Below are 72,089 nucleotides of genomic sequence, written 5' to 3' on the forward strand. Positions count from 1 at the left end.
TTTACACTCATAGTAATTGGCCTCAAAATTGTTTTTCGTGTGATCTTTTTGTTAAAGCTAAATTTAAACTTATTTAGACAAGTGTAAGCACATAAAGGGCACAAGCTTAGGCAGAGAGACTAGATCAATGACAGGAAGAAGGTTACAGAAGAGAGGGATGATGAAGTAAGTTGTACAAATCAGACACAGAGGCACCAAGGTGATAGCATCTTTCAGAAGTAACAATCTAAAATGGTACTTTAAGAATTTCCTTCAGGTATTTTCATGAATATAACCTAGAAAAATTATTACGAGTGTTGAATTTATATTATGTGTTTCAGATAAAATTGAAATGTTCTTCATGGATACATGTAGGCAAATGCATGGATACATGCATGGGGAAGAAAAAGCATCAATCCATTGAAATCTTGTAGTTTATTATTATATCTCCTAAGTGAAACAGAAATGTTTGAAATAAATTTATCTGTATCTCCTGTAAGTAGAATACTATGTTTATGATTTCAGCTCTATGTTAATAAAAAATATTTAGAGATGATAATAAAGCATTGATTTAATTAATAACTAAAGTTATTATAAGATGGTATATTTATAATATATATTTAAATATGTAATTTTCATGTATAGTTTTACCAAGTAAGTTTATTATAATGTCTCAGTATATATTTATGATATTAAAAGTAAACATTTACTTATTTTAAATATTGGATATTTTGGATATTTTATGCAGACAAATGTGTAAAGTGAGTTAAATTTGAACATGAATACGGGCAAGATTATGTTATCTAGAGTTAATAAACATGGGAAAATAGCACTCATTCCGTGTAGTTTTTCTTTTTCTTTTTTTTTTTTTTTTTTTTGTGGCTTTTTTGTTTTTATCAGTATCAGGGATCGAACTCATGACCACACACTTTCAAAGAAGGCACTTATGCCACTGAGCTAAATCCCCAGCCCGCTGTGTAGTTTTTCTATTACTTCCCAATATCAGTAATTAGAAATTGGAGTGACATTCAGCCAAAACATTGTTAGAATAATATGTAAGCAAACACTGATGGTGATAGAAAGTGTTTCTCTGTTGTATCACTGTGGTATCCTTAGAATGTGGTGCTATTAGAGGGGTAAAGCAATAGAGCAACTGAGAAGCAAATTTTAAGCACCAGGTTATTTATAATTATAAAAGAGCACTGTGGAAATTCCCAATAAGAGTGTGGGAGGAAGAAACAAAAGAAAATCTACTTAAAAAGAAAACTGAGAGTAAAAGGATTGTGAAATAATAAATGTACAGAAATATAGGTGGGCATATAAGTATGAAGTGAAGTCTTCAACCTCATTTCTTATGAAATTAAATAAAGAGAACTATTGGATTTACCTCATAGGAAAACAGAAGGTTTGGACTCACTGACCTCAAATTATTTATCTAACTTGAATTTCTTTGCTTGTAACTTCAATTCCTGTAAGATTATTTCCATAATAAAAGTCAATGGTAAATGATGACTAATATCAACCACCACCTCAGCATTGCTTCTGCAAAGTTTTTGCAAAGTGCATATTCTTCCCTTCTAATGACAACAGGAACACTGACCTCAAATAATCTTTAAGAAATTATGTAACTCTGACCTATGAGGAGAGAAAGACGGAGGGAGAGAGAGAGAGAGAGAGAGAGAGAGAGAGAGAGAGAGAGCGCTACTATAAGTGAAGTGTCAAAGTAATACTAATGAGTCAAAGGCCTAGCAGGAAACAATGACATTATTACTATTATATTATGTACTTACAGCAAGCTACATAATTTAAAATTAAAGCACATTGTAAGATGTGTTTGAAATCACCAATTAATCTGAAAATATCCTGCAATAATTGAATTTTATGTAATTAAATCAAAGTAACTTCTTTACTCAAGCAGGACATTTTGAAAGAATTGAACTTAAATATAATTCAATTATTTGAGAAAACGAACACCATTGCATCTTTATTAAAAAATTTGCAAAATAAACATTAACTGAATAAATGAATATGCTATGAATACCAAATTCATACTTTTATTGATATTATTAAGAATGTATGAATTATAGTAAATATGGTAAAATTTGTTGGAAATTATTTTCAGTACTTCTATTAATACATATAGGTGTATATGCATTTAATGTATATGGTACATTATGTAATATATAAATTACTGCTGGCATTTAAAATAAAAATCTGTGACTCAGTATCCTAAAGTCAGTTTGTTATATCACTTTTTGTTTGGGATATTTCCAAATACAGAGTTTGCAATAAATAAATTTAGAAATCTGTTTGATAATCTTCTCATTAAAATATTTCTTTTCTTCCACATTCCCTTATTTTCTCTTCTCTGTCCTACCATTCTCTTCTTACTCTACTCCTTCCTCATTTTACATTTCTACTAAACTTTGAGCTAAGATAAACTTATCCTCCTTTAAATTGTAATTGTCAAATGTTTTGTCACAGTGATGACAAAGTGACTAAATTAATGTTTTACTGTAATCTGTATGTACCATTCTACACAATAGAACTGAAAAGTGTTGCTCCGAGCTGAAACTTAACACTGAATGATTTCTTTGCTATTGTGAATAAAATTGAAGTAAACATGGAAGTTCAGTGTCTCCTAGACATATTAATATTTCATTGGGAATGTGCCTCATCTTATAAAAAGTTAAAAATTTTAAACTAATATTTGATTATTTGTAAGAATAAAAATAACCATAAAGATTTTTTAATTATTTCTAGTCTCTAACTCTGACAAAATGATTGGCAAATTCACATTAAAATTCTGCCTAAAATAAAATTGAATCTAATCAGAGAAAACTTTGCCAGCTAATGCATAGTGTTCCCAAGTGACATAGCAACATAATGGGAAAGAATTAGCGGGGATAAGAATGAAATTTGGGTAACATCAACGCATTGACTGTGTTAAAAAAAAAAACTCCACTAAAGACGAAAAAACATACATAGCTGAGAAAGCACACAAAGTAGAGAAAGTCAAACCCGTAAAACTCGTTGAGACAAAAATGTTATGATCTCTTGAAATATACATAAGAGAACTACCGTAAAGGTTGAAGAAGTAACTGTCTTTGAACTGAATTTATTGTGTGGAGCAAGACAAGAATGTAGAAAATGTGTAATTCATAACTTCGAAAAAGATTAAAGAGTTTCTTCTCCTGAGAAAGTAGAGTTAGCTTTCACAACGAAGGACATTCCTGCAATAAAATATTAAATGTGCTTAGAAGCAAATCTGTCAGTGTTGAAATTGCACTCATTATACGTTTATATCTAATAAATCAAATCAAGTGGAAACATAAAGCTGGTAAGCAGCATGAGTCAACCAGAAACACATATACACTGTCACATATAAAATATTGACAAACTCAGAATCATATACAATCACAAATTTATCACACATATAATACACATTAATATGCAAATAAATTAGACATACATTGCATAATACAATGTATCTTCACAAAACAATCTCTTACATAATGTGTGTGCATCTACATGCATCTATAATGTATACAAATGCAGAAATAATATAGGCATGTATATATGTACACAATATTTGCACATCAAATAGAAGCCTATTCAGCTGATACACAAAGAGAGAAGTGTGACTACAAAACATAGAAACAAAGAGTTATGTTTTAAAATAAAAGTAGATGTAAAGATATAGATGATTGGTTTAAATAAATATGAGACAAAGTCAAATTACTGGGGGATGAATAATTTGTGATAACTCCCTTTATTAAAATATATTTAAATGAAGACAGAAAACTTAAATGAAAAATTAGACTTTTTCTTTTCAAAATGACTATTTCTGAATAACACAGCATTCTAACTAACAATTGGATGAAAGTGCAAGCCAAATACACATTAAAAACTGCAGAGACATTATTTCTTTAGTTAACAAATTAACATGTTGGTTACAATGTATCACATCAATTTCTTCAAATATATTTCATACAATAATTTATTTTATTCTATCATTTTTAGATCTTTAACACTGCCCTAAAGTGTTTCTAGAATTTATACTTAGATATCATGTTCCTGTGCCATACAACAAATAACAAGCTAAATAGTCTTTTGTAATCACATTTTTTTCTTATTTTTCTCTTTGCCAAATACAAGTTGTAATGATAAAACATAAATCCCTTTCTGATACTTGTGATAATGCTTAAATTCATAAAAAACTTAGTTTATATTATCATTAGTATTCATTAAGCATTTTGAATTCTAGAGATGTGGACCATTTATTTTCCTAAATATAGTGGTCAGTCATTAGTTTGTACATGAGAAAATTATTTTCCTAAAATATCTGAGGTATTCTAAAGCTAAATTTCCAGTATATTAGCATAATCATCAAGATTTTTGTGTTACTCCTTTCTTGGCATCAAAGTTAGGAGGGAGTGTGAGAGGAAGAGGGACGAGGGCTCAGTGAGGAATTCAAAAGCAAATAACTTTACTGTAAGTCTGTCTTAGTCACTTTCTTTGTCACTGAGAAGAGAGGTTTATTTTGGTTTGTAGGTACAGTCCATAGTCAGCTGCCTCTGAAGCAGAAAACAGCATGACGGAACGATCTACTTGGGGTAAGCTGCTCACATAATGGTAGACAGGAAGCAGAAAGAAAGAAGGAACCAGAAAGAAGATAGACCCACCATGCCCACAACCCTAGTCACCTGCCTCTTCTGTGAGTGCGAAGCCAGCAACTCTGAACCCACAGATGAGTACTGTGCTTCCCTGTGCCATCACCTTCTAAGAGCATGAACTTTGAGGGATATTTCAGATCCAAACCACGGAAAGCCACTCTTCTACTCTGAGATGTGTTTCCAGTTACATACATATTCCTCCAGGTATTCTCGTAGCACACAAATGAATCTTTCAGCTGATGTATGTGTGCACATATATGTATGTGTGTACCTGCAGTGTATGCACACATGTGGAGGTTTATGTGTTACACATTGTGTTTGATAATCCCATAATTTTTTTCCAACTCTTTTTAATGGTTCCTTATTTTTCTCTGCATTTTGAAATGAATTACTGGGTGATCGTGAACATATACTATGCCAATATAAGAAAAAAGAAGCCCTTTAGAGAGGAACTTTTGATCAGGATTTAGGGATCTCTCTAAGTAATAAATGAGAAAGACATTAAAATAACTCTTTGCATCTTGAATAAATATGTGAGGCTTGTGTTTACATGGATAGAAAATTCACACTTGCTCTCTGGTTGAAAGTATTGTTTTGTTTTATTTTGCGTTTCCCTAATTTTACCTACTTGTTGTTTGAAACAGTTAATTTCTAATGGAATCTCTACTTTATTTTATTTTTTTATTTTTTTGTCTTTTTCCTTTTTATCGGTACCAGGGATCGAACTCACGACTGCCTGCTTGCAAGACAGGCACTTATGCCGCTGAGCTAAATCCCCAGCCCCTGGTATCTCTACTTTATAACTGTAACTTACATTCTGGACTTTGCAGCTTTTAGTTTGTTCGTTCTGTAATCACCAAATACGAAGGAAGGGCTTTAGCTAAAGCAACACACACACACACACACACACACACACACACACACACACACACAAGATTTTCAGTTCTCAAAGAGACAAAGACAGTGGCAGTTTTTGAGAAACTTACCTTTCCAGATTTTAATTTTTGGGATGGATTTGTTATCTGTACTGCCTTTACTTTTTTTTTTTTTTTTTTAGCTCCATGAACTAAGGAGGCATTTTTCTGTATTTAATATTTTTAAGGGATGTTCAGGCACTGTATTCTTTATTTTTATTTTTCTATCTTTAGGATATATTTTCACTTATTTAAAATGTTTGCAAGATAACTCAAAATAAAACACATATGAGTGTCTTTTATCAATCTTTTCTTTAGAAGATGTTTTCCACATGCATATGTTTGCATTTTTCCTCCACAATGGCTTTTTCAATCTTTCCTATTCTTAGTGCCATTTCACCTTATTTGAAGGATCAAATGCGTCATATATCTTATTGTCCAATCACTTATAAGGTTTATAATTTAACTAAGATCTCATCTGTCAGATAAATTTCCACAATTTAATTCTATAAATTGTGATTTTAAACATTATTTATGTTACTATGATTTTACATCAATTATTATATAATTGGGTAAATGTAACTGTATGAGAAAATATTGGTATTTTTCAAATTCAGAACACTCAATGCATATCTCAGACATATAAGATTGAGATCAATGGTTAAAATGAATATTCAGCTTTGAATAAAGCTGTGAATACAGGGATTTTAATTTTTCCCACCCTAATCCATGTCTATGTTTTTATATGATTTTCAGCCAAAAGGAACTTCCTTTATTTTAATCTCCAATACTCTAAAGGAGATTTAAATACTATTTTATAATTCAGTATATAAGAACCAATGAAGGTATATACACCAGATTTTACTATATACTGTGTTTTAACATTTTTTACTCTGCACATAGTTAAGGCTATATTTTAATATTTTGTGATTAAGAAGTACTAGTTTAAAAGCAAGACAGAAATTATTACATGCCTATTTGAACTTTTTCTAATCCATTTTAATGCAAAATCAATTTAGAATAATTAATTTTATCATACATAGATGCTAATGTTAAAAATTCATAAAAGTTTTGCATTTAGGTATATAAAGAAATGACATGTTTGTCTTCAAAACAATGAGGTAATATTTGAAAGTATGGAAGAATACATAAAGAAAACTAACATAGCAGGGCATTATATTCAGAATGCTATTAAAACAAATTATATTCAGCTCAATATTAAATTATATTGAGTTATTTCTGTCAATTACATGATGGAAATATGTTTATGCTGTACAAAATAGCAAATGGTATAAATTAAATATTTTCTATATCCCTGGTTAAAAATTAAAATATCAACAGAATATGTTCTGGTGTATAACATCCTACTTCTTTTGTTTGGCATTTTTAATGCAAAATAAATAGATTCCTACTTTTATGATGCTTGAATTATATCACAGGTTCTCTTCCTTTTAAGATCATAAATCACTCTTTATTTTCTCTATTATATATAATGTATGCATATACCCATATTTTTATAGTGATAGAATGCAATCATATTTATTTTTCTATCATTATCCTGTGCAAACATGATTTTGACATTCTTTGTCTTAGTCATATTTCTGTCGCTGAAATACATACATAGTATATGACATCTGTAACAAAAGAAAACAAGTTTAGTTTGACTTTACAGTTTCAAAAGTTCAAGATAGAAGTGACAAGGAGAGAAAAGCTGCTGACAACATGGGAGCCAAGATACAGGGAGAGAAGGGAGGAGCTAGGAGAGATACACCTTTCCAGCTGTTGCTTTTAGTTACTCGCCTCTTCTCACTAGACCACATCTACTAACAACACGTCAGTGGCAGGGGTCCATAATCTAGTCACACTGCAAAAGCCTCCTTTTTGAATGTAGAGGGTGCATTCTAGATCGAAATCACATTATTTCTGATGACTACACATTTGTACATAATTATCACTGCGCCTGGTATTACAATGTGCATACATCTCATTCAAGTCTTCAGGAATATTTGAATTGTTATTTGTTATTTGCTAAAAATATTCTATTAATTATTTTCTGGTCAAAATGTACAAGAAATTGTGAATTATATATGCTAAGGATTGAAATTGGTAAATTATGATTCTGACTTAGGTAGCATCAAATAATTTTACAAACATTTATAATAGTAACTATTTTGATTGGCAGTAAATGATTTTAACTGTTTTTCCACTTTTTCATCAACAATTGTAAACACCAAAGTTATTCAAAATTACCTATATCAGTACTACAGGTGTGAACAGATAATATATTTTTTGTACTTTATGGCTGGCAATTTTTTTCAAGGACTTTATGCAACTTCCATACATATTTCCTTTCATTCATATATTTTATCTATTTTATTTGGCTTTTAATACACTTGAACATCTTTAAATTACCAAAAAATTTCTTTACAGTTAGAAAAATATCTAGTTACAGAATTTTGAAACAGTCTTTTATGGAATTAAAAACCTAGCTATTAACATGAAAATTAGAGCTGAGGGCTTAGTTTAGTAGTGTAAGCGCCCGCCTGGCAAGCCCAAGGTCATGAATTCGATCCCTGGTACCAATAATAAATAAATAAATAAATAAATAAATCAGAAAATTAGATATTAACATAAAAGGTTTTTAAATAAAATAATAATAATAGTAATAATATAATAGTAAACATTTTATAATCTCCAATTTTGAGATCTCACCTAAGTTGTCCTATAATTTTACTTGAGGTTATTAACTTTTTTATTTTTGTGAAAGCATATCATTAATATAATTGTAATTTACTTTATATACTATTATTAGTGATATAAAATAGTTTTCTTTATGTGTAGTGTAGGAATATTTTATTACAAATTTTAATGGCTAGTTCTGGCATTACAAAGTTTGATTATGAATCCATTTTATTCTGGTATTTTCTTCTGTACCATTGATATCTCTTTCAGGTCATATTGTCTCAATTATTATATATTTATTAAAAACTGGGTCACTCTGATATAGTATTTAATACATTGCCCCCTCTGGGAAATTGACATCCCTCTGATATAAAATCTTTCTACCAGATTGCATATTACGATTCACTTACATATTTCTTAATGCCTTTGGGTGAATTATTAATGTTACATTGAAAGTTGTTGCAAACCATCACTACATCTTACAGTAAAAAAGGGATCACCAACTTTGATATACACATTTTGTCATACAATATATTTTTCAAATTAAAGAAATAGAAAAAAAAATCCTGAAAGCAGACCAAAAGAATGAGTATCTTATCATAGGAAATCTCTGTTTCAAATGACAGCTTGTAATTTATTTGGAACCATGAATTCCAGCAGAAATTGGCACAGTACTTTTCCAGTGATGGGAAAAAACAGTTTTCATTAAAACTCTATATGCAGCAAAACTATGCTTCAGGGCAGCAGGGAGAATAGGATATTCTCAAAAAAAAAAAAAAAAAAAAAAAAAAAGAAGGAAAAGAAAAACTATGATTTTTTTATCAACTTACACATCTCACAAAATAGGTTAGAAATGACAGGACCAGAAAGTTTTTCTTTTTTAAGTTAAAGGATGAATCAAGAGAAGAAAGAGAAAAAAAATGGATATTTATAACAGTGTATTTTTTATGTGTGTTTTAAATATTGTAGGTGATTATAATAAAATTATATTGGCATCTGATTTTCAAGGCTATGGCATTTCAGTGCAAAGGATATACAACTGGAGTGAAATTGTCATAATTCACACATTTTCAAAATGGAAAAATGTTGACAACATATAACCATGAGAATATTATAAAAAAGAAATGCACTCAAATCTACCATATATATGGAATCCAAAATATAAATTGAAATAATAAACATTAAAGCAATAAAAGAGAGACAGAGGGAATGAGAACCAGAGATAACACAAGAAATAATTAAACAGCCTTAAATTTTTAATATGCCAATAATCACACTGTATGTAAATGCTATAAACATGAACAACAGGTAATTCTGTCAGAGTAGATGAAAATGTCGTTCAACTATATTCCCTTAGCAAATTATGTAATTATTTATAGCAAAAAATCTTTATTTTAGCAGATATTTTGGGTAGTGTTAGTGTTTTAGCTGAGGAAAAAAACTCCTGAAACATTAGTAAATCAAAGGGCTTAATATTTCCTGATGAAGAAGATTACGGTGCTTTTGAAAATTCCTTACAATTATTCTTATTTTTCTTTCTTAGTGTTTCATGGGATATATTTAGTTATTTTTCCCTTTTGAGCAAAACAGAAGAGAATTACTAGAAATTGTTAGAATTACAAGAAGGCATATTTATTTATTTTTCAAAGTCTATTGAGGGCCAAGGATTTAGCTCAGTGCCACAACACCTGCCTGGAAAGTGCAAGGTCCTAAGTTTGATTCCCAGCACACACACAAAAATCTGTTGCTTGGTCTGAAACTTTATGAAAAAGAGAGCTTATATGGCAATATAATTTTAAGGCCTGCAGTTCATTGCTGATTTTAATATATGGTTCTGTCATCTACATAGAGTCATGCAAATAGGAATAGAGATATTTATGTTTCAATCCTGAAGATTTTAAAATATTCAAAAATAAACCACTGATTTTAAACCCAACATACCCATTGATTGCCTTCACTTTTCCCTGTTTATGAAATTTTTACCCTCGTTTAACCTCTTACACAGATTACATTAATCTTCAAAATCATTTTTCTTCTCCGTCTGACTTATTTCTTACTACACAGAGTCATATTTACAGAGTATAAATCACATTTTTTGTAGCACTTTACTTAACTTGTTACAGGCTGCATATTTTTCCTAAAATATTTGGGACAAGTTCTCCTATAACTGATGGTTTGAGGCTTTTTTTTTTTTTTTTTTTTTTTGCCTTTTTATCGGTACCAGGGATCGAACTCACAACTTCCTGCTTGCAAGGCAAGTGCTTATGCCGCTGAGCTAAATCCCCAGCCCCCAGTTTGAGGCTTTTTAATTCCTTGCTTCAACAAGTCCTTCTGATGTGAACAAAGTTCATTTGCATACTTGAATATAGAGTATGTTCTGCATGTTTTCTGCCGCATCACTTGCAAACTATCATGTAAGTTAAGCTTCAATGGCTAATATATCTGAGTATCTATTAAATAGATGTTCTTCTATGTACCAGTTAAACACTCATGGTCCTTATAATATTTGAAATATTTACAACAAATATTATACTGATTATTCTATTAATTAAAAAAATTCTAACTCTTTGATCGTTTGGCTTCTGTTTTCCTCCTACATCTCTATACATAAGCCCTCTATACTCTCATGGTATTTCATTATTTTTATAATAATGAAATATTAAACATTCTTAACATTCCATTCTCACATTCATTGCTGCTGGTTTTTGTTGGTACCTTTAGTATTATTTTAAACTTATCCATAACTTGATGTCAGTAGTTCCTGACCACAGGCACATGTGTAAAAGCCATTCCAGTTCCATTAGCATGCATCTCCTGGATGCCAATTGAATAGTTACATGATTGATCTAGAGTGTGGTTCAAGTACTTTATGGTTACACTGCTGCATGTAACACTAAGAATGCGTGGAATAAAGTATATAATCCACTCACCATGTAAGTGTTAATTTTCTTTGGTCTTCTAAATCCTAAAACAAATATGCATCCCATGTTACTGAATTCTAACAATTTGAAATCTCGGCTTCAGCTAATAAAACATGACAAAAACCCTGAAAGACACTGGAATAATTCTCCTGCACACACAAACGCACACACACACACACACACACACACACACACACACACACGACTTAATTTCCCTGTGATTCCTACCTCATGATGGCTGAAATGAGGATTCATTAGTTAATCAGTTTTTTTCATGAAAAAAAATATGAGAATAAATGTTAAAGTTCCAGAGCCATTATCTGGAACAGTTTAAACTGACTTTCTAAGTGTACAAACATTTTGATTTTTCTTCTCTAAGCAAGATAATTTGTGAAGGTATTAAAAAGTAATTTTTTCACTAATTTTTCTTCTTTCAAAATCCTTGATTGTAATTTCATTTGCCTGTTTTCTTTAACATGTTAAAAAAGTACAAATCAACTCCAAAATGTAAAATTCACTTACAGTACAAGATAAGGGTAAATTTGAAACTTCACCTGATATTGAACCAATTGATTAATCAACATAACTCTCTCACCTGTTGACCTCAATCAAAGGCAAGCATCAGTATTTCTTTATGAATTATCTAAAAGCCTAGAGGGAGAAAAGGAGGGAGAAAGAAAAAGAGAGGGAGAATAATAATAAATCAAATTTCAGCAAAACAAGTGAAAAAGTCCTGATCTGTATTTATTTTCCATACAGGAGACACTTATCTTGATACTTGCTACAATTGGGATCTAACAGACTCATTGGTTGGAAAACTTGAGTACTACTTAATAGGATTTTTTAATGTGTTTGCATCATGAATGTTATAACTTCACCAAAGGCATCCATCTACTGATAGCGTCTTAATTTGATAGCATTATTGGGAGGTGATGGTAATCTGGATATGGAACTTAGTTTAAGGGAGAAAGGAGGGCAAGAGTTTTGGGGGCATGTCTTTTCCTTGGTTCCTGCCTCTGGGATTCCTTTCCTTGTTCTTTCTTTGCTTTCTGGCTACCATGAGGTTAGCAAGTTTGATCTTTCATGCCTCACCATAGGCAGGAAAAAAAAGAGAGCTTAATGACTACAGGCTGACATCTCTAAAACTACGAACCAAAATAAGTCTTTCCAACTTTGTTTGTTTTTTTTTTTATAGATATTTTTTGTCACAGCGATAGAAAGCAGACCAACACAATACTTATGATTGTAACTGTTTTAAAGGACACTGCCCAAATAATTGGTTATTATTAAATTAAAATAATCCTTCTAATGAAAATAGTTTTTGCTGATAAAGGATACAAGAAATAATAAATGTGTACAAAACCCAATTGTGACATTGTGGTGATTCTTTAGAAGCACAACATCCTTCTATCTTTCCTATATTAGAGGACATGAAAGAGAGATAAGAAATAAAAAATATCATAACTCCAAAACAGTTATGGAACACTATAGGGAATTTAATGCGTCTCTAATTACTAAACCATAACATTTTAATTAAGGTTCTAATTTGAAAGTATGGTTCAGTATTCTTAGGGGTCTTTAATGTTTTATTAATACATTTCCCATGCATTAATCTAATCTATAAAATTTCTTTGGCAAATGGGCCCAATAATTTGAAAAATATTCTATCAATGGGATCATAGATTAACATAACAAATTTATCAAAATTACTAATGTAGAAATTCATTACAATTGAAATATATCTTATTACCCTACTCTTTACATTAATATATTGAATATAAAAGTTTTATGTTTAATCAAGGTGAAAGAAATAGCTTGATTTCACTTTTTCATTCCTATGTACATCTCTCTTGATCTTTCTCACTTATATTACAAAGACTTCTTTCTGTTTTTAAATGTCTCTTTAAATTAATTGTACAGCTCAGATATAGGAAAAACATGGAATTATCTCCTTTGCATGTTCATCGAATACAAATTATCTTCAAATTCATTTTAATTTGTTTGTGCCTCTAAATAGCCTATGCAAATAAGATAATTATATTTACTATAATGAATATAATACAGTTAATGCTATAATCGATGTAATCAATATAAACAAATAATATAGAATCAATATACTATTCAAAATATAATAAAGCTAAAAGTTTACCATTTATGACATGTTAACTGTATTTAGAGGCTTTTCCTGTTCAAGAATTAAGGGCATAAGGGGAGAAAGGAGGTTGAAACGTGAGCATCCTATAGGGGAATATGATGATTCTAACCACACGGTCCCTGATAACAAAGAACCCTGCTTACCTACAGTTATAATAATGACCAACCAAGTAAAACGTAAAATTTACATAATTTCTTTCTCTTTGGCAACAAATTTAGGCATTTAGAGACTTAAATTCTTAACTACACAGATAAAGCATAGTTTGCTTTTTCATAGTAATTTTCATTTGCATACCTGCTTCAAAGAAAGATGAGTACAAAAAAACCAATCACATGCTTAGCATATTAAAGTGATGTTACTGTAAATCAAATGTGCTCACATTTGATTTTTATAAAACCTTTTTGTTATAGTCTTTGAATTTAATGCTTGTTAGTTGTTTATTACTTGTATAACTTTGTTTTTGACTCAGAATTATGTCTGGATCTACTAAAAAATAAACCTCACTCAGGTTCGGTTTTACAATATTTCATTTCCATTTTTAAAAATTGTTTAACATTTGGAGAGAAGCAGATTAAAACTGACAGTCTAGTGCATATTAAAGTAGATTACTAACTGAAATCTCCAGAACATATAATAGATTTTGACTTCTCTACAGAGTTTCCTCTTGAGCAAGTAGTTTAGAAAGTTAAAAGGGAGTGATTGCGAAAAAATGATAAAAATGAACAACTACAATGATAGCTATATATATATTCACAAAATATTAGTATGTGTATATATGCAAGCATACATTAGAATATAAGATTATATATATATATCCATATAATTTTCTATTTTTTTTTAATTTTATTTAAAAGGAAAAAGAGAAAAACACAAAACAAAACAAAGCTGTGTAAGGGTACAAGTAATACAGAACTACAAAAAAAAAGTAAGAAATCACCAGTTAATAGATTACATATTATCATCTTAGAGATAGTTGTTCAAATCACAGTATCAAAGCATACAAAAGTGGACATTCAAACAGTGAGACTGCAAACAGTTGTGTTCAATGATCCAACCAAAAACATTAATATGGTCAGCTATTTAACACCCCTAAACACACTTGCTGTTGTATCCTTTAGAGCTCTTTTTTACAACAAAATTTACACATTTTGGGTTTTATTACTCCTTAGTTCTTATTACTTTATTGGGGGGGGAGAATAAAGTCAAATATGGCAAAACAAAGCTGTCAGTCAAAACCAAGGATAGACATAGCACACGATGTAAAACAGAGTACAAGGTTATCAACAATGGTTATCAACAATGTCTCTTGTTTCCTTAAAAAGAAATGTCTATCTCATTAGATAATTTTCTATTTTATTTTAAGTGAAAAAGGCATGACAGAAAGATGGAAACTATTTGTTATAAACTAAAATATAATAAAGCATTTTTAATATATTCATATGGCCTTCTCAGCTGTTAAGAAAAGGGGTAGACTAATGTATCTGTATTTTGAAAAAATATGAAGCATTTAAATTACAAAATATTTAGAGGAAGGATTCAAAGCAAAGATTACACTGATAAATTTCAGATACAAATATAACATGAAAATTAAAACTTCTAGGGGAAATAGCGCAAACATTTTTTTTTTCTGTCACATTCTGGAACTGAATTTATTGGAAATGCAATATACTGAGTGTACTTTCTGAGAAAATTATCCTTCTCTGAAACACAGTACACTCTAGGTGTCAAACATAATTCCTGCCAATTGGAATTTCATAGCGTTCAGCCAGCCTATATACAACCTACTGTGCACTCCTCAATAACTAGTGCTACACAGGCAAGTCTGAGGTGCTTTGTGAATCCACATCAGATTTAATTAAGGGAAAAAAAATAATTGTAGCTTAATGACTGTGATTTTTGTGTTAGTATAATAGGTGTATTATACAACAGGCCACTTGCAGACTACAAGATAGGCAGGTTAGAATGAGTCAGAATAGGAAACTGAAGGACTGAAATAAAATTTCCAAGCATATTGCACTTTAACAAAAGGCATTTGTGACAGTCTCGCATGTAGTACATATTTAAATAGTTGCAATATTCCTGACACATCTGATGCTGAATAATCCACACATAAATAATTCAATAGTTAAAAGTGAATCACAGACATATCAGGAATTTAAAAAATCAGAAAAGTAAATTGAAGTTATTATTGAAGAACCAATGAACCATTAATAACTTCCCTTGAAACATTTTATCATTCTCAGATCTTGGAACTTTTTTCCTGTACATTCCTTCTATTCTTAGAATGTAAAATTTTAAGGCCCTTTATGACATATATCTTCATCAAATTTTCAGTTAAAATCTATTGAGAAATAATGGTGCATCACATTCTAAGTTCTAAAGTAAAAGCAATGAAAAAATAGAAATTTAGTAACTTCCTTAATGGAGTTTATTTCTAGTTGGTACTGTTACACAAAGGAGATTAATTTGGAGATATAGTGGAATAAGTCTTTGACATGACTCCACTTTTCAGGGACAAAATAGGTTATCCATTTACTAAACAAGGTATTTTTTTCATGTCCTCTATATGACAGGCATGCTAGAGATTTTGCAAGCTTATCTAATTTAATTGCTTCTTTAAATCTGTTGATTTATAAAACTCTAAAAGTTTGGTTTCCATAGTAAGGAAATTTTGTCTGGTTTAACTATGAGGTAAGAATTGAGGTCAAAATTCAAGTAAGTGCTATATATTTAGGAAAAAATAAGACACTGTCCTCACTTCTGATTACCAATTGCAGAAATCCTTCCAGCAGTCTGGCTACTGCTTCTAAATAACAAAAATAAATACAGAAACAAGCAAAATATCAAAAACAAGCTTCTTGTTCCTTGCAGGTTTGGTACAGATCACTGGATGTCAGCAGCATAAGATGCCCTTAATAAACACCTAGAACCATCAAAAGGGCACTGTGTTCTTGGCAGACACGGCTTAGTGCACAGTAAAAGCAGTTGTATCACACTGATAAGGACTGAGACTCTCCATGGTTCTGTGTGTACTCTAATTAAGGGGTCAGTGATCCTTACTGTCCATCTGCTGTTTGAGTTCAATACTTTTTATGCTTTGCTTATGTTCTCATTTCTTTACTACAGTTTACAATACCCATATTTGTTCTTTTATATTCTATTCTACAATAATCAGAAGAATAAGTCACTTTCCCAGTGCTTAAAAATATCAAGAAAATATTATACAATGAATTGACTTTGCACAGCAAAATTTTGTTTTACATTTATTGATATGTTACTTCATGGTATGTGTGTGTTTGTGTGTGTGTGTGAGAGAGACAGAGACAGAGACAGAGACAGACAGAGAGAGAGAGACAGAGAGAGACACAGAGAGAGAGAGAGAGAGACAGAGACAAAGAGACAGAGAGAGAGAGAGAGAGAGAGAGAGAGAGAGAGAGAGAGAGAGAGAGAATGCTTGTGTTAGGCAAACTTACCTGGACAGAGTTTAAGAGTTTATTTGGGATAGTGATTGATGGTACTTAGGATGATACAGTATGATGCAAGAAATAATGCTGAACATAGTCGATGCTGGCATTTCTGTTGTTATTGCTGTTGTCTAGGGACAGGAATGACATTTCATAGTTAATTAAACATTGCTATTTCATATGGTCAATGAGAATCAATTTGTGATTTACATTATCTTTTTATTCTTTCTCATTCATACATAATTTTTTTAAAAAATCAGTATTTTGTACGATATTCCAGAAGCATTTTACTTTAAATGATTCAGCAGGTTATACCCATGAGCCTGACAACTTTCTATATCTACACCACATTGCTGCTTTTTTTCTTCTGATACTTTCTACTTTTTACTTTCCTCATTTCCTTTCTTTACTTTATAGAAAATTTTTCTCTGTACTATTTTCTTCATTCCTCTACAATGTTTTGACATAATCTCATTTTAATCAGGCATTTTCTCGTATCAAAAATGTTGTTGTCAAGATTATGAGCAATAGTTTTGATAAAGCCAGTCACCCATTTCCAGAAATCCTACTCTCAGCAGACTTTAATACAGTCAAGTTTGGCCTGTTTCTGGCTCACTGCTGCTAGGATGGCACAGTCTGTGTTCTTCTTACATCACTGTCAGTCCCTCCTTGGTTTTCTTTATTTTCTACTCTTCTCACTGACTTCTTGGCACTCAAGTGCATCAAAGATCAATCCCTGAGTACTTTTTGTTCACAAGATCTGCTGAAGATCTCAACCAGTTCCAGCACCTGTGTGCCAGTTCATATTTTTCTCATAAATTCTAGAAGATGCTATTAAGATTGATATATCTCAAAATGTTTACAGGCAAAACCCAACAGGTGACCCAAAGCATGTGGCCCTCCTCATTCTTGTGCTTGAATGCACATCCTGCAACTCTGAGAAGCCACCTCCCTTCACTGTGTTCCTTGGTCTCTGTCCCTCACACACTGCGTCCTCCGGTGTGTCTGACTCTCCTCCCCGACACTGCCCTTCAGCATACCCTGATCTCTTTCATATAATGTGTTGCTTCTCATACCAGGGTCACTATACAATGATGTTTTGGTTCATAAACTTAATTCTTTTTCCATGGTATTAAGGAAGATGCCCACTTTCAGAACCAGTTTCGCTAAAAGAAGCATTCCTGAAGATATTACTATACACTCTTTATTCTGTAGCTATGCAAAAATCTGGTTGTCTGACCTTTACAGTACATACATATTCACTGATTTGCATTGATGTCAGCAGTAAACATGGAACTATGTAGCAGTGGGCTGCTTTTCACTTTGTTCAAGGATTTAATGCTTAATGCTTAATATAATATATAACACAGAGTACACATTTAATAAGAATTTGTGGAATAAAATGAAACCAGACTGAATTTATCATTTTTGTGTACACCTTATTACAATAGCTAGTTACAATAGCTAGTTGTATAACTATGTGTATGCTTTTTAGTTTAATTTGATAAGATAATTGAAAATTTAGAAATTTTCCTATAGATGTCTATACCTTTTTGTATTCAAAGTATATGAAATAATATAGTTGAAAGCATAAAAACATGTACCTTCTGCAATAGGGAAAGAAGTATCTATTCATAATGCTTTTTCTCATTGTACATATAAATACAGGGAACTTTAAACAAAATATACTTATTAGCATTCTGCATGATTAAATAAATGTATGATAACTGTGAATGACATTTATGTTTTCAATATACATTAAATTTTATGAGGTTGTGGATTATGCATACAAAATTAAAATAATCATGCAATTAAAAATTCACACATTTCCTTTGCAGTGTAACATGGAGCTTGACACATTAATATTCATCATAGCTATAGACTGTGAAAACTATTTGAAAAATGACTAGTTGTGACACAGAGTAATTGTGATATTGTACTTCAAGGATATGAACAGTCTACAACACAAATGCAGGTGCTCTGATTTTTATTCTATACCAATTTACCAAACCATTTATTTTGATTTTTATTACAACTAAGTTAAGAATTATCAAATAATTTTCTGAGTCAGATGATTCTGTGGTTTGTATATTATGCGTCCACCAAAGCTCCATATAGTAAAAATTGGCTCCCCAAGGAGCTGCTATGGGTAAGTGGTGCGGTCTTTAGTGGCACAGTCTAAAGTGAGGTTTTCAAATCACTGTAGATGTGCTCTCGAAAGAACAGTTGGACTTCAGGTTCTTCTTTCCAGTTAATAGTAATGTAGTGAGGGGTTTTGCTACAACCATAAGTACTCAGCATGATGCACTCCATTGCCACAGGTCTGAAGGAATAGTGCTAATCGATTATGGATCTCAACTTACAAAACTATAAATAATAAGAAACATTCTTTTGTTGAGCTGAAATTATCTCATGTTTGTTATTGCAGAGGAAAGCTGAACATGATAGATAGTTTCATCTGGAACTAATTCAGTGACATATCATAGAAGTTATCTAATCTGTAATCAACACCTTCAACTGGTTTATTGTCATTATTCTTCCCACCTTACCTCAAAACACATTCAAGGAAGGCAGAGCAAATGAATGGTAAAAACAAACAAAGTGCAATCATTCTCATCACATAAGGAAATGGCATAAAGATGGGTAGGAATTGAAAGGAGAGAGTTAAATTTGAAAAGAATACAAAGGAAATATTTTGTAAATAAAACATGGCTTACTGGGGAAGAATAAAAACAATAAATGCAACCTGGAATCATTAACATTATTTAGGAAAATTTTGTAGGAAATGGATTCTATTAAATGAATATGGTAGGGAAAATGATATCCCCCACCACCAATGATGTCCCCAAACAAGTAGGCAAGTCTTTGTGAGGTGAATATGAGGAAATGTTGAAGATGAAATTGGGGTTGCTACTCAGTTGACTTTGGGGCAGGGTGACCTGGCTTATGCTGAGAAGCCCAACGAGCTAACAAACTCATAAGCAAAAGAGATTGATAAAAGAATCAGATATAAGAGGCAATGATGGGGACAGTAATGAGATCCAGTTTAGAAGAAGCCAAAAAATGTAGGCAGCTGTTAGATGCTAAAGATAAAGATAACATGAAAACATCAATGAAGAAATATCAGCAATAAACCACAGCATTGAAATAAATGCACTTAACTGTGTTTCATTCAACAACAGAGCACATATTCTAAGCATCATGCAAAACTTTTTCTAAAATAGACCATATCATAGGATTTACAATATGCTTAAATAAATATAAGTGAATTAAAACAATAGTCTAGATATTACTGAATTGTAGGAAAAGAAAACTGAAAATCAACAACAAAAGAAACTATAGAGATTATACAAACTCCTGGACATGAAGCAGTACGTGATCCAGCCAGGTAGTTGCGTGGAAGTGTTACCTGGAAAAAAGTCTCTCTTTTTCTGACTGTCCTTTAGCTGTCTGCTTTCTGGCTTTCAAGGTATGAGCAGATTTTCTCTTCCACCATGCTGTTGTGCCTTGGAGCTAACTGAATCTAAACTGTTTTTCTGAGCCAAAATAAACCTTTCATCCTTTAATTTCCAGGTGTCACATATAGTGTCCCAGCAATAAAAATGTGACTTGGACACTTTTCAAAAGAAAAAAAAATCAAATGGCCAAAAGGTATGTGAAAATATATTCCATATTTTTGGCCATTAGAGAAATGCAAATCAAAGGAATTGTGAGATCTCTTCTTCAGAAAGAATGGCTACCACCAAGAAACCAAACAAGGAAAGAAAAGTAAAGTTATGGCAGCATAATGGGGCAAAAGAAAGGCTTTTCTACAATATCTCTGATTATGGAAATCAATATGGAGATTTATCAAAAAAAATACAGAGTGAAATTCAATGAGGGCAAAGGTGGGGTCATGAGTACAATCCTCAGCACCAAAACAAAAAAGAAATTCCATGTTGACCAGCTACACAGCTTTCTGGTATCTTTCCAAAAGAGCTGAGGGCATCATATTAACCATGACTGTACTCAGTCAGATTGCAGAACATAGGTCTTGGACAAGGCTGATTTGTTCATCCAGAGATGATTGGTTAAAGAAAATGTGGTATTTATACTCTGTTGGGTATGACTCACCCCTAAAAACTGGTAAGTCTGAGTTGCCTTTATAAAAATAATGTACCTTGAGATCATAATGCTAAGTGAAATAGATAAAGCACATAATGTTAAGCACCACATGGCTTCTTTTATAAGAGAAGCACAAAGTATAAACGTTAAGAAGAAATAATCATAAATGATAGGAAACAGGAAATACACTTTGCAGAGATGGTAAGGGGGGCTAAAAACGGGAAAGAGAAGAGTAGAATAGCAATGGAAAATTAAAAAAATATCAAATTTGATACTTACATGTACCGATTCACTGCAATGAATTGCTTCATTATATAAGTATGAGCTAATAAAATATTTTTAAAAGCCTTCATAAAAGAATTCAGGCCTTCCATGTCTTAATTTTATCATTATAAGACATTTTAAATTCCAGTGGTGTTAATATTAAGAAAATTTTTATTTGTTTTAGGTCTCTAAATATGTAGTAATGGCTTATGTAGCTATAGACAACAAATAGAATGACTTTTTTTACATTTGTATCAATTTTCTACTGGAATTATAAAATTTATTTAAAAATTCAAATGAAAACATCCTTTCATTCTTCAAGGAAACTCTTCATAATTGGTCCGATTGTATCAGTTTTTATAAATCTAGATAATATTGTGTGTTAGTTAACATTTCTGTGACCACATACTTTATATAATTAACATGAAGAAATAAGAGAATTATTTTCACTCATGATTTTAGAGGTTTTGGGCCTCTGATCACTTCTTTATAATTTTGTTTTTTCCTTTTGTGGCTTCCTTTTGTGGTGGGCACAGGTAAAGGAAATTGCTCACCTCATGGTGGTTAACCTGAGAGAGTCCAGAATGGACTGGAGTTTCAGTGTCTCTTCAAGAGAATCTGCCTGCCACAATCCACATTCTGAAGGTCTCTGTACCTCCCAATTACACCAAATGAAGGATTAACCTTTAACACACAGATTGTCGAGAACACTTATCCAAAGGACAGCACATTGCTGATGAAATATTTTTCTACTTTTCAAAGCAAGACAATCTTTGTATATGTATTTTGAACTTTTCTTCTTAAATGAAAAATTCTAATGTTGTCAATATTTATTATTTTATTACTTTATTTCATTATGTACTTATCCCCCCAAATCATTCCCCTCCCCCAAGTTTTTTTTTACTTTTTTACTTTTCATGCAATGATATACATAAATATTTTCCTGAAATTGCTAATACATCACAATTCTCAAGATCATTATGAGTTTTAAGACAGCAGTATTTCAGCATTCACAGCAAACTGATTTGAGCTAGATCAAAAAGCAAAAATCTATTTTTATGGTAAAACTAGGATGCCCATATCAGCCACCATTTACTCCATTCCTTAATACCTGTCTTTAAGAAAACCTGAGTTTGTTAGTTCCTCTTCCGATTTTTAAATAACATTCTATAACCCACTGGGAACTTTGCCTTTTCAATCAGTGTTGGCGCAACAATTATCAGTTTTTATCAGATTAGTAAGCAGTGGGTGAGGAATTACAGATGTTAGTTTTGTTTGATTTGAACCCACTGCCAAAAGGATGCAGTCATATAGCTGCTTTTCTATCACAGGTCATTCACTATGGGTAATCAGAGTCAGTATTATTATTTGATACTCAATATGCTCTTTCAAGACAGTGCACATTTATAAAAGGTAAAGAAGCTATTTCAGGGAGCCAAGACATTGTTTTATGCTTGAAAATAAAAGTCAGCACAGTGAAAAATTAAAACATCTTGCATATGTGAAGTCTGGACAGATAAAAAGCATATTTCCAAAACTAGGTTTTTCTGGGAACAACAATGCAGTACAAATAATCATAACTGTACTGTTTTTGACTTGATGTAGCAAACGGTAACTTTTGAGAAATGATGTTTGAAACGTGCTGGTTTCTATTGATACATTCATGGTGCACATTTATTTGAAAGACTAAAATGGAAAAGAGAGATACAGGAATGTATATTTTTAATTTATTTATATTTTCCTGTTTTTTCACTGCTCCTTTCAAAAGAGTTCTTACAAAAAAGAGCTCTTTTTCTGGGTTTAATCTTCAGAAATTTTGTCTTCTGAAATCAAATAAAAAATAAAGTGAAATACATTTAGCAATGAGAAAGTATCCCCAACCCATGATTAGGTAGTCCATTTCTAATGATGTCCTTAAATCCTAAATATTCCTGATTAGGGAGGACATTCTGAGGTGTGTGATGAGTGCAGTAGCTCTTGTTTGAAGATAAGGTACCAGATACTCAAGTCTTCCTCTGGTCAGTTGCAATGCTAAAATGATCCAGCCCTGACACTAACTTCAATTCACAGAGAAGAGCAGAGGAAACACGGCCAATTTTGATGCTACATTTTAAGAAACCTAGAAACGTTCTAGTTTTGTGCTCTCACGAGTCTAGAGATGATAAATTAAAAAAAAAAATCTTCATTCCTGTAGATATGTGAATGTAATGTAAGGAAAATCCAAGTGAAGGAGTAAGGCCTTGAAAATCCAGGCAAAGAAATTCAACCATCTCAATATTCAAAATTATGAAATTATCTTTACTTACACTCCTTCCTATCTCAGAACCAGATAAATAAATAAAGTCATCTTGGACATCCCAGTCTCAGTGGCCATCTGATTATAAGTACCAGAAACACATGAAGCCATCATCAATGCTCACTGGGAAGTCAATCTCTGTCTTTGTGTCTCTTTCTCTCTCTCTCTCCCATCCCACATTTTTTATGACTTTGTCTTCAACCCTGTTACATTTTTTTGCGCCAAACACCATTTCTTAATATTCCTAGCATAATACAGTCGTATCCTGGAGTTCTTTGCTGTTGCTTTTTTCTCTGCCAATAATAAAATTTCTTTAAATTACTGACTGCTTAGTAAATATTATGTTTGAAGTTTGCATTTTTATTTTATTAATACACAAAGCATCGCTGAATGCATAGAGTGTTATTAAGAGGCACCAAGGCTGAGAAAAATGAGGTAATTTTCTGTGATAGTAGAGATAACAGGTAAAGAAATAAGAAAAATTTGATCACAAGTGGCCCAGAATTTCTAACCAACCACCTTAATATAGCAATTTATAATGTTCTTCTACTAAATATTTGTGTACTTACTACTGAGTTTTCTGCATATATGTGTTCCAATATCAGATCTTCAGAAGGATCATTTTCTTAACCCTGTATAAAATTGGAATGTTTGTTTTGCCTTTATGCATAGCTTTGTGTGTGTGTGTGTGTGTGTGTGTGTGTGTGTGTGTGTATGTGTACATGTGTGTGGTCACTGCACATTTCTTTGATTTCTTTTCCAGGGAAAATATAAAGGTTAGAAAGTTTTTCTTGGCTAGTCATTTATTATCCTAATAGATAAATCATTATTTGATGAACAGTAAGTACTAAATTACTAGCTGTCGAATGAAGCCATAATAGAACACTTAAAATTTGTATCTACTTTGCAGTTTGGCTGTATTTTGACCATAACTTGCTTCTCTATTTCTCGCCTACTACTGCTGCAATCAGTTACTTAAATATTAATTTATATTTCCTGAATGAGCATACACATTTACCTTTTGAGGTTCAAGTTACAGGACTTCTGAGTATAGGACATACTTTTCCCCAAAAAACTCATATGTCATATAGGATGAAAAAACAAATCATTTCGAAAATGTGTATGAGTCTCTTTAATGAATAATTAATTCTAATTTGGACAATGAATTATAGATATGCATTACAAACTATTTATATTCTGGTAACATCTGCTAACTCAATCTTTCACTGCTTTATTTTACAAAGGTTTATTATGGTTCACATGTGCTTTCATATGAGGACAGACAGGTTATATTACCTTATAATGACAAGATGTGTTTTGTAATGCAAAATAAAAAGCAGGTATTAGAAAGCTGTATGTAATAGTCCCAATAAGATTTGCAGCACTATGTCATAATGAAGCATATTTATATTTCTACATTTTTTAAGAGAGAGAAATATTTTTTAATTTTATTTAAGGAGAAAAAAAAACAGAAAAGGGTACAAGTAATACAGAATTTCAAAAAAATAAACAATAGGAAATCACTAGTTAATAGATCACATGTTGTCATCTTAGAAATAGTTGTTCAAGTTACAAAATTAAAACATACAAGGTAGACATTCAAACAGTGAGACTGCAAACAGTTCTGTTCAATTATCCAACAAAAGCTCAGTAATATGTTTATCTATCTTATACATTTAAATATACATGCAGTTATATCCTTTACAGTACTTTCTTTTCCTCTTTTTATAGAATGACAATTACACATTTTGGGTTTTATTACTCCCACAGTTCTTATTATTTTTTTTTTTTTGGAAGAGAATAAAACCAAATGTGACATGACAAAACAGAGTCAGTCAAATCAAAAGGATGTACATAGTACATGATGTAAAAACAGAATATGAGGTGATCAACAATAGTTACCATAATGCCTCTTGCTATCTTAAAAAGAATTGCCTATATCATCAGTTGTAATAAAACTGAACAACGGTACAGAACAAAACCAATAAAACTGAAACATTGGAGACATTACAGGATTTCAAAAGAAGATAATAGTCAAACCAGAATGGGCATCATAGTGAATCTTATTGTCTTCAAAGTAGTTGCCTATACGCTCAAACTTGATAATATCAAGCAAAACATAATAGAGTAAAATCAGTCAAAACAAGATGGTGAGAGAAATACAGAGTTTCAAATCAAGTTAATAGGAAATCAAAGTGGGTTACTATAATATATCCTGCTATTTTTTTAAAATTTATTTTCCTTTAATTAAAAAGATAAAGATAAAAAAATAAAAAAGGAGATTGAGATAAAAGATGACATAAAAACACAACAGAACAGGTCAGAACATAACAATTTAAGCAATATAGTGTTTCACCACAGGATATCCTGAAATAAGAGTAGTTACCACAGTGTCTCTTTCCTTGAAATCTTTGAGTATAACTTCATATACTGTAGCATCAAACATATCAAGACAATGTTAAACCATTCAAGAGAATGACAGTATCACAGAGTATTTAGAACCAACTAACAGAAAACCAACAATGGTTTCTGTATTATCTCCTTGTCTATAAAAGTTTTTGTTTATAGTATCACATATAATAAAATCCAATAAGATACAACATGTTAAGGCTGATGGAGACAGAAGAACAAAACCTTGATGGGACTTCCAAATAAGATGATATTAAATCAGCACTAGCTATTATGATGTCTTGTTTTCTCCAAAATACCTGTTTATACCATCACAGACAATAAAATCAAACAGCCCAGAATAAAACCATTACAATTAATCAATGAAAACCTAAACTTTCATAGCAATATAATGGGGAATCATGATTACCACACACTTTTACATATTGTTATCATTTCTTACACTAGGGAAACTATTAGATACTTATACATGTGGGTTTAATTTATTTCAATTATGGGTATGGTCACAAGCTAAGCCATTTATTTCTAAATATCTCAATGTGGTCATTCTTTATAGCTGAGTAGTACTCCATTATATAGAAACACCACAACTTTTTTATCCACCCCTCAGTTGATGGACACATTGGTTGTTTCCAAGATCTGGCTATTACAAATTGTGCTTCTATAAACATGGGTGTACATATATCACTGTGGTATGATGCTTTCAGTTCTTCTGGGAATATGCCTAGAAGTGGAATAGCTGGAACAAATGGGGCTTCAAATCCTAGCTTTTGGAGAAATCTCCAGACTGACTTCCATAATGGTTGCACCAGTCTACAGTATCACCAACAGTGCAAGAGAGTTCCTTCCCCCCACCCAGCCTCTCCAGCATTTATTGTTGGTAGTTTTCTTGATCCTGGCCATTTTTCAGGAGTGAGATGGATCACAGTGTGGTTTTAATTTGCATTTCTCTATTGAATAATGCTGATGAACATTTTTTCATGTATCTAATTGCCATTTGTATTTCTTCTTCTGAGATTTGTGTATTCACCTCAGATGCCCATTTTTGGATTTGATCTTTGAATTTCGGGGGTCTGACTGTTTTTAATTCTTTATATGTTTTAGACAGAAGTCCTTTATCTGAGGGACAGTTCAATAAGATTTTTTTCCAGCTTGTGGGTTTTGTTTTCACTATGCTGGAGATTTCTTTTGACATGCAGAAACTTTTTAATAAGTGACTCCAGTTATTTATTCTGGTAAGTATTTCCTATGTGATTTGATTCCTGTTCATGAATTCTCTACCTAACCCTGTGTCTTCAACAGTTTTACCTAATTTGTCTCCCCACAGACTTAGTGTTTTTGTTTTAATACTCAGATCTTTGATCCATTTAGATTTGAATTTAATACACGGTAGTAGGCATGGGGCTAGTTTTAGTTTGCGGCATATGGAGAGCCAGTTTTTCCAACACCATTTATTAAAGAGACTGTTCTGCTTCCAGTGAACCTGTTTTGGTTGAGTGTATTTGTAGTTGTGGTTGTATGTTCTAATCTATTCCATTGATCTTCAGCTCTGTTTCAGTTCCAGTACCATATTGATTTTACTCCAGTTGCTTTGAAATATAACTTCAAGTCAAGGATTGTGATGCCTCCTGCCTTGCCTTCACTGCTTAGAACTGTCTTTGCTATTCTAGGTCTCTTCTTGCTCCAGATAAATTTGAGTAGTGATTTCCCTAGATATATGCTGTACGTTGATGGTGTTTTTATTGAGATTGCATTGGATCTGTATAATAGTTTTGGGAGAATGGCCATTTTCACAGTATTTATTCTTTATATCCATGAACAAGGGATGTCTTTCCATTTTCTGAGATCCTCTTCAATTTCTTTTTTCAGTGTATTATAATTTTCCCTGAATAGTTCTTTCACTTCTTTCGGGGGAGTAATTCCTATATATTTCATTTTTTTATGGTTGCTAGTGATAAGGGTGTGGCTTCTCTTATTTCTCTCACTATGATCTTGTTGTTAGTGTATAGGAATGCTATTGATTTTTGAGTACTGATTTTGTATCCAAACACCTTGCTGAATTTATTTATTATATCTAACAGTCTTTCAATGGTGTTTTGGGGGTCTTCTATGTGGAGTATCATGTCATCTGCAAATAATGATAATTTAACTTCTTCTATTTCTGTTTTTACCACTTTTATTTCTCTCTCTTGTCTAATTGCTCTGGCTAGAATTTCCAGTCCTATATTAAATCTGAGTGGTGATAAGAAACATCCTTGTCTTGTGCCTGATTTTAAAGTAAAGGCCTTCAGTTTTTGGTCATTTAGTATGATAATGGCTGTTGGTTTGTCATAGATGGCCTTTATTATATTGAGACAAAGAGCATCTATTCCAATTTTCTGTAAAGTTCTTATCGTAAATGAATGTTGGACCTTATCAAAAGCTTTTTCTGCATCTATAGAAATGATCATGTGATTCTTACTTTTGGTTTTATTGATATGGTGGATTACATTTATTGATTTACGTGTGTTGAACCATCCCTGCATGCCTGGGATGAATCCCACTTGGTCGTGGTGTATAATCTTTTTTTTTTTTTTTTTTTTTGGTCTTTTTCCTTTTTTATCAGTACCGGGGATCGAACTCACGACTGCCTGCTTGCAAGGCAGGCACTTATGCCGCTGAGCTAAATCTCCAGCCCCCATGGTGTATAATCTTCTTGATGATTTGCTGCATTCTATTTGCCAATATTTTATTGAGGATTTTTGAATTTGTGTTCATTAGGGAGATTGGTTTGTGGTTCTTTTTTAGTTGAGTCTTTCTCCGGTTTTGGTACTAGAGTAATATTTGCTTTCAGGAATGACTTAGGAAGGATTGCTTCCCTTTCATTTTCATTGAAGAGTTTGAGAAGTGTCAGCATTAAGTCTTCTTTGTACTTGTAGAATTCTGCAGTGAATCCCTGTGATCCTAGGCTCTTCTTTGTAGGTAAGGACTTGATTACGTTTTCAATTTCATTAATAGAAATTGGGTTATTCAGCAGTTTTGTATCTTCTTGACTAGCTTTGGTACTTCATATGTTTCTAGGAATCTCTTTATTTCTTCTGTGCTATCAAACCTATGAGAGTAGAGATTTTCAAAATAGGTGTTGATGATTTTCTGTATTTCCACAGAGTCTGTAGTGCTTTAGCCTTTTTCATTCCTTAATGCATGAATTAGAGCTTCCCCCCTTTTTTTACTAAGGTTGTCTAGGGCCTTATCAATTATATTTATTCTTTCAAAAAATCAACTCTGATTCATTGATTCTTTGGATTGTTTTCTCAGTCTCTATTGCATTAATTTCTGCTCTGATTTTTATAATTTCCTCTCTTCTTTTGGCTTTGAGCTTGACTTGTTCTTCTTTTTCCAGATGTTTGAGGTGTAACATTAGGTTGTTTATTTGTGGTCATTCTGTTTTCCTGATATGGGAACTCAGTGCAACAAATTTTCCGCCGAGGATAGCTTTCATTGCATCCCACAGATTCTAGTAAGTATTTGTATTTTCATTTGCTTGTAGATATTGTTTAATTTCTCCTTTAATTCCCCTGTGAGCCACTGATAACTCAAAGTGTGTTATTTACTTTCCATGTGTTTGTGGGATCTTTTATTATTAAGTTCTAATTTCACGGTGCTATGATCTGATAACATGAAACGGATAATTTCAACTCTTTTGCATTTATTTAAATATGCTCTGTGAGCTAGTATATGGTCTATTTTAGAGAATGACCCATGTACTGCTGAAAACAATGTGTATTCTGATGTTGTCGGATGGAACACTCTGTATATGCCTATCAAGTACATTTGTTCACAATGTGATTCAGTTCTGTTCTTTATTTGCTGAGTTTCTGTTTGGTTGATCTGTCCCTTGGTGTCAATGGTGTGTTAAAATCTCTTGTCATAATTTTGTTACTGCTAATTTGGTTTTTCATTTCTGTTAATACTTGTTTTATATAACTCGGTGCTCTGGAATTTGGTGCATATATAAGACAGGTATCTCTTCCTCTTGAAGTTTCCCCCTAACCAGTATTTAATGAGCTTCTTTATCTCTTCTGATCATTATTGGCTTGAAGTTCACATTGTTTGCAAACAGAATAGCTACCTCTGCTTTTTTGGCGGGGTTTCCTGTAGCATGAAGTATTGTTTTCCATACTTTGACTTTCAGTCTGTTAGTATCCTTTTGGGTAAAATGGGTTTCTTATAGATAACATATGGTTGGATGTTATTTCTTGATCCATTCTGCCAGTCTGTTTCTTTTAATTGGTGCATTGAGACCATTTACATTAATGATTGTAACTGTTATATATTGGTTTATTGTTGACATGTTATCTTTCTGCTGTTGCATCTTTATTTTTCTGTTCTGTTGAATTGTCTGCTTTGCTTAGTGGTTTTTTTTTTTTTTTCCTATGTGTATCTAAACTATCTTTCAGTACTCTTTCCAGGGCTGGCTTGGTTATCATGAAGTTTTTCAGCTGTTCTTTGTCATGGAAGTATCTTATTTTTCCATCCATTTTGAAGGACAGTTTTTTAGGGTACATCAGTCTAGGTTGGAAATCATTTTCCTTTAGAATCTGAAATAAGTCACTCCATGCTTTTCTTGACTTCATTGTTTGTGTTTAGAAGTTTGCTGTGATTCTGATAGGTTTTCCTTTTTAAGTGATCTGTCTTTTCTCTCTGACAGCTTTTAGTATTCTATTCTTATGTTGGATTTCTGGGATGGTGATTATTATATGTTTGGATGTAATTTTATTTTGGATATCGCTATTAGGATTTCTATATGCTTTACTAATCCTAATGTCATTTTCATTCTCATGTTTGGGAATTTTTCAACTATGACTTCTGTGAACAGCCTTTTGATATCATTTGTGCTGTTCCCTTTTTAATTTATCCCTATTAATCTTATGTTGTTTTTCTTTGCATCATCTTGCAGCTGTTGAATTATTTCCTGATTCCTTGTTTTTGTTTTTGTTTTGTTTTGTTTTAATTTCTTTCCTTTCCTGTTCACTGGCTGCAATCTTGTCTTCGCGGTCTGAAATTCTATCTTCACTTTCATTGAGTCAGTTTTGACATCTTTCGATGGAATTTTTGATTTCCTGTAAATTTCTTTGAATCTGCTTCATGCATTCTGTTTGTTTCTTAAATTGTTCATCAGGGATTCTTTTTATTCCTCTAACTTTTTATCTGTGTCTTCTTTAGATGTGCTCAGCATCTCTTTCATTACTTTCATCATTTCTTTTTTACCTGGGAGATTATTTCTAGTTTGAATTCCTTTGAAACTTCCTGGGATAGCTTCTTTATTTCAGTTGCCAATATTACAAGTATTTCAGATGTATGACATATGTTTTCTTCTATATACGTAGCTCCTAGGGTTTCTTGGGATGGGCTGGAGGTTTGAGATTGCATTTTGGTTTTTTGTTTTGGCATTTTCCTATATTTCTGGGTTTCAAGTATTTTTCTAAGGGTTTCCCTGGATGTGTTTGAAATCGTCTCCTATGCCCTAGGCTCCTGGGACTGAATGGAGGTTGCTGAGTGTAAATAACACACTTTGTCCAGTCAGGCCCTCAGGCTCTCCTGTGCTACCTTCAGTGTTCCAGGTAGCTGGGCAGGCACCTATCCACTGTGGATGATGGGCTAAAGCTCTCCCCAAGCAAAGACCAATGCCCTGAAACTCACTTCACCTGCTCTCCACTCCTGTAATTGAACAAGGTTCTGGGGATAATCTACTCAGGTTGCAAATCTCTCAAGGTGAGTCTAGTGTGGCTGGGCTCTGGGCAGCTTCTTGAGCTCTGGGAGCAATGATCTTAACACCATGTCCTGGGCTGGGGATTGCACAGGACTCACCCAGGCCACCAGCTGAGGAACCAGGTTCCTGGTTCCCGGTTCCTGGTTCCACAGAAGGTCACTGGGTGTGTGCTTGGCAAGCCTGAAACCTGTCAGGCGAGTACAGCCTAGTGTGGCTGGGCTCTGGGCAGGCCCCTTGACCTCTGAGACCAATGATCTTAACACAGTCTCCCAGGCTCTGGATCTATATTTCTTCTTTGAAATCCATAGATTTGTATACAAAGTCAAATTCTTTTAATGATATCAAATAGCTTTAGGAGAGATCACAATTTGTATGCTTTAGTGTCAAATGAGCAATAATGAAACTCATTTTTGAGAGCTTCAGTGAGTTAGACCAAAAAAAAAAAAAAAAAAAAAGAACCAGGAGTAAAATAAAAAATACACATACCATGCCAATTTATAGAAGCTATATATGTAGAAAGATGATCAATTTCATTGATATTTAGTGATTGTTTGCTGAAATTACACACAATAATTTTTTAATAATGTTAAATCAAATTAGTTTATACAGTAGTGTAATGACTTATACAAAAACATGATGAATCCTATATGTTTTTTAGGTAGTAAAACATAACATGATTTGTTAAATGATGAAGAGAGCTCTGCATCCAGATGTTCACACATTATATCTGCAATTCATTGTATGTACATGTGGGAAAATGCATGTGACACATTTGTGAGACTTATAAAGAATTTTAAATCCTTGTATTAAATTAATTTTATAAGATACTGAAAATGAACTAAATATCATATATGACATAGTGAAGATACTCTTAGAAATCTCTAAGCACTTGGGAATCATGCAGTTATTTAAAAATGTTGGATTTGTGACTGTTATAATCCACATGTATTTTATGGTAACATTCATACACAGTAACTTGAAATTGTCTTTAAGTAGATAGAAGCCAACGACACTGATCAACAGCCAATGGTCATGTTTGTTTCATTATTCACTAGGATGTCGTAGGGGCAGCCATTGTTCATGCTCTCATCCAGTTCATTATGTTAAATTTACATTGTGTAAACCAGTTTGAATCATTATACACCAATTTGAATTATTATACATAGACTTGATAACTAAATGCAAAAACTTACTTAACTTTGCACATTTTTCTGGTTGTTATTGATCAAAAAAGCAAACAAACCTAAATGCCTTTGGGATTGCTCAATAGTGATGACATAAAGTAGATGAGAGATTCTGCAGTGAAATGAATATTAGAAATAAAATGTGAAGGATTTCACAAAACTGTTAACTTCAATAGAAATAAAAGATATTTACTCGGCATCAAAATAGGCAGTAAATGTATTATTTTGAAAAGATACATTGTCACAGGCTTTTAATATTTTCTATTATATCAAAAATGGAAGAATTAAGCCATTGTTTTCTTCTTTAAAATGATATTCAGCTTTCTATATATTTAGTTTTTTTTATAAGAAAGGTGAGTTTCATAACAAAGAATAGTCAAGTAAAACCCATACAAAATTGTCATATTGTTTAGAACAATTAACCAAGTCCCATGAATTCTGATCAGATCATGAAAACTATAATTGAAAAATTTTAAATTATCTAGTTTATCCTCTCATTGTGATAATTTTAAAAGATAAATGACATTTATAAATAACATCAGTGTTGAAATAAAGGAGAACAAAGAGTTTTAAGTACCTACTTAGGATTTTTCTCATTACACCAAAGAATTGACTTAAGATTCAAATGAGGACATAACCAAAACAGAGTGAGAAGCAGTAATTTATACACTTATTACTATAATATACCTGATTATTGCAATTATAAAATGAGTACCAAAATGTCTATTAAACATAAATAAGAATGAGTTATTTCACATGTTATATGAAAACCCATTAAGTACAAGTGTTCCAGAATCAATAGAGGCATATTTAACTTTTAAATCTTTCTTTTTCAACCAAGGGAAATGTTACTAATACTAAAATGTTACTATTAGTAAATGTTACAAATGCATGTAATATATAAATACTATATATTCACTATATTAAATATATTATACTAATATATAATATATAACTAATATTAGTTATATGTATATACAATATACATATATAGTAAACTAATACATATATACTCAATTACACTGTACTATAATATACTATGTTATATACTATATGTATATTTATAAGTAATCTCCAAATTGATATATGAGGTACCATATGTAAAACTTTAGTATTTTTGTCAGACAATAAACTAAGTTTGCCTAACTGGTAATAGGATCTTTGTAATCTGGGTGAAAAATCTAGTAATAATGTTTATCTTGGAACAGTGTCAAAAATACTTATGGCTAACTGGCACAAGGTCTTTCTGGGTCACAAAGATATAAAGGAAACTTATGTATTAAGAAAGATTCACAGCTAATAACATCCAATAGTAGTTGCCTTCAGTGTGAATTCCTACTACTCAACACTTTTATACATACACAATTGCACATTCTGAAACTTTTTAGTTATCTTTGCTCTCAGTTGTTTCCCAGGCTTTTCTAGAATGTCAGTTGATGCTGTATCTTAAAGAGTTAATTATAAAATCCTTCGGCTTTCAATTTCTCCTCAAAACTTGATTATTTATCTCACCTTAATTTTCTAATAGGAAATGTTAACATAACATATTACATGCTAAAAGTATTGTTTTATTTTGCCTTATGTATTAGAGTGGCAGGATGCCACTCTAATGTGGCATGAAATGTGATGTGGCATAAATGTGATGAAATTATTATAAAAGAATGTAAATGTTTTAATAGTCCAAATAACATGTCCCATTATCAAAATCTTATGATTACAAGTTATTTCATCAGCACTAAGAATTAAAAAGGAGCAGTAAAAGATTTTAATGTGAATCATAAACCTCAGTTTCATGATACTTGATTCTTAGTCTCTTTTTTTCCCTTTTTCTGGTGGGTTTTCATCTAGGTTTTAGTCGTGTGATATTCTTAGGCCTACAGAGAAGACTAACATACTTGCTGTAAACAGTGGTGAGAAACTTGTGAAATATTTCTGCTTCTTTCTTTGTAATTCTATCAAGGCCATGATACAAACCCTTGAATAGCCTATTGTGATAAGAGAAGCCATACAAATTGAATCCACATTCTTGATATTGAAGTTATTAGGTAGCTTTAGCCTGTGCATCTGTTGCTTGATTGCTCTTAAGTGAGACCAGTCAAGACAGGCAGAACTGCTTGGCAGATGGAGACTTGAAATAAACAACAAACAGTTATTGTTTTCATATTTTAAGTTTGAGAATTTTTTTCTATGCAGCAATAGTTAACAATTAAAATTTTTATGTCTAATATTGTTTTATGACATTCTTAAGGATTTATCATTCAAGAATACATCACTGAGAAGAAGACGGAATAAGAAGGATTTCACAATAATTTATATCCTGATGTGAATATCAATTGCAGGATTATTACCAGCATACTATTTCCTGACTTTTTTATGCTGTATAGAATCAGGAAATGAACTGCTGATAAGTCATTCCAAGTATCCTGAACATTGGCTTCTTCAAGAATTATCCCTAAACCAAAATCTAAAGGATCATCTATTTTAATCACTTTGAATCTTTCTGGTTTTTTAAAATGTTAAAATAGTGAGCAAGCTATGAGATGAAATCCAGTCTTTCTCGAAATAGCTAATATGAACTTTAATTATAAAGAGTGAGAGATCAAAAACTGTCATTTCCTAAGTCCATATGTCTCCTTGACATGACATGTTAATTAGAATTCTCTATCTTACAAAGACAGAGATTTCAAAATCAGACATCAAAAGAATATTCAGTGAGGGTGAATAAAAGTAAGTGTAAGAAATGTAATGGGAATAGTATATAGTAATTAGATTCCGAAAGTTGAACAGTAAAATTTCAACTGGAGAAAAACAAACAAACAAGCAAAACCCCCAGAAATATAAATAAGAAACAGAAGAAAGAACTGATAATAGCTACTTATTATTTGGAAAATGATGGCATAGTCTCTGAAGAAATATGAACCTGCAGTTCTGATTTTTAATACACTAACCGCTATCAGTTTCAAGAGTTGTCATCTCTGGCTCTTGACTTGAACAAATGGAATATTATGTCTTATTTTACCATATAAAAATTTGTACTAATTTATAGGTTATTTGAGATGATGAAATAACAAAGCATGTGGGCAAGATTCAGTAATCAGACTATGTTAATGTTAAAGTGATTATTAACTAATTATCTTGCATTCAGTTATAAACCTCATGGTACATACAACAATTAAAATTTATAAATCATATGCAAGAGTATCTCATATACCTGTAGATCTTTCATAATGAACAAGACAAAAGAGAAAAGAATGTTAAACTCTCAAATGTTCCTGATCTATTACCTATAAATAATTGCATTGCTTCTCTTATACTTACACCAAAAGAGAAAAAGCGGCATTAGAAAAGTAATTATGATGAGAAACAAGCAACTTTGAAAATTGCAAGAGAAACATATATATCAGGTTTTGCTAGAGAGTGGTAAATTAGTAAAGAAAAATGTAAAAACCAGCATTCTAATATTAACATAAAAAGATATAATCAAACAAATTTCTGAAGAATTATAAATTCTGTGTAAAAAAAGTTTTTATGTGACACTTGATTTTTGAAGGTCTATTTTAAGTCACAAGAATATTTTCAATAAATTTTTCCTAAAGCATGTGTTCTGGAGCAATAGCTGGTCTAGCTTAACTCATTTTATTAAAACTGATGACACCAACTACTATTAATAGAAAAAAAATCAAAGAAACTATTATGTAAAATGTGAAATCCCGTGGAGCACAAAATTAACTAAATATGTTATTGAACCTGTAGTTATAATGCAAATATTAATCATTCAAATGTGTGAAAATCACTACTGTTCTCTGAGAGGGAGTCATCAGCACAGCACACACCTTTTAGAACATGATTGAGGGTTTAATGAACACTCATCACTTTGTTATGAATTTCTAATCACCATACTGACATAGCGTTTTAACTTGAACTGGTCCTACTCATTTCTCTCCAAGCAAAATGTGTTTATTTTTCTTATTTTGTACTCTCCCTTCCCAATATTTCAAACTTGGGTTTTAAAACAAACTAAAATGGATAAAAATGAAATTCATAAAATTATTTTATTAAATGTTTATTTTCAGACCACACAAATCCTAAAGAAATACGTAAAGTTAGTGCCAAATTTATAACACCCAGATTGAACAACTATCACATTTCATTATTTCCTTTAAAACATCATTTCTGTATATAGACATAAGCTTTAGAACTACAAAAATATTTATCGCATTAATATTTAGTTCACAAGTTTCATAACTCGTGCACAATTACTGCATAAATCTATTACTGCTCTTTTTTAAAACGATGATTAACTTTTAAATTCTTAGTCTTTTAATAATTATTTTATATTCCTCTGAAATAAATATCCTTTGTACTTGTTTGCCTGCAGGTTTATACTATATATATATATATAATATATAATTTTATTTTTATTTATTATTGGTACAAACTCAGGGGTCTCTCTTCATTTGGTGTGTTAGAATCCTAAATCACCAATAATTTAGCTTCAGTGATCCACAGATCCTAAACTGGGATAGGTGGCAGTCTTTCAACCTAGCTCATCTATGGCTTCCTGGACCCAGTTATTTTTTCCCCACCCTTACTCTAAAATAGAGAGATACTGCACTTGCAGCTTGTGCTTTCTCTGCTTGAAATGTGAACAAGTCATGCATAATTCTGTACTCATTTTTATTAAAATAGTATTTAAAAGTCCAAGTTATTGAATACGTTTGCTCATTTTGTTGATGGTACTGAAAGTCATTACTTCTGGTCCATTTCATCAAAAAAATCAAGAAATATGTATACATGTGTGTATATTATCAAAGTATGTATTTGTGCTATGTGTGTGTATTGAAATCTCAAATTTATACTGAACTTTCCTTTCCAATACAGTGCTCACACTCTCTGTAACTTTCCCATATTTCATACTTGTATTACTCTTCTAAACCGAAAACCCTACTAATTGGCACCATTCTACCTGCTGTTGTTTAGAACTGGAGTGTCCCCCAAAGGCCTCCTCTATTTTAGAGGCCATCAGATTACAAGGGACACTATACTTACAAGTGGATCATTCCTCATTTGATCAATTGCTTATGAACTTTGAGGAACATATTCGAACTTCAGCCCTGGTCAGAAAAAAACACAAAAGTATGGTGAGAAATTCAGACAGTAGTTTAATTGTAAGATACTGAAAACTATTATTTACTTTGTTGTGAAATGATTTCTATAGTTTGTATATGGTTTGAACGTGTCCACAAAGAATTCATACATTGGAAGTACGGCCCCCAGGTGAGAGGTTGTGCCAGTCTTTGACAAACAGGCACTCGGAAATGTTTCCGTAATTGTGGGCACTGTCGTAGGATCACAGTCCTCATGGAATCTGAGTGAGTTCTCAAGCACGGTTGTCATAAAAAAAATGCAAGCTTAGCCCTCCCCTGGTGTGTCTGTCGCTCTGTCTTTTCCTTGTCACCCCTGCTTCTTCTATGCCTCCCTGTACTGTGATGTCATTTCTCACCACCCTTGGTAGATCCACTACCTTTAAATTCAGAACTGCAACCTAAGTATCAGGTCTCTGAACTAGACCCTCACCCAACTAGGAAGAGAAAAAACTCCCCCATACAGATCTGTTATTCACACCTAGTAGGGCACAGTGTTCAGCAGGAAGCTGGCAGCTGTCACTACACAGCTCAACCTCAAAGAGCTGGTTCCATGAAAAATCACTAGACATGTGGTGCTTCCAGCACCCCTGTGCCCAACCCTGTCTATCACCTAGGCTCCAGCCCCCTATTCAGCAACCCAAAATTTTGCACCTTCCTCAGCAATACCTCTCTCCTCTACCTAAATCCCCTATAAAAGCATGCCCCCGGCCCTTGCTCAGGGCTAAAGGTCTTTTTGCCCTTGGCTTGACCTCACCCAGCCAACAATAACAGTCCTCACACGTTTATTCAGCTTTGCCTGCCTCAGTGGTCTCCGGTGAACCTTGGTTTAGCCTCACACTAAGTACACGTGCTTTCTTTATGAAACTACCCAGCTTCATATGCTTCGTTGAAGTTACCGAAAATAGATTAATGCCATAACAATATAACCAGATTATAAAATATTATGTAGCAGGTATGTGAGTTTAATTTTATAACTATAATAGTAGCATAGTAGAAACTATTCATAATAATAACTACAGCTATTAATTTAGCACATCACACATCAATGTTATTTTTGAAATTACTATTAACTGAATAAAATGATCAATAATTAGCATGTTACAATTACTAATATTCAAAATAATCACATTAAATTCATAAAACTCACTCTGGATTTTGTTCTTACAGATGGTTATTTGAATGGAAAAATCTTACTAATGTGTTCATAATAATTTGTATATACAACCACTCATCTTCATTCTTTCTTTTACATAAAAGAGAATATAAAATGTTTCTCTTATGTTGCATTTTTGTTACATTATATTTTAATATTTTATAGTACAAATGTTTTATTTAGGAATTTTAAGAAGCTGAGAAGCAAAATTTACACAAATTTATTTTGTCCCACATAACATGTTTAAATTACATTATTTACAGAACACTATGTTCCATTTTTTTTTAACTTCAAAACTTTTACACCCATCAGATAAAAGTATTATTTTTTCAGTTATGGTGGCACATTTTAGATGAAATTAATCTTGTTTTCCTGGAGGTGCAATTTTTTCAGTACTTTAAGAATTAGTCCAAGCCTGTGTTTTTATTTTAACTTACATTTTCTTTATGAATTATTGAATATTTCAGAAAAATCACAAGATATCTTATGGTAAAATATTATATTTTTGGTAGGGACATTGATCAGAGCTATGTAGGAAATGGATATGTGGAGGTAAGGTACTTTAAAAAAAAAGATTAGATAAAAGAGGATATAACAAAACAGGTCAGAACAAAACAGTTTAAGCAACATAGTGTTTTACCACAAGACAATCTGACATAACAGTAGCTACCATAGTGTGTGTTTCCTTGAGGTAAGGGACTTTTACCTCAAGGAAACCACATGCCCAAAACCTCCCAGAATCCATGATTACAGTTAAAGGTTGTCTACAGGGCCACAAGACCACGTAGGATCAAAACACATTGCCTTGAGGAGTGAATTCTTGGGCCTTTGTCCTCCCCTACTCCAATTTAGTACTTAGATGGGCGCTAAATTCAGTCATGTAGCAGACCACCTGGACTTTCCCCAGTTCTTCCACTGTGTTTTTGAGGAATTCCTGCACGAGTGTCTTTCCCTGGGCTTCCTGCTTCTACCAATAAAAAGCCATAGAAGCTTCGATGCTGGACAGTCATTTTTATTAAAAAAAAAAAAAGTTTATTTTAAAGAGAATAAAACAAACAAACAAACAAACAAAAAACCCAGAATAAAGCCAATAAAAACAAACCAGTGTGACACAGGACTTTAAAAACAATATGAAATCTACTATGATTACCATATTGCCTTTTTTTGTCTTCAAAATAGCTTCAGATACCTTCAGACATAAAAATCAAAGAAAACAGAACAGAATAGAAGCAATAAAAATAAAGCAATGCATGCATTAAAGGATTTGAAAACAAGAAACTAGTAAATCCTAAATTTCTACCATAATATATCTTGCTATCTTTGTAATAGGTGCCCATGCCATTGAATGTAACAAAATCAAACAAAATAAAACAGATTAAAACCCAACCCAGAAAAACAATAAAAATGATACAGGACTTTAAAACAAGATAATAGGGAGTTAACAATGGCTACCACCTTCAAAAGCAGATCCCCCATAGATGCCACACTGCTTACCATTTTCCTCTGAATAAATGATCAGACCACCAGCCCTAGACTTAAAATTCAGTGAAACAGCAAACACCACAAGCATCAAATTGCGTTTAACCTCAATATGTCATTGCAGCTGTGTTTCTCCAGGTCAGGTGGTCGCTTATGGGTGTGTGTGTGTGTGTGTGTGTGTGTGTGTGTGTGTTGACTTTTCTTGTTTCCCAACCACGTTTACAAGGGGCTGGAGTCTGGATGTCCACAAGTAGTCTGAGCGTGTTGCTGATTCACAGTGAGGGCTTGTTTCTTGGTGACTTCTTGTTGTCTTCCCCCACTTTCCCTCTCTGTCTGTGAATAGCACAGGATAAGGCTGGGGTCTGACTGTTCTCCGGGACTCCCTCACATGACACTGATTTTTAGGAAGAGCTGCTTCTTGATAACTTCTTGTTCTCTTCCCCTGCAGTCCACAAATGTTGCTGACTCATGGTAAATGCTGCATTCTGGCTGTCTCCACAGTGGCCTGTGTGTGGCACTGATTTGCAGACAGGGATTTCTTCTTAGTGACTTCTTTTTCTCTTCCCAGTTCTGGACAGTCCTAATGAGACTGATGCTGACTCTCTCACATTAAGGGCTGGCCCTTTGGACCTTCTTGGTGTTTGAATTAGATATAGTCTTATAGTAATCTTTTATCTTCTGCACAGTGACACAGTTGTGAAGTGTGACATTTTCTCAATTAATAATTTTCAAATTATAATAATGAATAAAGAATTTAGAATCTGGGGCTGGGGATTTAGCTCAGCAGCATAAGCACCTGCCTTGCAAGCAGGCGGTCATGAGTTCAATCCCTGATTCTGATAAAAAAGAAAAAAAAATAAAACAAGAATTTAGAATCTGTGAGATAGTTTTGATATATATGAACTAGTAATCCAAATCATGCTGGCAATATTTGATAAGCTATTTTTATTTTCTTTAGAGTTTTATTATCACTAATATTTTGTGTGAGGATTTATTCTTTAAATATTTCTCTACTCACTTTAACAATTTAATAAATCCATTAGTGTACAGAATAATAAAGTAAAAAATGTCCTTCTCATTTTGAGTAACTGATTAATAGACTACCAGATTATTTTTCAGTAATCTCTCACTCTGAAACACCCTTTTTAAAACTCTCATCTTTTATATCATTTTATTTTTCAAATATTTCTTAGGGAATTAATTTTCTGGATTTATTTCTTCAATATTAATGACATTTGTAATATCAGAATAAGTAATGCTATAATAGAATTACAAACAAAATAATTAGCACCATATTTATTGATCACTACCTACTCCGTTGCTTTGTGTTTGTACCACCTAGACAGTCAGAGGACCTATGGTTGAATTGATAAATGGAATATAATTCATGCCTCAAGGGATCTGATATCTCAGACCAACAAGCAAGTTCATATAATATAGCAGGGATAATAATGGTGCATTTAGTTTAACAATATAAATACAGTAATATTAAAGTTCACCCTTGAGGCTCTGGTACCATACTTCAGGGATTAGCACCAGCTGACCACGTAGGTTCCAGAGGTTCCAAGCTCCACCCAGCCTAGTGCAAGGCTCTGGTGCCATACTTCAGGGGTGCACCCTGGTTAGTCACAGTCCTCAGGCATCTAAGTACTGCCCATCCTAGCATGCCAGAACAATCCATCAGGGGAGCACCCAGCCAGTTGTGCAGGTCTTAGGAGTATGGTGCCCTACTCAACCCACCCAAGCCAGCCCAGATCCCTAGAGCCATTCATCAGAGGGGCACCCCAGCTAGCCACATGGTTCCCTGAGGTTCCAACCTCCACATAGCCAAGTAAAAAACTCCAGCACTATGCCTCAGTGTCTGACTGTCCAGGTGGGTCCAAGAGGAGCCTATTCCCACCCAGCCCAGTGCAAGACCCTAGTGCCATACTTCAGGGATGTGCCTGGGCCAGCCACACAGTAGCAAAGGTTCCACACAGCCTAGCTCAAGGCCCAGATGCCATATTTCAGGAGTATGCCACTGCCAGGAGGATAAATCTTAAAGGTTCTGAGCTCTGCCCAGCCTAGCACCAAGTCCTAGAACCATACTTCTGGGATGTGCCAGGCTAGCCATGTGGTTCCCAGAGAATCCAAGCCCTGCTCAAATTAGTGTCCAGTGCAATCCATTGGAAACAACTCAAATACTCATCTATTGGAGAACAGATAAGTGGTATTTTTATACAATGAAGTACTACTCAACTATGTAGAAGGATGAACTCTAGGTTTTTATAGGTAAATGGATGCAACTAGAGACCATACTCATAAGTGAAATAAATCAGACTCACATGTATAAATACCATACTGTCTCGCTAGTGTAAGAAACTGAAAGTAAATAAAACCCAGTTATAATAGAGACAGTGAAGGGGAAAGAAACTTCTCAGAGGGAAATCATATTGTTTAATCAGTTTTGCATGCCTGTGTCTGGTAACCTGAGCAACTGTTTTGAAGATAACAATATGTAATATAACAACAATTGTTAAATTCCTTTCATTTATTTTAAAAACCTGTATCATTATTTTGTTGTTACTGTTGTTGTTGTACTTTGTCTTTTGTTGTTTTGCTTGTTTGTTTGATTAATTTCTAATCTTCCTGTGCTTTGTTTCCTTTTGAAAATAAATAAATAAATAATTTCACCCTTGGTATTTTTAAATGATTTGTTTCAGAATTCTTATTTTCTTTTACCAGTAAAGTGAAACTACAAAGGAAAAGTGACAGCCCAAAGACAAAAGGAAAAACAATACACCAGTCTGCAAAGCAGAGAAGACTGTAAGGAATGAGCAAAGATTAATAATATGGAACAAAAGGTAGAGGAAATAAGAGAAATGTAGTTTAAGACTATTTCAATGACACTTGTAGAAATATTGAAAAGAAAGCTTTCCTTTTATCCATGAAGACACATTCATTTCTTTGAAGAGTAGAGGAGCTAGTTTACAATTATACACAGAGGATATGTTCCCAGACTGAAACAATGAATAACACCAAATCCACATGTACTTAGGATAAGGATGAATTATCCTTGTACTGTGCAAATTAGGCACAGTACAAGATTAACAACAATAACAATGTACAATATAAAACATTTTATGTGAATATGGTCTGTCTCAAAACATTTTATTCTATGACTTGCATGTTTCTTCATACATGATGCTTACCTAAGAGGAAGTGACCTGAATGATGTAGACATTGTAAGATAGCATTTGTCTTCCAGGTAAGGGTTACTTGAACACAAGCACTGGGATACCATGACAGTAAAACTGATCATCTAGATGGCTAGGAAATGATTAACAGAAGATTAGCAAATACACCACACACACTGGACAAAGAGATGATTCATCTCAGGTGGAACTGTACACGATTCACTCATAGCAATCACAATGGTATACAATTTAAAGCTTATGGATCATTTAATTCTGTAATTTTGTAGGTCATAATTTTAGGAACAATTAAGCTGCCAAAGGGAAACTGCCAAAAAGAAGGACCACTGTGTGTGATCAAAAACAAAGCTTACAATTGTGAAAATGAAAAGTTATTACATATTTTCTTACCTAGAATTTAGTATATCTAGATTTTTGTCCTGAGGTTTTTGAACTAAATTCCTAGTGTCAATAATATTTTTTAATTCAAGATGTTTTATTTCATTTACTTACCAATATGTAGCTGAAAACTTGTATAAATGAATGAGAAATTGTAATGTTTGTAGATGTTTCCTGTTGTTAAAGTAATATTAAATAATTCTTACTGACTTTGATTTAATCACCTAAAAAGTTTCACATATATATTAAAACAAAATAAAACTTTTACTAAATAAATGGGAATGAGAATCTAAATATTTACCAAGGTTATGGTTTACTTTAGTTTTCATTTGATTTACTCTCTGACGATGTTAATAGCAAAGAAAAATAACAACCACAAGTTCCAGAGATAGAGATCAATAATAAAAGCCAAAAACAAATCAAGTAATATACAGTAGCCAGATATCTCCTAGGAAAATATCCCTGATAATTAATTACCAAATTTATTTTGTATGGGAAGATGAGAGAATAGCAATTTACATTATAAATGAAACTGCACCAAGAGAAAAATCCTCAAATATATTTCAAAAGGGACTATAGTATCTTCCTAATTCAGAAAAAGAAAAATGTCTAAAGAAATCTAATCTTAGCAACCTTTTATCTCTCTGAAAATAGCTAAAAATAGGAATTGGATGGGTGTCCTGGGAGTTTACCTGCCAACTTGACATTTATTCTGTTTTTAGACTTTCAGATTGTGCTTTATTGAACATAAATATTACTGATTATTTGTGCAAGCTATTTTCCTTGGAACTTTTCTGAGAATATAACTTACTACTTGACTTTCAAAATCCATCATTGTTCTTAGGAGAAATAATATGAGCATATATATTACTAAAATGATGTGCGAATTTTATACTATTAAGTTTCAAATTAATCAATTTTTTAGGAATTTGAAGTGCAAGGAATTAACTCATTTAATGTAATTTTTAAAAAATTGTAGAGTTAATCAAAATATGACTGAATAAATGATTATCATGGATGAAACAAAATGTGAATGCAGTAGGTGAGTCCGAGTATCTAAGCTCTTGGTAATTTTGTTTGGTTTATGACTGTTTGACTTTTTACTCCTAAAAAATTAAGAATCAGTCTTATGATTTGAATAGTAGAAAAAAGTAAACCTCTGCTTACTACCCCAAATGGAATAAGGAAAAGCATATTTTTACTTTTTAACTGTGTGTGTGTGTGTGTGTGTGTGTGTGTGTGTGTGTATGTGTGTGTGTTTCCCTGGAGACTGAACCTAGGATCTTCACACTGAGTTACATTCCCTACCCTACTTTACTTGTTTTTATTTTAGAGACAAGTCTCAGTGAAATGACCATGTTCAGCCCAAACTTATGATTCTCCAGCTTTACCATCAGTCTCAGCCCCCTAGAGCATAAACTAAGCATAATGTTTAAATTTGTTAAACATTTATTAATTAATTTTTGCTACTCCAGAATGGAGGAAAGGATACTTTTATGAAAAGTGTTATTATATAAGAAGATTAAAGATGAAAGGATAGTTTCTATTCATGACAAGTAATTATTTCAAGACCCAAACAAAACTTTTACTGTAGATTTATTCAGTATGAGATTTATGCCCATTTACTCTTGAGTAAAGATTAAAGTCAATTTGCTCTTGTTTTTATAATTCAAAATCAATTTACAGTAAATGTTTGATTGCAATTTAGTATGAAGAAATATACTAAAATTCCTGAGACATGTCAATAAAAGATTACTGGATAAATTTTGTAAGGAGAAACTATCAAATAAATCCCTAAGTCATTTAATTACATGAATACCCAGTCTCCCATTCCTAAATGTAATATGTATCCTAACATTCTTAGGATACATATTACAACTTATACCTGATAATATACTTGGCCCATTTTGAATTAAAATATGCAAAATTTTAAAAGGATTAATGTTACAAGCTTTACTTTTAAAGTGCTATATGTCAATTTGATCTAGATAATACCTATAAATTGTCTTAATATTAAAATTCAAGGATTGCATAATTTATGTATTCATATAAATCCTGAAATGAGAAACCAAATTGGAAACCTAAAGTGTGTCACTTTAAATCTCAGCTTTGTCCCTTTTCTGTGCACACACATGATTTTAAATTAGTGGAGCTTGCCATAAGCAGTAGGAGTAATGGAAGGGTTCGCACTGGCCAGATTTCCTTGGATGAGACTTGTGCTTTCTCCTGATAAGCATGGCCCAAAAATCTGTTAACACAGAAATGGAATACAAAACACAATAAATGAGATAAATAAAATAAGAAAAATGTAATTAAAATTTCAATTCAGTTATTTTACAATATAAGAAAACAGCATCATAAAATATAAGTATACCCTATCTCTCAATATATACATGGAAACAATAGCAGATCACATATATAATATATAATACATAATATATAATATATATATATAATGAATATAATATATTCAATTAAAATCTTACTTTTGAAGAAGCCAGTTTTATATAAACCAACATAAGAAAGTTAAAATGACCGAAACAATATCTTAAAATTAGATCAGAATAGCGAGTTAAGCATGGTAGTTAACTGTATATGCTACAGTCTTTATGTTGTCAAACTAATAAGAACCAAAAGATCAGCAAATATTGGAATACATATTACAATCAACAGCAGATTGTCTGGAGATTAAGAATTGTAAGATGTGCTGGAATTGAAGAAGTACAGTAGAGTGAAGGACAACATAGCAGACGATATCAGCTCAAACATTTTCAGCAACAAGGAAGCATGCTGAAAACAGTGGGACCAACTGTTTGGCATCGAATGTGATCTTTAGAGACAGATGTTAAACAGAGATTATAGCATAATATTACATATTTATTAGGATTGCTATCTGAAAAAAAAAACAAGAGAATATGGATAGAATTAATGGAGTAGTTAAACTATGGCATAGGTCAAATATAGACCTGGTAAGTCAACAGGGATCTCTGAAATGCGCATGACTTACCCTAGTTTCTCATACTGAGTTAGACTTTTGTGCTATTTATTCTCTTCTTGTATCCCCTAATCCATACCTTTGGGAAGAATGTATCTTTTTTTAGATTTCTCTTGTTTTAATACAGTGTCCTTTGGTCTCTCAAATTCTTCCAAGTCTTAAAGAGGACTATGGCTTTGATCATTTCAATGATATTTGCTTAACAGAAATAAATTTGGAAGTGAGAGAAGATGACTCCAAAGCAGAAATTAGAACATGTTCCATGTGGTATAATAGAAGTTATATCTCCTTTTGTGTAAAAGATTGTTTTCTTTTAACCCTTTATATAAGATTAGGATTTCAGAAGCTTGATATTCCTTATTATACTGTGTGTGTGTGTGTGTGTGTATTTCGGTCTCTATATTCCCAATGAAGTTGAATCAAAGGGAGTCACTCTGGAGATGAAACACATGCCATCTGTATTGCCAATAGTGCCTACATCTTTTGTTTCTGATATGAAATTCTCTTCTCTTCTACCATCCATGAAACCTCCATGGCACAGAGTTACTTTGAAAGTGGAAAGAAATTTTAAACTCATCACAGTTATGATAGATAGTAGCATTGGAGATGGAGTGCAAGCAAAGACATAACTTCCAAAAAATAATGCAGTGCACAAGGGCTCCATACAGAGCAATCAGAACATTTAAATGTTGCCCTAGTGTCTGGTCCTGAATACTGTAACAGGTGCTGACAAATGAGAAAAGATAAGGTCTCCCACCAAACAGCACCTGCCTTATCTGATAAAGAATGTTTAAAAGCTTGGTGGCAATAAGAGCAACTGAAAGTAATTTTCCACATGTAGCTTGTTTTTTGTTCACTTGGTCAAGATCAGCAAAATAATATATCCATTAATCTGCACACCCGTCCACCAAACCATGTGACTGAAGTTGCTTAGTGGGCCAATATTTAGATTTTATGTAGAAATTCAGTGCAGCAAGCCAAAAGTACTTTTTGGTGAAGTGAGTAGCTGTCATACTGCTAGGAAATAAAAGAAAATGTGTTTTATTTACTTTTGGAGAGTTGCTTTCTCTCTCCATTCTCTGGTTCTCCTCTACCCAGACCTCAATTTTATTCCTAAATATTTGGCTCAATACGTTGGGTAGGTGAATTAGAAATTAGAAATAAGAATGATTTTACTGCCGTGCCTCTCCCTGTAGACAGAGGTGCCATCCAGCTTCTACTGGTAGGTTGTGGGCAGGCTTGATAATGGACAGAAAAGACAGTATGTATTTGGAGTTCAACAACACAGTGCACAGAGCATCAGTTGTTTATCCTTGTGATTACGTGAGTGACTGGACCTGTGATTGGTTTCTGAATATATCTAGGCTGGGAAAAGAACAAAAATCAAAGTATAGTTTGTACTGAGTGTAAAACATTTTACACCAGCATAAAATTAAAAATAAATTATAAAGTAAGCTATCATATGTAACAGAAGTTCAGCACTCATTTTGTTCTTCATATATATATATATCAATAGTTCCTGAGTATTCATGGGCTCTATACATCTATATTCTTATTCCAAAGTCTCAGGAGGGAATATCTGAATGGAGGAGAACAAGCAAGTATTAGCCAGTCATTGCAAATCACCTTCCTGGTTTGTTTCTACCTTTGCGTGTTAGTATGAATGCTTATTTGTTGGTCTCAACATTTTAAGCATATACTTATCCTGTACAGGACAAGTCAGAATCCTCGGGGACAACTGCTCTAATATGCATTAAAACTCTCAGCAGGAGTCACAATAAATTCTGATAGAGTTGAAAGGTCTTTTTCTGCTTACACTGTATTTTCTTGATATTAAATGAGAAGATTCACAACTCTAATAAATTTTAAACATAAGAAAAAAAATTGCTATTGCTTTCTGAAGAGTTTCCCTTCCTCCCACTCAGACTTCTATGGGAAAGGAAACGTCTAGATCCTTGTCTTCATTCAAAATGATGGCAGGCTTACAGCACAGTATTTTTTTTTCTAAAATAAGGAGAAAAAGACACCTGTTGAAACAAAAATAGCATGAATAATTGGGTAATTGCTTCCCTTTTTATCTGCTTGTTGTTAAAGTTAGTGGTAAACATTTTTTATCTTCTATAAATTAATTTGCAAACCATTTTTTGCTATGTACAATATTTTTAAAAGGTACATACCCTTCATAAAAAATTTTAAAATGTAGATGTATTTATATTTCTTTCCTATTGCACATTTAAAATAATAAATGGTTTCACTTTGAACTCAAACTTAAAGTTATTTACTCTACTTGGTAATTTCTAACTAAATTATTGGAGGAAAAGAGACACAACATTATTGGAATTTTTGGGTATTAGAGCACATGTTTTTGTAACAGATGATTTTGGTGACCAGAGCCCCCTGGAAAGAGACACAGCCTGTTTCTCGAATTGCCCTTTGGGATTAGACTCTACCTTCCAGATAAGATACGCGGGTTCACTATTTTTAAGGCATATTCATTAGTTTTTCTTAAATTCTTGTTGAGCCTTAACGAGATCATTAAGCATTTCAGGTTTCATATTAATGCCTTGAGTTTATTAACTCAAACTCTATGAATATCAGGTAAGAAAGAACTAAAAATCTTGCATGTAAAATTTGATGGTAAATTAAGATTTTTTTTCACAGATTTTAAAGGATAATGTTTTTAATACAGGGATTTAGATTTTCTTTATTATACATTTTGGAAATTGCCCTCTATTCAGATATGTTGTTTACAGATATTTTCTCTCAATATCTAAATTGAGTCTGAATCCCTTTGATGGTATCCTTTGCCATGAAGAAATTTTCTCTAAGTTGAAATTTTCCCCCTAGTCTATGTTTGCTTTGATTTTCTGTGGTTCCTGTGTCCTATCCAAGAATCCATTACCCAGACCAATGTTAAAAAGCCAGTTTTCTTCAAAAGATTCCACAGTATTGGTCCTACATTAAGAGATTAATTTTTTTGGATTATACTTAGAACTTTATTAGTCTTCAGTGGCACTGTCCTGTTTGCCTGATTATTTGTGACTAGCTGTCTAGAGCACAAGTGCCTGACACCAGTTACTATGGTTACAGTTTCAATTGGTAAGGGGAATAAGAAAATCTTTCATTTTTCATCTTCAGGAGAGTCCCTATACTTGAATGTAAAATACAAACCTGTCACTTGGCAGAGTCAGCTAGAAAGTCTAGTACCAGGACTGGTAGACAAGGCCTTTGGATCCAGGAGGTGAGGGAGACTGGAGCCATATCATACATAGGGAGAACTGGTTCCTGAAATACAGACACTTGGGGCTATTTGCACCATTGCAGGTGAATATGGTTCTGGCTGAGATCATGTAGAGCCATAGGTAAAACCTGGTCTGTAAGAAGTGAAGGGTAGGGATGCTGTCATGATGGAACTACTTCTATACCTATAGTCTTGTCAGCTGGACACAGATCTGTCATTGAAGGGAAATACTAGAATAATTGGGATCTGGTTGAGTAGAGCAAAGTCCATGGGACTGTAGGACTACTTCCCAAAGTGCGGCCAGGACCTTAAACAGGGAGGGGTGTGGAGTTCCTTCTACAGAGGACTCTCTGCACACTTGCTTTCCCTCGGGGTGTTGAAGCATTTTACTCAGGTTACGAAGATTCCATGCAGACTCCTTTATCTTTGCCAATCAGTAGAAGGACAAGATGGACATTCTGCCATTTGTTAAGGTCATTTCTTGTATTTTACTTTTAAGAGGCAATAGATAGTGTTTTTATAAAAATAATTAAACATCAAAAAAATTTTAAATAATCATTGAAGCATAATTTACCTTTAAAATATGTATATGAGTGCTTCAATATTTACATTACATGGACTTTCATCTTTTTTTCAGTGATCACGTATTGTCTGGTTTTAATTTGATAATATATGTACTATAATAATTTTTAAGTTGTCTTAATGATGACTTATTTTTAGAATATACTTGTTAATATGGTTGTGTATCAGTTATCACTGAAAAATCCCACTGATCTTCATATTGGTTTCACAAAAAGCAAAAAATTAGTTCAAAATTCTGTTAAAATTTTTCTAAAGATCAGAGGTGAAGGTAAAATCTGCTTTTCCTTTTATATTTTGTTTTGAGAGAATATTTAACAAATCTGTTTTCTAAAGTAATTTTAAATGTGTAAAAACTCAAATAAATATAAAAGTATATATTGATCACCTGTTATTTATCATTTCCTTAAATTGACCATAAAACAGCATTACAGACAATACCATGCTTCATTTTTACCAACAAAAAGTTATGATTTCTGTTTTTAAGGATGAATTAGCACTTAGGTGTGTACATATATTACCCTTTTTCTTTATCAGTTTATCCATTGATGTCATTTGCAACATTTAAGTTAAATGAAATAAACGAGTCACAAAGAAATAACCACATGATCATACACATGTGTGGCATCTAAATAAAAGTTATCTTTATAAAAGTTACGAGTAAAATAGTTACTTGAGGCTGTGAGTGTAGGGAGAGTGGGATAAAGAGAGACTGGTCAAAGATACAACGTCATGCTAAATAGAAGTGAACTTGGATATTCTTTGGCACAGCAGGATAAGTTTAATTCATAATGAATTATAACGCAAGGTAGTTTATTTTAAAAACTGAGTAACAGCAACTGTAAGGAATTATTAATACAAATCTACTTTTCTCTGCTGCAATATATTTTTGTTATTCTAAATTACTTATTTCATTACTATAAAAATATCTCTAAATTTTGAGACCATGTAAACTGTAATATTTACATTGCTATCATAGTGGATGTTTCTTAATGTTATTTAGAATCTAAATAGGAAAATTTGTAGTCATATTTTCTTATAATGATCTAAATAAATTAGTTTCTTTTGGACATATCCTATTTTCCATACTTATGTATTACATAAATATGGTTGCATAATTATTACAGATGCATGATTTAAGTAAAACTGTTTTAGATGTAAGAAATCAATCCTTATATTTACTGAAAACTATAATGTGTTCATCTGTTCAAATTATTGCATTTATTGCATATATAAGTAAAATAACAAAGGCATAAAATGTATTTTACACATTAAAAAGTTTACATATAATGATACCATTATGTGTTATTTATATTTGTATTATATATACTATCATATTAATAATGTTATATAATATTTCACATATCATATCATATGTTAGAAAATACATAGTTTTCTATTTATAACATAAATATATCATATCATAATATAGCAATGCTTATATGTATTATATATATGTTTGCTCTGACTTATATATATACACATTTATATATAATAAATACTTTTGTAATGAGATATTAAATATTGAGGTTTGAAGCATGTCAAAAATAACCTGTGAAGCCAAAATCATATCCTTAAGATTTAAGCATAAATGCAAAAGATGTGATCATATATTTTCTGTAAATGTTTTATAAATTTAATTGTAGTAAAATATAGAATATATAGTTTATCAGCTCAATAGTTTTCAGAAGAAAACTTCAGGGATGGTATTAATTATATAGTTCACATTGTTACTGGAACTTCTGCATTTGGTAAAAATGAAACAAGGTACCCATTAAAATCTAGTTCTCTATTTTCTGTTCCCCCAAGATCAAGATAAACATTATTTCATTTTCTGATTTTATAAATTCAATGATTTTTTGGCAGGTGCTTATGCCACTGAGTTACATCCTCAGCATTTTTGAGGATTTTGAATAACTTCCATAAGTGAGATGATACAGTGTTTTTTTTCTGATTATCCTTTTCGTTTAGCTTCATGTTTTCAAGATTTATTCATGATAAATATGTTTTAGAATCTCTTTTGTTGACAAAGACATAGAGCTTTTAATACTAGGTATGTACTACATTTTTCATTTTCATTTATTCAGTTGAAGTTTTTTGTTAATTTTGTTTTTTGTCTACTGAGAACAATGTGCTTTGAACATGGTTGTATAAATATTTGTTTGAGGCCATTCTTTTGACTATTTTCAGTATGTGTGCACAGAAGTGAAATTGTTGAATTTTGTAATAAGTTTGTTTTTAGTTTTTTGAGATGTAATTATTTCAGTTTTCATATATTGAACCATTTATATTGTGAGAAGTATAACACAGGGTTCTAAGTTTTCCACATCTTTGCCAAAACTTGCTATTTTGGGGGACTTTGCATGTTTTATTTTTTGATTTACCAAACTTAATATGTATAAAGCATTATCTCGTTGTTGTTTGGGTTGCACTTTCATAATAATTACTTATGTTAAGCATCTTTGTATACATTTGTTGGCCATTTGTACATGTTCTTTGAAAAACTATCCATTCAAATCTTTCATATATTTATACACCAAGAATTTTTATTTTTGAAGTGCTAGTGTTTTTTATCTATTCTGGTTATTAAAATATTATCAGACATATGATTTACATTTTCTCCAATTCAGTTAGTTTTTTTGCACTTTATTGTGTTCATTTATGCAGATTTTAAATAGTGATCTAGTTCAATTTATCTATTTCATTTGTGCTGCTGCCTGTGCTTTTGACATCATGTGCAACAGATGATTGCCAAATACAACTTTATGAAATTTCTGGATTTTGCTATATTTTCTTCTACTAGTTTTGTAGGTTTAAGTCTTTTTTAGGGCTGTGATATACTTAGAGTTCATTTTTATGGACATTTTTGACAAATTCTTTAACATGTTGATATCCAATTTTCCCATCATTTGTTGAAAAATACTGTCATTTCTCTTTCAGTCTCTGCACCTTTGTTAGAAATGACTTGGGAGTGTGTGGTCCACTACAGCCCTCCAGGGGGAGAACTAGCAGTGTCTCCTGAGATCCACGCCATGTTGGAACTTAGGACTCTGGGAAGCCAAGCCAGCACCTCCCCTCCCTGGTAAGCGGAGGCAGGGTGGCAGACTGCATCCCTTCCAGGGGGAGCATTAGCAGTGTCTCCTGAAATCCACGCCATGTTGGAACTGAGGACGCTGTGAAAACAAATGACCACTCTGCCTCCCTGCTTAGCAATAGTGAACCTACTGCTACATGGCCTAGAGTCAATTATCCCACTTCCCGTATCCTCCTTCTCCTCCTCCTCCCCACCCATTAGCAAGTGGGAACCAGAAATCTGAGCATCTCCTGGGAGATTGACCATAGCAAATAAGAGGGACTTCCTTCTACCATTTCTTTGAAGGCAAAAATTTTTATTACTGTTTTGCTCTTTTCTGGTTAATGGTATTGCTCTATTCAATATTTTGTTTTGATAAGTTCTATAGTATTCTATATGTCATCTCATTTTGATATACAGGATTGAAAGAACAACTATTATAAAGATAACAAAATATACTGTGATACCTATTACTGTTATCCCAGTAACCTGCTGTGAAGTTCTGTACCAGTTTCACTGTACGATCTTAGTTGGCTTTATTCTGACTTGTTCTGTTGTATACTTTCAGAATAAAAATTTTTTAAAAATCTAAATTAAAAAATTATATATTCTATCACATTAAACATCTGTTGAAATAATCATACAGCAAATATATTTCTCTTTTGGTTTTCATGTTTTGTAAGTATAGTATAAAAAGAAATAAAATGCTCCTTGATGTTTAATTTAAAAAAAAAGAAATGACTTGGACACATACACAAGAGTTTATTGCTGTGCTGTCTAGTATATTGGTCTAGTCATGATAGTTATATATGTCTTAATAGCAACTAGCACCACACCGTTTTAAATAACAGAACTTTATAACATTTGAAATCAAGAGGTATAAGATAACCAACATTACTTTATTCATAATTATTGTGGCTATGAAGGATCCCTTGAGAGTTCAAACCCATTTGAGGAATAACCCTTTTTTTCTTTTTGGAAAATCCCCATTAGTATTTTACATGGATGTATTAAATCTATACATACCTTTGATAATATTAACATCTTAGCCATAGTGGATTTCCATTCTTCAACACTAAACATGTTTCTTTTTCTATTGTTTAATTTCCTTAAATAATAAATTGTACATTTAACTATATAAGCTATTTGCCTCTTATTAAATTTTATTCTGTTGTGTTTTTTTTTTGTTGTTGTTGTTGTTGTTCAGGATAATGGTACAATTATAAACAGAATACTTTCACTAATTGATTCACTTTGTTATAGGACAGTTAAGGTTTTGTGCCTCTTTAGGATTCATCTTTGTCACTTGTTTGTTTTTAGGAATTTGCTGCATTTCTCTCTGGAATTTATCTATTGTCTAATATAGGGGTGTACAATAGCTCACTGCATTGATCTCCTTCGTCTTTTATTGTTGTTAACTTTTTAAAATGTCTCTACTTCCAACTTTTACTTTGGTAGTTTAATTCTGCTATATTTTTTCCTCATTTATTCTAACTAAAGGTTTATAAGTTTTGTTGTTCTTTTTATAAGGGTAAGCTCTTAGTTCATTAATTTACTATAATTTTTGTTTACCTTTACATTATATAACTTACTTTGATTTAAAGTCTTGAATTTTGTCATACATTGAGAAAGGGACAGAAAAATTATTACAGTGTTATATGTATATACAAAATTTTCACAATAAATGCTCTAAGTATATGTTGCAAATATGTATTAACAAAAATGTAAAAAAAAAAAAAAAAGAAATGAAAAGGTGACTGGTGAAAATCCAGAAAAGGGCATTTGTCAAAATTGAACCTGTTGGTTGGAGGTTTTGCACAGTAGTGCAAGCACTTACCTGGCAAACGCAAGGTTATGAGGTAGATCCCCACTACCAAAAAAAAAAAAAAAAAAAAAAATTGAACTTGTTGAATCTTGGTCTGTAACTTTTACCTTCCAAAATTGTTACAAAATAAATTTCTGTTATTTAACCCAGAAGAAATATCCACACTTCAAAGCTAGTGTAGTAATACCATGCTATATATTTTAATAAAAATATAACGTATTTGAGATATACACTTTTAGACTATTTCAAAAATTTATAATGAAAAATGCACAATTGTATCAACAGTAGATATATAAATATGTAAAAGCACAATCATTTTCAACAAAAACTATCATTTTATCACTTTTGAGTTATATTTTTTAAAAAGCTAGATATGCATTTTCTTTTGTTTAAATCCAATTTATGTTAGTTTGTCTTATTTTATTGTTTTGTTTTATTTTGCATTCCTGCAGATCAAAAGCAAGGCCTGCCAAGTGCTTTACTACTGAACTATATTCCCAGTTCTTATTATATTTTACATATTTGTTATTGTACTTCTCATTTATCCCTTTATTCTTTATCTATATTGTTAAAATGCTGTTTAATTTTCATTGGTATCATATTTGTGATAAATATTTTCATGTCAATTTTTTTTTCTTCTTCTGTTTTCTTGACTTTCTGTGACTAGATATTCTTGGTACCTCATATAGTAAAGATGGGGATACTTTCAGGAAGAGTGCATGGCTAGCAAATTTCATTAGACAAACTTCATAGCATGCTTACATAAAAAAAAATCATAGTCAATTCATCAATCAACAGTAGACCTTTTACTCAGTAATTTCATACATTTACTCCCTGACTTATGACCTGCATCTGTCTGACTTCTACCTATAAAAGCCAAAGACTGAAAACTCATAATGATTTGTTTTAGAAAGTCTTCTGTAATCAGAAAAAAATAATATAAATTGCAACTCCTTTACATTAATATCATTTCTTGTTTTTACTTTTATTACAGGAGTCACTGAATTCTAAATGTTCAAGTTTTCTTTTTCTTTTTAAACTTTCAAAACCTTTAACACCAAGCAGAGTATAAGAGACGTATTCACTAGAGCATTCTCATTATAAGCTCCAGGAAGTAATTTCATCATAACTGCAAATTAAGTGTATAAAAAATATAAAACTTTAAACTGTTATATAGCTTAATGATTTTTTAAAAAATACTTTCTGAGGTGTTAAAATACTAAAGATAATCGGTTGCATATATCAACTGTATTATGGAGTGTTTTAACACCAAACATTCTTATATTTATTAAGGAAATAAATCTTTAATATTTGAAAAGTTGCCCCAGAATTTGTAGACATTTTTTTAGACAGTGTTTTTCAATGACATTTTAAATTGGATTGAAAACCGTTATTATAAATGGGTAAACACAAGGTTAATTTTGCTTTAGAGTATGCTTCATGGTAGTATGTTACTTTTATGATGGCTAACATATACAGTATTTCCTGAACAAATAAAATAAAAAAGAATGCCAACAGATAAAATTGTCACTTAAAGTGTTTGCAATGAGTTCTTGTGTGTGGTAGAAAACTATCTTATGTATGCCTGTCATAATGCTGGGTTTGCAGTTCAGTAAATATATGATTTAAGCCAAATAACTGTGTCAGCAGTTGATTACAGATCAATATGGTCACAGTGCTGCTGAATGCTGAATTAAGAGAAAAAAGTTCTGTTTCAGAGACAAATAATATTGTAACTCAAAAAAACTTTTTTTGGATATACTTTTTGGATATACTTTTGATGTCTAACAGTGCATTGTTTTAAAAATAATTGTATTGTTTAAATTGCTGCTCATACAGCAATTTGTAAACGTTTACTTGATTAAAGTAAAAATAATATATTTAAATGTAGTTTTATTTGAGAGATAAAATAATAAAATTCCTAATGAAATATAGTATGGTTCTGACAAGGTAATAAAAACAAAATATTAAAAGGAACTCAAAATATTAATATTGGAAAAATAATACAATTAAACACATTAAATATTTGACTGGATATTTCTTAAAAGAGGACATTCACATCAACAAATTTATTGAAACAGTGCTCAGTGTCACTAATCACCAGGGAAATTTAAGCCATTGTGTGATCCCATCTTGCTTAATTTAGAATAGTGATTACCAAAATGACCAAAGTAACAAATGCTAGTGAAGATTCAGTGAAAGGGGAAATTTCACACACTATTAGTAGGAATGCAGACTTTATAACTTTGTGAAAACCAATATGAAAAGTACTTAAAAATAGAACTACCGTATTATACAACAACCCCATTACTGAATGTATAATGTTTCTGCTACAAAATATACAGTTCAGGAAAAGAAAAATCATATGGATTCACACATATCTTCCCTGTAATAATGAAAAAATCAGATTGACAGTACTAGATGAATTAAAAGTGAAGGCATGGAATGGATTAAGGAAATAGTTCAGTAGAAGGACAAAAATCCAAGCAGTGTCTCAAAATCATTTTTAGCTATTGCTTGAATGTTAGAATTAATGTACTTTTAGAAATACAATTCAATATTTACTATTGAATATTTAATCATTATTATTACAAAACATATTGTATGTGTAACTAGGTTCTTATAAAGTACCTAATATATTTTTTACTCTAACATGATACCTAACAATATATCATGATACTGACACTATAAATGGATGTATGGTAGATCACAATGTATTTTGTGTAATTTAGTAATGACTTAATGCAATTCAATAAAAATTCTCATATTTATTCTTCCTGTGTGTATTATAAATCCATTCAAAATAACAACTTCTAAAGACATAAAAATGAATGATCATTTTCTGCCACTAATATAATTCTAATAATTTTACAAAAACACAAATCCAACACCAATCATAAGGTGAGACATGAAAATAATAACACATGTGGATACATAAATATAGAACAAAACAGAATTGACAATATTTAATGTTTTACTTATGAACATGTCTTTCTTCTGAAAAATCAAGAAAAAGTAGTGTAAATACTGACAGGTAATTTATTACTCAAATGCAATTTTAAAAATTATTTGGGAAATCTCTATTTTGTTACTGAGCTAGTACTATATTTGAATATTTGATAATAAGACAGATTCCACTTTCAGCCACTGGACATTTATCAGTGAGTACACAGAAGAGGAAGGTCCTAACCTTTGCTTGGGGAATAAAGTTATTTTAAGACAAATGATGTAGTGATTAAGGAAGCTTTGCGTATCTAAGGCAAGTCTTTACACAGGAAACAAAGCAAACAAAACATCTCACAATTTATTTTTATTTACATTTCAGATGATTACTTCACCAGTTTGAAGAGCTCAGGTGTACCCAAAATTAATTTTTAAAAATATACAAATACAGACTAAAGTCTGACTGATAAAACTACATATCTTTGTGAAAATACACACTTTAATCAAGAAGGAAAAACTCAATTGATACCAAAAAAGTGAACAAAAATATTATCCTTAGAGTTTTCCTAATTAGTGAGGGAGTCAAAATTTTAATGAAGCTCTACCTCAAAGTTTATATAAGCAATTATTATGACTTTAGTATTCTCTATTCAGCCAAGCTATTAATTTATGTGACATGCAAATAATAGCATTTCTGGACAATGCTTCTCTTCCTTTAAGAATGTCACTTGAAGCAATACTTAATTTACATGTAGGAGTTAAGTTGAAATTTAATACATGGAATGCAGAAATTAAAGTATCAAAACAGGTGAAGTAAAATAATGAGTAACTCTAGTATGGAGGAGTACAATAATATATTCAGAGGAATATTATTTTAGAACTTTTTAAAAATCTGAATATATGCAGTATCAAGTGAAAAATCAAAGCAGATTTTGCAACTAATGATATAAAAACTCAGAAATCTATGATCTCATATTTAATTTTTGAATCAAAAAATAATTCTTAAGGAAAAATTGAACAACTATGAACAGATGATTCTCTTCAGTGTTAAGAGAAAAATCAGATATTGTTCAGTAATAACTCAAACAACCATCACTTACAGTGTACAGCTTTCATTATTATGTACTTTATAATAAAATGTTGCCTACCAAGTAAAGCAATGATTTTTGTCTTGTGCCTTGAGCATAATTTCACTAAAATATACAAATTACAAAGGACAATCACAAGAAGCAATCATACAGTTTCACTCATACGCATCTGAAGCCAACAACAAACTCAGATGGTGACTAGTTTAAGAAACTGAGATACATGTATTCAATTCAATATATTTTTCAACAAAATCAGCCAATTCTAACACCAAGAAATCAGGTATGAATATTGAATGCTTATGAATAAATGAAAGAAACCAACTATGAAAAATTACACAAACGTTAGTCTAGTTACAAGAAATTTCAGAAAATGTGTAACAGCATGCATGATAGTTACGAGTTTGGGGTAATGGACTGATTTTGTTTCCTGACATTCATAATTTTAAAGTATGTAAATATAGTACAGCAAGGTATGGCTACATTTGGACATTGGGCCTATAAAAAATGATTTCAGCTATTACAAGGGAAGCCCTGATTCAATCAGAAAGAGATTTTTTCTTTTTTTTATTTAAAAAATAGGGGCTGGAGATTTAGCTCAGTGGCATAAGCGCCTGCCTTGCAAGCAGGCAGTCGTGAGTTCGATCCCCGGTACCTATAAAAAGGAAAAAGACAAAAAAAAAATTAAAAGAAAGAAGGAGATTAAGATAAAAAAGGACATAACAGCATAATAACACAGGTCAGAACAGAACAATTTACGCAACATAGTGTTTCACCACAAGATAACACGACATAACAGTAGCTACCTTAGTGTCCCTTCCCTTGAAATATTTGAGTATAACATTGTATATTATAGCATCAAACACAACATGACAGTGTAAAACCATTCAAGAGAATGAAAGTATTACAGGGTTTTTAGAACCAACTAACAGAAAATGAACAATGGTTTCTATATTATCTCGTTTCTAAAATTTTTGTTTATACTTTCACATATAATAAAATCAAATAAGATACAACATGATAAACCGATGGAGAAAGAAGAACAAAATCATCATGAGACTTCAGATCTTCTCTTCTGAAGCTGAAGGACCCATCCAGAGTCCAGGCACACTAGACTGGCCTTCGGAGGTTTTGTGGACCAACTGTATTACACCCGGGGACCTTCTTCAATTACAGGATTTGAGAGTAGATGAAGTGAGTTTTAGGGCATTGATCTTCACTCGGGGAGAAATTCAACCCATCATCCACAGTGGTTAGGTGCCTGCCCAGTTACCTGAAAGACTGAAGGTGGCACAGGAGGGCCTGAGGGTCTAACTGGACCAGGCTCAGCAACTTCCATTCAGTCCCAGGAGCCTTGGGCATGGGAGACGATTTCCAACACATCCAGGGGAAACCTTGGAACAACACTTGAAGCATAGACATATAGGAAAATGACACAGTGAAAGACCAAAATGCAATCCTAGCCCATCCCAAGAAACCTTAGGAGCTATGTACATAGAAGAAAATATATGCCACACACCTGAAATATCTGAAATAATAGCAACTGAAATAAAGAAGCAACTCCGGGAAGTTTTAAAGGAATTCAAAGTAGAAATAATCTCCCATGTAAAAGAAGAAATGATAAAAGTAATGAAAGAGATGTTGAACATATCTAAAGAAGGCAGGGTTAAAAAATGGGAGGAACTAAACAAAAAGGTAGAATCCCTGGATGAACAATATAAGAAACAAACAGAATACATAAAGCAGATGCAAAAAGATATACAGGAAATAAAAAATTCCACTGAAAGTTGTAAAAAAACACTTCAATGAAAGTGAAGATATAATTTCAGACCTCAGAGACAGGATTGCAGCTAGTGAACATGAAAGGCAAGATCTTTTAAAAATAATAATGAATCAGGAAATAACAATTCAACAGCTTCAAGATGATAAGAAGAAAACATATGATTAATATGGATAAATAAAAAACAAGGGGACAACATAAAAGATGTCAAGAGGATATTTAGCAAAGTAATAGCTGAAAATTTCCCAAACATAAGAATGGAAATTGACATCAGGGTCAGTGAAGCATACAGAACTCCAAAGAGTCATAACCAAAATAAAACTACACCCAGACATATAATAATCACCATCCCAGAAATCCAACATAAGAATAGAATATTAAAAGCTGTCAGAGAGAAAAGACAGATCACCTGTAAAAGAAAACCTATCAGAATCACAGCAGACTTCTCAGCACAAACAATAAAGTCAAGAAGAGCATGGAGTGAAGTATTTCAAATCCTAAAGAAAAATGATTTGCAGCCTAGACTGATGTACCCTGCCAAACTGTGCTTAAAATGGATGGAGAAATAAGATACTTCCATGACAAAGAACAGATAAAGAACTTCATGATCACCAAGCCAGCCCTACAAAGAATACTGAAAGACATTTTAGATACACTTAGGACAAAACTGTTGGGAGCCGCGGCCGACACCGGTCGCCTTACTTGGCAGACGTAGGGCCTGTGGGTGGGAGCGGAGCCTGAGCTAGATTGCCCCTCCCATCGAGTGAGCCAAGTTGGCGCCTGCTTCCTGCCCCCTGATTGCCCTGGTGACTTAAACAACCCGCTTTGTAAGATAGTCTGCCTAGCAACAGCTGATGTTAGCCAGTCAGCCCGCATCGCGCACTTTGAACTGATTGGCTACTGTTGCCCTATAAAAGTGAATGTCTCTCCCGCCACGAGGGAGAAGCACAGAGAAAGATAGAGAAAGTCCACCGGCGAGAAAGGGCTGGTGGCAGAGCGGAGGCCTCGCGGGGCCCACGCGGAGACAAATAAAGGCAAGATTGCACACCGTCAGAATCTGTCATGTGTTCTTCCTGCAGGCCGGGAGCGACACTGACATTTGGTGGCCCGTACGGGGACTGATCAACCCCGAGACACGGCGGTGGTGTGCAACGCTCCAGCGTGGTGCTGCCGGACAGGTGAGTGGGGATAAGCCTGGGCTCTGGGTGGCGCACACCTACAGGGCTTTTAGACTCCCCTCAGGCTCACGCGTAGGTGACGGGTTCTTTAAGTCACACGCGGTGAGTTACAGCCCTTAGAGGTTAGAGATGGGTAATTTACCGAGTGCGGAGGCGCGGCCCTTGGTAAAGGCCCTTAGAAAACTTTTAAAAGCTAGAGACCTCAGGGTAGGTCAAAAAACACTGGAACTATTCATAGCAGAGGTAGATAGGGTGGCTCCCTGGTTTTTACCCACGGAGCATTTAAACCTGCCGTCATGGGAGAAGTTAGGCGGGGACCTCGCCTCGGCGGAATTGGAAGGTGATATTTCGCCGGCTATTCGCCCCCTGTGGGAAATGATACATGCGTGCCTTGAAGGGGAGGGGAAGGGGTTCCCGTCGGCAGTTAGAGACGCGGAAATCATAGACGCACGCAAGGCTTTTGAGCAGGCAAAGTCGGAATGCTCTCGGGAGGGATCTGTCCAGGGGGAAAAAATCCAGGGAAAGATAGAGGACACCCAAGCTCTAGAGTCCTCCGACTTAGATAGCGAGGAGGAACCAGAAGGTGGGGCAGGAAGCCGAGAGGCCAAAAACCCCTATGCCGAGTTGCGCCGCGAATTGGAATTGTGTGCGTGCGCCGCCCGGGAAAAGCAGAGAGAGGAGAAAGGGCCCCCGAGCGCTCTCTGGCGGGGAGGAGATAGAGAGCCATCTGCTCCGCCCTGGAGCTCTTTTCCAGAAGCGGCTCCCCGCCGAGAGGCCGCTACAGGGAACCCTCCCTTCTCTCAGCCGGCACAGGAAATGACGCCCCGTTCCACTCTGTCGCGACCACCGTCCTATGACGTCGCGCCGCCGGGCGGACGGTATTTTCATGGGCGGTTATGGAAGGGTGAACGATGGTTCGGAGGGGATCCACCGATGCAAGGACTAGATTACGGTCCTTATGGAGTATACCCTGTGCAAATGGCCCCAGGCAAAGGGCGCAATGTTTGGGAACCGTTTGAAATAAAGCAGATCAGAGAATTAAAAAGCGCTGTCACGACCTTCGGGCCCACAGCTCCTTATACCATAGCTATGCTAGAGAATCTTGCCTCTCAGCCTCTTACACCGGGTGACTGGATGCAGCTGGCCAAGGCGTGCCTTCCTTCGGGTAGTTATCTTGATTGGCGAGCCTGGTATGCCGAGTTTGCCATCGAGCAAGCAGAAAAGAATGTTAACAGGGGGCATGCAAGGTGGAACGAAGATATGCTCCAGGGCTCAGGTCAATATAGGGATGACCAAACTCAGTTCCCCAATGAGGTGTATGACCAAATCTCTAATATTGGGCTCCGCGCATGGAAACAGGTGAACGGTGCGGGGGCGGCCTCATTATGCCTTTCAAAGATAGTACAGGGTGCCACAGAGCCATTTGTTGATTTCGTGGCTAGGATGCAGGACGCGGCTGATAAAGTTTTTTCAGACCAAGAAGTGGCAAAGCCCCTGATCAAACAACTCATTTTTGAACAATGCACAACGGAGTGCAAAGCGGCTCTTGCCCCACATAAAAACAAGGATCTCAATGCTTGGATTAGGATTTGTAGGGAGATTGGAGGGCAGATGACTGCAGCAAAGCTTGCGGCGGCCTTTGTAGCCGCGACAGCACAAGCTAAGGGTGCTTCCGGACCTAAGCGAGATCGTAAGCCCAAAGGATGTTTTGGCTGCGGGGAACCAGGGCATATTAGGAGAGACTGTCCGCACAGTGTTAATACACGGGAAGGGCCAATAGGCGTGTGCGAACGATGCAGGAAGGGAACACACAAAGCGAAAGATTGCAGATCAGTTTTTGATGCCCAGGGAAACCGCATTAGTGGCAGGGGGATTCAGGAGCCAAAAAACGGCCAGAGGGGGCCCTCCTTACGGACGGGCCCCCGTCCCCTAGACAGGACAACACAAAGTGGCAGCCCTCCACAAGGGCTACCCCTGGGTCAGCAGGCGTGGACCTCTGTGTCGCCTCCGGACTCCTATTAACGCCCGATATGGGCGTTCAGGTGGTCGGGACCACCTTCAAGGGACCGCTACCTGAAAAGTCAGTTGGTTTAGTGATTGGACGGTCCTCCACGGCCCTCCGGGGCCTTACCGTGCTCCCTGGGGTTATAGACTCAGACTACACAGGAAACATTAAGATTATGGTCCAATCTCATGTAGGGACCATGGTGATTAATGAGGGGGATAAGATAGCACAACTTTTATTGCTCCCCAGTCTCCATGAGAGATTCCAGTCTAGACAATGGGTTAGAGGGGATCAGGGTTTTGGCTCCTCTGGAGAAATTTTTGAAGGACTTCATATGACTCTTGATAAAAGACCCATGCTCTCACTCAGGGTTAATGGTAGAAATATAACAGGACTCCTGGATACAGGGGCAGACCGCTCCATTGTCTCCAAGAGGGACTGGCCTTCTAGCTGGCCCACCAATACAGTTGACAACACACTCCAAGGGTTGGGGATGGTGGCTGCCCCCCAGGTTAGTGCCGTGACCCTGCCTTGGTGTGATGAGGAGGGTCACCAAGGACATTTTCAACCTTTTGTTCTACAGCTGCCGGTATCTTTGTGGGGAAGAGACATCCTCACTCAGATGGATGTCACTCTTACATCCACCTGCTCTCCTCAAGCCAAGGGTATACTTAAAAATCAGGGATATGTTCCCGGCAAGGGCCTGGGCTCTGCCCTGCAGGGCCGGACATCTCCCGTACCTGTAGAGAAAAGGGAAGGTAGACACGGGCTGGGTTTTTCCTAGGGGCCGCTGAGGAAGTTCTCCTGCCTACTCCAATTAAGATCACTTGGAAGTCCCTGAGTCCAGTTTGGGTACCTCAGTGGCCCCTACCCAAGGAGAAGCTTTTAGCGTTAACCGAGATAGTCAAAACCCAGCTTCAGGCAGGGCACATAAAGCCATCAACCTCCCCTTGGAATACCCCTGTTTTTGTTATTAGAAAGAAATCAGGCAAGTGGAGGCTGCTCCATGATTTAAGGGCGGTCAACGCGCAGATGCAGCCCCTGGGGGCGGTCCAGAGGGGGCTGCCAGCTCTCTCAGCCATCCCTCAGTCTTGGCCAATTTATGTTATAGATCTTGAGACTGTTTCTTCTCAATCCCCCTGCATCCAGAGGACACCCATAGGTTCGCCTTTACCTTACCCACCATTAACCAAGAAAGCCCTGATCTCAGATACGAGTGGATAACGCTGCCCCAAGGTATGGCCAACAGTCCCACTATGTGTCAGATTTACCTTGATTCCCTACTGGCCCCCCTACGGAAATCCTTTCCCAAGATAAGATGTGTGCATTACATGGACGACCTTTTGCTCAGCGGCAGGGACCCAGACATGCTGAATAATATGCTCGGCCAGTTGGTCGAGGCCCTGAGAAAGGCTATTCTACATATTGCCCCTGACAAGATTCAAGGAGAAGACATAGTGACTTACTTGGGTACCAAAGTCTCCCCTACATCGATTTCTCCACAGAAGGTAACCATCAGAACAGATAATCTTACAACCCTAAATGACATGCAAAAGTTACTGGGAGATATAAATTGGATCAGACCTAACTTGCACATCCCTAATTCGGACTTAAAGCCCCTGTTTGATCTCCTAAGAGGGGATCCGGATATTGCCTCCCCTAGAAAGTTTACCCCAGAGGCCAGAGTTGCTCTAAAAAAGATAGAAGAGGCCCTAAGCAAAGCTACATTACAGAGAATTAACCCAGAACAGCCTTTTGAGGTCTGCTTGTTGCAGACCAGTTCCCAGCCCACGGCAGTGATTTGGCAGAAAGGACCACTTCTGTGGGTGCACCCTAAGGTTTCACCTGCCAAGATTATTGAACATTACCCGGAAGCAGTTGCTTCTCTGGCTCTGGAGGCACATAGTAGAGCCATCCAGCATTTTGGCTCCACGCCTCACGCTATTCGGGTGCCTTATACCGCTTCTCAAATAAAAATTCTGACTGCTTGCATAGATACTTGGGCCATCCTGAGATGCGTATTTCTTGGGGAGATAGACAATCAGTTCCCTAAGGACCCTATACTACAGTTTATTACTCAACATCCGGTGATATTTCCAAAAATCACCGCCCCTGCACCCCTTACTCCTGCAACAACAGTCTATACTGATGGGTCAAAAACCGGGATAGGGGCCTATGTGGTCTCAGGCATGCCTCCAGTTAACATACAGTTTGAACCAGATCAACCACAGGTGGTGGAGTTACAAATTGTACAAACCGTCCTCGAGAAGTTCCCAGGGGCCCTTAATATTGTTTCTGATTCAAAATATGTTGTCAATGCCATGCAGGTCCTTGAGACTGCAGGCCCAATTAAACCAACCTCCAAAGTAACTAACTTGTTTTTGTCTATCCAGACATTGCTCATAAATAGACACAACAAAATATACATCACTCACATAAGAGCACATACACACCTACCAGGGCCCATGGTACAGGGCAATGCGGCTGCTGACGCGGCCACTCGCCCGTTATGGATTTTCAATATGTTATCTCCAATAGAGCAAGCCCGTCAGTTCCATGACAAATTCCATGTCAATGCCAGGACGCTAGCCAACCAGTACCGCATCTCCAGGGCTGACGCGCGGGACATCGTGCGACTGTGCGGCTCATGCGCCACACACACGCCTGCCATATCAATGGGGGTTAACCCCAGAGGGTTGATCCCTGGCGATATTTGGCAAATGGATGTCACACACATAACAGAATTTGGATCTCTTAAGTATGTCCATGTCTCCACGGACACCTGTTCTCATATTATATTCGCAACTGCAGAGACAGGTGAAAAGGTATCTAATGTGATCAATCACTGCTTAGCGGCTTGGGCCACGTGGGGCAAGCCCAAAATATTAAAGACAGATAACGGACCAGCCTATACAGGAAAAGCCTTCAATGAGTTCTGTAAGACTATGGAAGTACCCTTAAAACATGGGATCCCATATATTCTGGGATCCCATATATTCTGGGATATTCAAGGCCAAGGAATTATTGAAAGAGCTCACAAAAGACTCAAAGAAATCTTATATAAACAAAAAGGGGGAGTAGGCCAGGGCCTGCCCCCAAAGGCACGGCTATCCATGGCACTATTCACATACAATTTTTTAAACCTGAACAATAACAACCACCCCCCGGCTATGGAGCATTGTAATCCATCTCCTAGCAATAAGGGATGGGTAAAATGGAAAGATGTCCTGACGGGACAATGGATGGGCCCGGATCCGGTAGTCAGCTGGAACCGAGGTGCGGTTTGTGTTTTCCCGCAGGAACCGGGACGAGAACCATTGTGGGTCCCAGAAAGACTGACGCGTGCGACAAGCCCTTCGACTGAAGACTAATCCTGTCCTGCTGGAGACCAGCAGCAGGCCTGACAGCCAGATGAACCCGAAAAAGGCTGCTTTTTTCGTTGGGGGCGTTGTCCTAGCACTCCTCAGGATAAGCATGGTACATGCGGGGCTGGGGGGCCCCGCTTCTGGAATAGATCTTCGCACGAGCCTTCTTGGCAGTCCGTGCGATTGCGGAGGTGGCACGGTAAGCAGTATACCACCTAGCGCCAAAAAAGGACCAGGGACCGATTGTGGGGATAAAACAGCATTCTCAGTTGTGTACCCCTCCACTGCAGGAGGATTTAGTCAACCATCCTATCAGTGCATACTTAAGCCTAAGGTGAGTCCCTCAGGGCCTGGTGATCTCGCCACATGTCCCTGCACTAAGTTTGAGGAATCCATGCATGTTACATGCTATACAGAGACAAAACAATGCAAATTTAAGAGTACAACCTATTGGATGGCAACGCTAACTACAACTAAAAGCCCTGTTGCCCCTAACCATATTCCCGCTGCTGTAGGCAGTTCTCCATTCATGTAGTCAGGTTGTAATGGAGAGGTTGGAGAAACGGTCTGTTGGTCTATGACCGCTCCCGTTCACATCTCTGATGGTGGAGGGGTCCAAGACCAGTACCGACAGGAACAGGTCATCGAGCGATGAGAACAATTAAATCCGTTCCCTGAAGTCAATTACCATCCACTCCTACGCCCAAAATCCCGAGGCATTAACCTTGACCCCGCTACTGAATCCATATTAGAGGCTACCCACAAAGCACTCAATCTTACTGACCCAGGGCTGGCCTCCGATTGTTGGCTGTGTATGATGATGGGAGAATCATGGCCGCTGGCCATGCCGTTTAGAGACTATGAAAGTGAACCTTACAATTATAGCACACCCTATAATTGCTCACATGGGCCTCCATTTCGGGTCCAGTTTATGGGACAGTTTAATGCATCCTGTTTCCAAAAGTACCCACAAAATAATAGTTATGATATTGTTGTTGGAGCGCTGGCAGTCGCCTCGTGTGAGTCCATAACCAATGTAAGTAGTAGCTCGCCGCTATGTGCCCCCTTTGGCAAAGTATTTGCTTGCGGCAATGGTCATGCTTATACCTACCTGCCCAGTAATTGGACCGGCCTATGTGGCCTAGCTTACTTGTTGCCTGACATTGGTATTGTCCCTGGGGAACAACCCATGCCCATCCCAGCTGTGGACACCTTTATAAAAAGACATAAGAGAGATGTGCTGATTTTACCTCTCTTGGCTGGTCTGGGGATAACTGGAGCCCTGGCCGCCGGGACTGCGGGCCTAGGAGTTTCATTAACCAAATATACTCAGTTATCCAAGCAATTGATAGAAGACATGTCTATAGTTGAGAGAACCCTTCAGGAGATACAAGATCAAATTGATTCCCTTGCAGAGGTTGTTCTGCAGAATAGAAGGGGCCTAGATCTACTCACTGTAGAGAGGGGAGGTATCTGTATTGCCTTACAGGAAAGATGCTGCTTTTATGCCAACAAGTCCGGAATCGTTCAAGACCGATTAAAGAAACTGCAAGAAGACCTAGAAAAGAGAAGAAAAGAACTACAAGACAATCCCTTTTGGGGAGCCTGGAATGGCTTGCTCCCCTATATTTTACCATTGTTAGGTCCCCTGTGCTCCTTGCTTCTGCTCTTACTTATAGGACATTGCTTGCTCCGATGGGTCACATCATTTATTAATGGGCGCCTTGCGGCGGCCCGGCGTCAAGTATGCCTGGTTGCCCATGCGGCCCTGGCAGCAGCTCGTGATGGGCACAATGACCCCCAGGCTTACGCATGGCTCGCTCGACTGGCCTACGACCGGGTCTAGATGTGGCGGGTCTTCCGCACTCCTTCCCTATTGACACTACACAGCAGGGTAGGTGAGTCAATGACGGGTAAGAGCGTGCCTCCCCAGCACGACTCGACCTAAGCCAGGCCCTACCCCATACTGCATGAAAGCCGCTGGATTACTAGAATCTGCCCAGATCTAGATGTCTCTCCGAGGGGATCACACGGAGGGGCATGAGTGCATGCCTATGTGCATCCAGGTTCCGTCCAGTTCACTCCTGGCCCTGGAAAAAGGACGAGGGTCTCAAGGCCTTGGTGGACCCGGGGATGGCCGACCAGGGTCCAAGCCAAGGGCCTACGGTGGGCCTCAACACAGGGCATAAGCCTCTGCACTCGATCCAGGGCAGGCTGCGATGCATACATTCATTCAAAGTAAATAAAATAGGGGGAGATGTTGGGAGCCGCAGCCGACACCGGTCGCCTTACTTGGCGGACGTAGGGCCTGTGGGTGGGAGCGGAGCCTGAGCTAGATTGCCCCTCCCATCGAGTGAGCCAAGTTGGCGCCTGCTTCCTGCCCCCTGATTGCCCTGGCGACTTAAACAACCCGCTCTGTAAGATAGTCTGCCTAGCAACAGCTGATGTTAGCCAGTCAGCCCGCATCGCGCGCTTTGAACTGATTGGCTACTGTTGCCCTATAAAAGTGAATGCCTCTCCCGCCACGAGGGAGAAGCACAGAGAGAGATAGAGAAAGTCCACCGGCGAGAAAGGGCTGGTGGCAGAGCGGAGGCCTCGCGGGGCCCACGCGGAGACAAATAAAGGCAAGATTGCACACCGTCAGAATCTGTCGCGTGTTCTTCCTGCAGGCTGGGAGCGACACCGACACAAAACCACTAAGCAAAGCAGACAATTAAACAGAACAGAAAAATAAAGATACAACAGCAGAAAGATAACATGTCAATGATAAACCAACATATAACATTATAACCATTAATGTAAATGGTCTCAATGCACCAATTAAAAGAAACAGACTGGCAGAATGCATCAAGAAACAACATCCAACCATATGTTATCTACAAGAAACCCATTTTACCCAAAAGGATAATCACATACTGAAAATCAAAGTATGGAAAACAATACTTCATGCTACAGGAAACTCCCCCACAAAAGCGGGGGTAGCTATTCTGTTTGCAAACAATGTGAACTTCAAGCCAATAATGATCAAAAGAGATAAAGAAAGTCATTAAATACTGGTTAGGGGAAAACTTCAAGAGGAAGAGATAAATATCTTACATACGCACCAAATTCCAGAGCACCCAGTTATATAAAACAAGTATTAACAGAAATGAAAAATAAAATTAGCAGTAACACAATTATAACAGGAGACTTTAACACAACATTGACACCAAGGGACAGATCAACCAAACAGAAAATCAGCAAATAAATAATAGAACTGAATCACACCTGTGAACAAATGGACTTGATAGACATATACAGAGTATTCCACCCAACAACATCAGAATACAACATTCTCCTCAGCAGTACATGGGACATTCTCTAAAATAATCATATATTAGCCCACAGAACATATTTATTTTTTTTTATTTTTTAATTTTTTTGTCTTTTTCCTTTTTATCGGTACCAGGGATCAAACTCACAACTGCCTGCTTGCAAGGCAGGTGTTTATGCCTCTGAGCTAAATCCCCAGCCCCTCAGAACATATTTAAATAACTGCAAAAGAGTTGAAATTATCCTATGTATGTTATCATATCATAGCACCATGAAATTAGAAATTAATAAGAAAAGATTCAGCAAAAGTCCCACAAACATATGGAAACTGAATAACACACTCTTGAGTAATCAATGGGTCACAGAGGAAATTAAGAAATTAAGCAATACATACGAGCAAACATAAATACAAATACAGCTTACCAGAATCTGTGGGATGCAATGAAAGCTGTCCTCAGCGGAAAATTTATTGCACTGAGTTCCCACATCAGGAAAACAAAAAGAATGCAAATAAATAACCTGATCCCTCACCTCAAATATCTAGAAAAAGAAGAGCA

Source organism: Cavia porcellus, unplaced genomic scaffold (genome assembly GCF_034190915.1).
Source record: "Cavia porcellus strain 051 isolate PalLab524CR breed Dunkin Hartley unplaced genomic scaffold, mCavPor4.1 scaffold_4, whole genome shotgun sequence".
In the NCBI taxonomy this organism is placed as follows: domain Eukaryota; kingdom Metazoa; phylum Chordata; class Mammalia; order Rodentia; family Caviidae; genus Cavia; species Cavia porcellus.